Source organism: Stomoxys calcitrans, chromosome 4, assembly GCF_963082655.1.
Source record: "Stomoxys calcitrans chromosome 4, idStoCalc2.1, whole genome shotgun sequence".
In the NCBI taxonomy this organism is placed as follows: Eukaryota; Metazoa; Arthropoda; class Insecta; order Diptera; family Muscidae; genus Stomoxys; species Stomoxys calcitrans.
The window spans coordinates 119531436-119603524 of record NC_081555.1 but is presented as its reverse complement, the minus strand read 5'-3'; positions in this window follow the sequence as shown (position 1 = coordinate 119603524).

The following is a 72089-nucleotide window of genomic DNA, read 5'->3' as shown; positions in this document are numbered from 1 at the left end:
AATTTTTGTCCCAAATTTGCATATCAGATTCGAATTTTATTCGCAAATAGCTTTTATTTGAGTCCCATATTGCCATGGTCGGTAAATATGTCCGATTTAGGGGTGTTTAGGGGGTTGGGGTGGTCCCCTAAACACTTGGTCCGGCAATTGGATATCAGATACGTTTGCTAATCTTAAATACCTTTCATGTGAGTCATATATTGTCGTGATTGGTGTATATATATATTTGGTAGGTTTTGGGGTGGTGCGCTCCCCCGCTCCCATCCCAAATTTGGATACCAAATTTGGCTTACCCGTCTCTGAGATCTGCCGTTTCTGAAAATTAGGGTAAGGTTGAGCGTCCGCTCCCCCTTAGGTAGGCGGTGGACTTTTGAAAATTTGTACAAATGCTTCCTATTAGTGTGGAGGTTACCGTAGCGCAGAAGTTCGCGTGTCCGCGTTGGTTCGAATCCTGACGAAAACATCAGAAAAAATTTTCAGCGGTGGTTATCCCCTCCTAATACTGCCGATATTTGAGAGGTACTGTACCATTCGGTATGGCAGCCATGTATAAGCTTCTCCACAAAGAGGTGTCGCACTGCGGCACGCCGTTCGGATTTGGCTATAAAAAGGAGACCCCATATCATTGAGCTTAAACTCGAATCGGACAGCACTCATTGATATCTGAGAAGTTTACCCATGTTCTTTAATGATATGTTCATTGGCAAAATTTAACAAAATGGACCATGTCGGTCCATATTTAGATATAGCTCCCATATAAACCGACTTCCAGATTTTATTTATTGAACCTCTAGAGGGCGCACATCTTATCCGGTTTTGCTGAAGTTTTGCTCAATGACTTCTCCATTGACCTCCAACGTGCCAAGTTTGATTCAAATCGACCTACCTCTCCTCCTCTCATATCTCATATGACTCCCGATTTGACTTCTTGAACCTCTTGAGGGAATTAGCTTAAGTTTTGTACTATGACCTATGACATTTAATGGATGTTCCAAGTATGGTTCAAATTGGTCTTAAACCAAATAAACCCATTTCCTGATTTTACTTCTTGAGCCTCTATAGGGCGTAAATTGTATTCGACTTTGCTTCAGGCTCTTTATCATAGAGCTTACACTTAAATCGGACTGGAATTTGCATTTATGCCACTATGGACATAAGCTTAAGCCAGTAATCGACTTGTTGTGAGCTTCTATACTAGAAAGTAATCTCGAAAAAGAAAAGAAAAGAAAAGAAAAGAAAGAAAGAAAGTCATACCATTTCCATTTCCATACCACTCCCCTAAGTTAGTTCATATCCCATATTATGTCCCCACATAAGTTCTGGTGTCTTTTAGCCGCGAAAAACGGGAAATGGCATAGGAAATGCTCCAACGTCTCATTATCTTCCCCACATGCTTTACACATGCTATCACTTGCCGCACCGATAAACTCGTAGACCTATGTGTGCCGTTATGATACTGAAAGCTGTGCTGACATCCTTCTTACTTTCTTTCGGTAACAGCCTCTTAATCTCGGATTTAAGATCCCCTTTGGATTTTCATCGTCCTACCGACCGTTTCGCTTTTCCACAGTGTTATATGTTCGTTGCCCACGCCCTTAACTGTGACTACGTCGACCCGAAAGCTTTCGTTCCTTCGAAAGGTCCTCTGGCCTTTACTACCAAATCGTATGTTTTTTCATTTCCCTTACTCCGCTATGGCCCGGCATCCAAACGATGCGTGCCAACCTCATAGAAGACGTTAATCTCCTTCTTACACTTCAAGACTGTTCGTAACCTTATCATCCTGGTTGTTATTGCCCTGATTGCCGGTTTATTCTGCATAAAAACATTCACACTCGAAGTTGTTGCGTTAATACCACACTACCTCATGTACTCCCTGATCGCCCAGATCTCCGCCTGCAGGAGCGTATTATGGTCAGGCAGTCGAAAACAGATCTAAGTCTCTGGTTTCTCAATGTAGATCCCCATGCCCAATCAGTCCATGGCCCTTTGATGAATCTGTATAGCATGAACTGCTAGAAATTGGACTTTCTCGGAAATTAGTCTTCTGACTCTTGACTTAAGATTGTTTGTCAGAAATACGAGACTTTCTAGAAGCTCACACCGGTTTGTAATCGGTTGACCGATTGATTGAACTGATTGGATCATGCACTACCTAAGGTTTCTTATGTGGAATCGACTTCTAGCAGATGCTTTTCTTACTATCTACGACATCAAGAAGTTCAAGGCAAATGTCAATAAACATTTCTCCCTCTTCCCCCCTCCGATCCTTAACTATCCTCTCCAACACAATACACTGCACTCATAGGGGACATAGCCTGCGTGTTGGTTGGATAAGAAAAACAAGTAAAAAGGCGTTAAGTTCGGCCGGGCCGAACTTTGGATACCCACCACCTCGGGTATATATGTAAACCACCTTTCATCAAAATTCGGTGAAAATTTCATACCTTATACTCATATACCTCATACCGATCTGAACTATATACGACACGGATGTCGAAAAGCCGAACATAAGTCGCTGTGCCAAATTTCAGTGAAATCGGACTATAAATGCGCCTTTTATGGGGCCAAGACTTTAAATCGAGATATTGGTCTACATGGCAGCTATATCAAAATCTGAAACGATTTGGGCCAAGTTGAATAAACATGTCGAAAAGCCTAACACAAAGCACTGTCCCAAATTTCGGCGAAATCGGACAATAAATGCCTCTTTTATCGGCCCTAAACCTTAAATCGAGAGATCGGTCTATATGGCAGCTATATTCAAAATTTAAGGGCATGGGCAAAATTTAAGAAGGACGTCGAAGAGCCTAACCAAACTCACTGTGCCAAATTTCAGCGACATCGGACAATAAATGCGTCTTTTATGGCCCCAAAACCCAAAACCTACATATCGGTCTATATGGCAGCTAAAGGGTGATTTTTTTGAGGTTAGGATTTTCATGCATTAGTATTTGACAGATCACGTGGGATTTCAGACATGGTGTCAAAGAGAAAGATGCTCAGTATGCTTTGACATTTCATCATGAATAGACTTACTAACGAGCAACGCTTGCAAATCATTGAATTTTATTACCAAAATCAGTGTTCGGTTCGAAATGTGTTCATTCACCGTAACGTTGCGTCCAACAGCATCTTTGAAAAAATACGGTCCAATGATTCCACCAGCGTACAAACCACACCAAACAGTGCATTTTTCGGGATGCATGGGCAGTTCTTGAACGGCTTCTGGTTGCTCTTCACTCCAAATGCGGCAATTTTGCTTATTTACGTAGCCATTCAACCAGAAATGAGCCTCATCGCTGAACAAAATTTGTCAAAATTTGAACACATTTCGAACCGAACACTGATTTTGGTAATAAAATTCAATGATTTGCAAGCGTTGCTCGTTAGTAAGTCTATTCATGATGAAATGTCAAAGCATACTGAGCATCTTTCTCTTTGACACCATGTCTGAAATCCCACGTGATCTGTCAAATACTAATGCATGAAAATCCTAACCTCAAAAAAATCACCCTTTATATCCAAATCTGGACCGATCTGTGCGATATTGCAGAAGTATGTCAAGAGGCTTAACTTAACTCACTGTTCCAAATTTCGGCGAAATCGGACAATAAATGAGCATTTTATGGGCCCAAAACCATAAATCAAGAAATCGGTCTATATGGCAGCTATATTCAAATCTGGACTGATCTGTGCAAATTTTAAGAAGGACGTCGAAGAGCCTAACCAAACTCACTGCTCCACATTTCAACAAAATCGGATAATAAATGTGGCTTTTATGGGCCTAAGACCCTAAATCGGCGGATCGTGGTGGGTATAAAAAATGAACTTTTAGATAGCAATACCAGAGTTCCGCTCAATCCAAGACTGGGCCGCTGGCAACAGTGACTTGCACTCTACCTCACGTGGCGATCGGAAATCACTTCCATTCCCTCCAGATTTCCTATCGTCTCACAATGGGCCAAATGGCAAAAAAAATAGGAAATAAGTCCACATCCCGGTTTTTGATCTGATATAAATCCCATAAACTTACCTTCCGATTTGACATTTTGTGACCCTGGATGCCGCAATTGTTGCCCGATTTGGCTAAAATTTTACACGTAGTGCTCTGTTACGATTTCCATCAAACTGCCTACTGTGGTTGAAATCTGTCTATAACCTGATATAGCTCCCAAAGAAACGATCTCCCAATTTGTCAATCTGTGCCCGTGGAAGTCGCATTTTTTCCGATTTGGGTCAAATTTTGCACACAGTGTTCTGATGTGACTTCTAATATCCGCGGTAAATATGGTCCAAATGGGTTCAAAACTGACATAGCTCCCATAACAACCGATCTACCGATTAACATTATACCGCCCCTAGAAGATTCAATCTTTGCCGGATTGGTCTAAAGTTTTAGCATAATCAATGGTGGTGGGTTCCCAAGATTCGATTCGGCCGAACTTAGCACGTTTTTACTTTTTCTTTTAGGCACAACAAAAGTCTTAATAGTTGCAAATTAAAAACATTGCCTTAACATTATCGAAGCGAATCGATAAAGTGTAATAACATCCTAAGGGATAAGTTTTGATTTTTTACCATGAACGTGTTGTCAGGTTTAGATACCTTTTTGAAGGTTGTGGTTTGTTGTTTGGCATCAAACGCCAACATGAAAACCCAGCAGGCTGAAAAACTCAACAAAATTCAATTATAAAGTTTTTTATTGCAAATATATGAGAAGCAATCGGTTTGAATATGAGAAGTTGTTGCCTATGTTTAGCGTTTCTTCGCTTATTTGCCATTACTCGCACACATTATCTGCAGTTGGTTTTATGCTACCAAAGAAAAAAAAAACAAATCGCAAGGAGGCTATAAAATTGTCTACAGATGAGTTAGGGTTTTATGACATGGCTTAAGTATTTGTCTCCAAAGTTTTGTCGAGCCGGCAAGCCATCTATTGATATGGCTGGCAAATGAATTGCACGAAATTCTAAGGTAACAAAAGCTAACACTAAACCTTATTTTTAGTAGACTTGAGGCTGTGGCTGTGTCGTTGGAAACAATTAAAACTTCCTTAATCTCATGTTCTATGTGCAGGGGTTACAGTTTATTTGAAAATTATCCAGACAATACCAAAAACTTTGTTTGCACTTGAAAGCTTAAACTTTTAGCTGCCATCAAAAGATTATTCAAAGTCGATAATAGTGTGTGCTCGTTGTGATTTAGTTAAGTTGCTACGAGTAGATTGCAAAGTGGAAAATAGGGATTTAACTAAATAGAAAAACTATTTGAAGAAATATTTTCCAAAACAAGTTGAAGCAAATTTAAAAATTGAAAATTTAGACAAAACTATTAATAAACGGAAGCTATGACAAAATGGATGATGGAAGCTATGACAAAAGTTTTGACCTAAGCGAACAATATTGACAGATTTGCAAAACCAAAAATTTCATCAAAATCAGCCGAAAAATAAGGATTTTATGGAACAAAAACTAAAATTAGGCAATTTTTATACCCTCCACCATAGGATTACTTAACTAAATGCTAAATTTTCCATGAACATTCCATTAAGGAACAGGGGATACTTCTCTCATGTCAATGAGTGCAGTTCGAACGGCGTGCCGCATAGCGACACCACTTGGTACAGAAGTTTTAACATGGCAGGATCAGTGTTGCCACAGAAGAATATTATTTCCTATAAAATTTTAAGAAAAATCCAACCAACCCCGACCAAAACCTAACAAATATTTTACAAGCCAAAAATGTGGCCTATGTTTTTATAACTACCACCGAAGATTTGGCCATTTTTCAGCGCTACAAAGATTAAGATCGACGTTATTCATATAGAATCTAGACATGTTCGTCCGTCTTTTTGTCGAAATCACTCTATAGTCTTTCGTTCGCAGATGGCTTATATCTTGATATAGCACCCTTTATACCGATCACCCGATATGAAATCTTGAGCTCAGAAAGTCGTAGTTTTGTCCCGATTTCAAAGAAAAAGGATCTCCCGATTTAAATGTTTGAGCACAAAAATTCGCTTCACTACCCATATACGCTGTTGCAGTGACTTGCATGGAACTCTCAACATCTGAGTATGAACTTAAGCTGAACTTTTTTGTATGCAGCTGCCACATAGCCCTGATTTCCGATTGAAGGCATTGAACGCACAAAAACCGCAATTTTTACTCAGAATTTACGAAACTTAGAAGAAATCCCTTAATATTCGTACCAGTTACAGTCAATATCAGAACTTACGGCGTTTTTACTGAAATTTAAAGCAATTAGACCCCTTTTAACAGTATTTGGCCTCTCGCCATCAATGGTTTTATTCTGCACTCTTAGCGATAACAAAGAAACGAATTATGAGTTATCATCGACGATTCTTTTTCAGTAATTTACTTGGTGTATATATGATGGAAAAACCTACCACAAATTGAGGTCAGCCTACCAACCTACTAAAAACCTACCAATTTTGGTAGGAACCTACCAAAAACGGCATCACTAGGTAGAATACCTTACAAATGTAGCCAGCATTAGTAAGCGGATAACCATAGCGAGTTTTGAACCCAGGCCTTCGGCGTCATAGGCGGACATGCTGACCTCTGCGCCACGGTGGTCTCCACCATAGGATTAGGGTATACTAATCTTCGTTTGAAACACATCAACATATTCGGTCCCATAAAGTATACATATTCTTGATCATCATAGCATTTTAGGCCGAACTACCCATGTCTGTCTCTCCGTCCGCCGACAGCACACTTACTCTCGAAGGAATAAAGCTAGCCGCTTGAAATATTGCAAATATTCATCTTATTAAAGCTGTTAATGGGCCAAATGGGTCCATTTTTAGATAAAGCTCTCCGGACTATACTTTTTGAGCCTCTAGAGGATGCAATTGTTATCCAATTTGCCAAATCTTCATTTGTGATGGGATTTTTATACCCCCACGATAGGATGGAAGTAAACTAATCTAGTCATTCCGTTTGTAACATCTCGAAATATTCGTCTAAGAACCCATAAAGTATAAATATTCTTGATCATCTCGACGTGTTTGAGTCAACTTAGCCATGTCCGTCCCCGTCCGTCTGTAGAAATCACGATAGTTGTCGATCGCGCAAAACTAACCGCTTGAAATTTTACGCAGATATCTATTGGGTTGCCCCAAAAGTAATTGCGGATTTTTTATTTTGTCGGCGTTGACAAATTTTTTCGCAGCTTGTGACTCTGTAATTGCATTCTTTCTTCTGTCAGTTATCAGCTGGTACTTTTTTCTGATGGTCTCGCCAGGACTCGAACCCAGGCGTTCAGCGTCATTGGCGGACATGCTAACCTCTTCGCTACGATGGCGTCCTAATGCTGGCAACATTTGTGAGGTACTATGACATGTAAAACTTCTCTCCAAAGAGGTGTCGCATTGCGGCACGCCGTTCAGACTCTGCTATAAAAAGGAGGCCCCTTATCATTGAGCTTAAAAGTGAATCGGACAGCACTCATTGATATATGAGAAGTTGCGTTGGGGATTGCAAATGGGCCATATCGGTTTAGATTTAGATATAGCACCCATATAAACCGATCTCCCGATTTGGCTTCTTGAGCCGCAATTTTTCTTCGATTTGGTTAATATTTTGCATGTAGTGTGCTGTTATAACTTCCAACAACTGTGGCAAGTAAGATCGAAATCGGTCTATAATCTAATATAGCTCCCATATAAACCGATCTCTCGATTTGAATTCTTCAGCCCTTATAAGCCGCAATTTTTGTTTAATTTGGTCTATAGCCTGATATATCTAAATAGTCTGTATCGGTCTATATATTTCCCATATAAACCGATCTCCCGATTTTATTTCTTGAGCCCTTATAAGCCGCAATTTTTTGTACGATTTGGCTGCAATTTTCCATGCGATGTTCTACGATGTTACGCCTTCCAACAACTGTGCCTAGTACGGTCTAAATTAGTCTATAACCTGATATAGCCTCATATAAATCAGTCTCTCGATCATCTTTTCCTAAACCTTTTCCTAGCTTTAATGTTTGCTTGTTTGACAGAAGTAGAACAAAAATATGCACTTCAACTAAATATATTTTCCAAAAATTTTTAGCTGAACTTATGGTGGTGGGTTCCCAAGATTCTACACGCTTTTACTTGTCAAAATTCGAAATATGTTTGCTGGATAGTGCTCCCTATAAAAAAAGTCCGCTTAGGGTACACAATTTCTCCACTGGTTACGGAGTTATACGAGTTTTATTATACCCACCATCATAGGCTAGGCGGTATATTCATTTAGTCATTCCATTTGCAACACATCAAAATGTCCATTTCCGACGCTACATCGTCGTAAAATTCTAAGACAATTTAACAATGCCTGCGTGTCTGTCCGTCCGTGTGGCCGTCAGATGTTATCTTTTTGCACAGACTAGTATTTCTTCTATACGATTCTATACTATACTATTTGAAAATATATCTGCCATATAGACCGATCTGGCGATTTTGGGTCTTAAGCCCGTAAAAATCGGATTTGTTGCCCGGTTTCGCTGAAATTTGAAACAGGAAGTTTCACTAGGGACCACGACATATTTGCAGCTACATGTAAATATAGACCGATATGCTGGCTTAGGGTATTAATCTCGTAACAGGCGCACTTATTATTCGATTTCGATGAAATTAGAAACAGTGAGTTCCTTTAAGCCTCACGACATAAGTTCACGATATTATGGTTCAGAACGGACCATAGTTAGATACAGCTGTCATATTGGCTGATCTGTCAATTTAATTATCCCATCTGTCTGTCGATCTGTCGATTAAGGCTCTTGATCCCATAAGCAGCATTCATAACTCGATTTCGCTGAAACTTGAAACAGTGAGTTGCTTTAAGTCTTCCGTCATCACACCTAAATATCTTTCAGATCGGACTAATTTAGATTTAGGTGCCATATAGACCGTTCTTCCGATTTAGTGTCTTAAGACCATAAAATCCACAATTATTATCCGATTTCGCTGAAATTTCCAATAGTGAGTTGATTAAAGCCTCCCGATATGCGGTTCAAATATGGTTCAGATCGGTCTTTGTTCAGATATAGCTGCCGATTAACCGTCTTAATGCTATAAAAGCTGCATTTATTGTCGATTTCGCTGGAATTTGACACATTTACTTTTATTGAGCCTCCCGTCGTTCGACCAGCATATAGTCCAGATCAGACTATATTGCAATACGCCCGAGAATGGTATAAATTTGGATATAGCTGCCATATAGACCTACCTCTCGATTTCAGGTCTTGGGCCAATAAAAGGCGTATTTATTGTCCGATTTCGCTGAAATTTGAGATTTCAGTTTAGTTTAGTTTGGCCCAAATCCTTCTAGATTTGGATGTGGTTGCTTTATATAGACCATTCTCTCGATTTAAGGTCTTGGTCTCATAATAGGCGCATTTATTGTCCGATTTCGCAAAAGTTTGGTAAATCGAGTTGTGTTAGGCTCCTCGACATCCCTGTGCAATACGGCCCAGATCAGTACAGATTTGAATATAGCTGTTAGAATCTCATAGCTGTGCTCATTTATTCTATTTTTACTAATATTTGATGATATTTTCTCAGAAAAATTTCTGCAAAGATTGCAAAAAATCAAGCTGTCTAAAAAGTAATTAAAAAAAATAATTTTCGAATTTAATTACCGAAAAAAAAACAGCGGTAAAATTTGCTTAAATTTTTGATTTCAGTTTCAAATTCAATCACCTGATTTGTGATTGACACTTGATAAGGCTTTTGCTATATGCCAATGTCTAATTTAGCCACCAATGGTTTTAATGATTTTCTTATACTATTTACTTTACCAACAATAACTTCTAAATGTGTTTGCCCCCGGGCGCCAGCGCATGACATCTGCATAAACATTTTCACCAGCAATGCAATCAATCCATACAAATTTATGTGGCGCACAGAAGTGTTTAATTTTGAAATCTATTTAACAACATAGCACCACCATGAACAATGTTTTCAATTTGCGCCTGAGTGCAATTTTTATACCCACTTTGAGAGCGCTATTCTTTATTTTTTTTTGTTCCTTGCTTTTTGTTCCCGGCCATTTCACTTAGGCGGGTGTTGGTTGGCTGCCGCCTTCGCCTGCCACCACGTTAAACATTCAACTACAATGCAATCTTGTGTGTGCATTGGGCGCAACTGCAATTGTTAAAAGTTTAATTTTGCAATTCATAAAATGAACAAAAAAAAAAAAAGAAAAAAACAAAAAAACGATGAATGCAATGAAATAGTTGGGGTTGTGATGAGGTGGGTGTTTTTAGGAGAAAAGCATAAAACTGGAATCGGGTAAAGCAAAAACGAACACAAGAAAAAACAGAAAAAAAATTAATTCCATTTCACAAGTGACATGAATAACAACTCACCGTGCCACCGTGGCATCAACCGCAACTGCAACAACAAAATTGTTGCCACTATTGCCACTGATGCCGTTGATTGTTACCGGCTGTCGTCTGCACTGCATTTGACGCCATTCGCTTTCAGATGCATTGAGAGAAAAATTTTTCTGCAGAATTGGATGTTTAACAAAAATTTGGGAAAAAAATTTATTGACAAGGAAAATGTAGCAGAGATTGGAATTAAATAGAAGTACTATCTGGACAGGAGCCACACCGCAGTGCCTTCTTTCACTCTCTTATTTTATCTTAGCCCTATATTGGCAGGGTCAGGAAAAAAGTCCTGTTTGGGGGTTTTGGTACAATCTTTCAGATATTTCGCCCCAAAGTGTGGCTATCATATTGATGCTCTAGGTCCAAATTTCTTTCATTTGAGCCTTATATTGCTATAATCAGTAAATTTGTCCAGTGTTTTTGGGCGTGAGGTAGTACCCCATGTATCAGATTCGTGATCTAGTCCTTCACCTTTCATTTGTGCCTAATATTGTCATTATTGGTTTAAATTAGCATTTGGCATGCTTTGGAGGTGGGTCGGCCGCCCCAGTTTTTGAGTTATTATAAACGTACTAAATTTTGCATAAATCGCCCCATCCATATATGTGATCTGGTGCTTTCGAAAAAAGGATAATGGGTCCACCCATTAAAGATTGGATGTTCGATCTACTTCATTATCTTGGTTTTGGTGGTGGATTGGAGTAGGCAAACCCTTTGCCCTGTAAGTTTGAGGGTAAAAAGTGAAATCTCCTACAAAGGGCCTTTTATTGCTGGCCTTTTCTATCCGGATCGGCCTTCATTTATTATTTTGAATTCCTTTTTTTTGGGTAGCCGATTGCCCTCTGACACGTCCTTTCATTTGAATACAGTTCATTCTCGGTCATGTAGGACAGTTTGGTGTTTTTTTAATTGGGAGGTGAAGATCGGTCACCCCGATGATAAGACCCAAAAGACAATTTATTTGAGTCCTTTTATGTCGAGATCTACATGTCTGGCTAACCTTTCCCATATTTTTCCGATCGAACTACACGTCTCATTGCAACGTATTACCCATTTTATCCCTAATGGGATATAATCAAAATATTGGGTTGCCCAAAAAGTAATTGCGGATTTTTCATATAGTCGGCGTTGACAAATTTTTTCACAGCTTGTGACTCTGTAATTGCATTCTTTCTTCTGTCAGTTATCAGCTGTAACTTTTAGCTTGCTTTAGAAAAAAGGTGTAAAAAAAGTATATTTGATTAAAGTTCATTCTAAGTTTTATTAGAAATGCATTTACTTTCTTTTAAAAAATCCGCAATTACTTTTTGGGCAACCCAATAAATATGTCCTGTTGAAGAGTTTTTGCGGTGAGCTGTAAACGGCTCAGAAGAAATCGTGCGTGGAATTCTGCAGCTCTGTGGAGGATTCATCTGAGGCCTCTAGGCTAAGGAAATTCCTATCCTTGAGACCTATTACGGTGGGATATATTCAGAAATTCTCTGGCTTCTGAATATATCCCACCGTAACAGGTCTCAAGTATAGGATCTTCCTTAGCCTAGAGGCCTCAGATGTATCCCCCACAGAGCTGCAGAAGTCCACCCAGGATTTCTTCTGAGCCTTTCACAGCTCCCCCTTGTATTTCCTTAGCATGGACAATGTCTAGTGAGGAAACACTAGAACTACTCGTTGACACACACACGGAGGTTATTGGGGAAAATACTTTGAACGATAAATAGTTTCGACTCCTTTAAATCGCCACGCACTGATAATGTATCACCGGTTGAATTACAAGCTGTGTTCGACAGACTGGCTCCTTGGCTTAGGGAGATATACTCTGCTTGGAGGGAGACAAAGCACACAATTTCATTCTGAAAGCAGAAAAACCGTACAATACGAAAGCAAAACATTTTCGCCCTATTAGTCCGTCATCCTTTATTCTGAAGACTTTTGAGAGGTTGATAGAAACATATCTTAGGGCAAAGATCTCTGGAGATCGCCTGTCTCGTCAACAGCTTGCATATAGTAAGGGCAAGTCCATTGAAACAGTCTTCACGACCTAGTCGGCTACATAGAATATTCTCTCGCTGTCAAGGAATATACGATGGTAGCATTTCTTGACATTGAAGTTCCTTTCAGTAATAAAACACCGACGTCCATTATGAAGGAGTTGTAGTTTTTAGGCATTAACACAACTGTAAGAAAGATTATTAATAACTTACTTACTAAAAGATGCATTTCGGCAAGCTTGGGATCTGTGGATCTAAAAAGATGGGTCAGCAGAGGACCTCCTTAAGGAGGTGTATTGTCTCCGCTACGTTGGAATATAGCCATTAACAATATATTATTGTCCCTGGAAGAAAAAGGTGTAAAAGTGGTCGCATATGCTGAGGACGTGGCTATTGTGGTCAGGGGAATGTTTCCCAGCACTCTAAGAGATATACTAAATGGTGGTATAGGCGTAAATAAGTGCAAGAAAGAAGTAGTTCTTTTCTGCAGGAAATACAAGTTGCCTACAGTGGCCATTTACTGAAAGCGCAAAATACCGCAAATCCAACATTTGGAAAATGGCAAGAAAGGCAACTCTTGCCCTATGCACCTGCAAGAGAGCCATTGGCAAAAGTAAGGAGTTTAATCCAAGTATCATGCACTAGGTATATACTGCAGTTGTCAGACCTGTAATGCTATATGGTGCTGTGGTCTGGTGGACGACGCTTCAAAAGTCCACTTGCTGTTCAATAGTCAACCGATCGAAAGGATGGCTTGTTAGTGCATCACAGCCGCACTGAAGGTGACACCATCTGATGCAATGAACTTAATGCCTCTGGACATTGTGGCGATACAAATTGCTGTGACCGCTGCTGTTATGCTAAGGGAGCATTCCCTTCGGGCATGTGTCGGCTACGGAGGTGTTATCCTTGATATAATGTCCAAAGTTCCAGGTAGTGTGGATTTAACCCTGCCTGAGCCGCTTTTTGTGAGTGAGTGTGAGTATTCCAAAATGATGTGGCCTAATCTAGACTAGAAAAGGCTAGAAAAGTCACTGGCTATAAAAAACGTCTCAGCCATTGCGTCCGTCATGTCAGATCACTGTATGATCGGAGAACAGCTGATTGGCTGAAAGTTGCCAGAAACGACTTTTGCAGAAGCTGTGAGGACATCGAAGAAGAAGAGACTAGAGAACACCTTCTGTGTGTATGTCCCGCACTAGCAGTCCACGGAGTCCAAGGAGTTCCACTATAGGTTCTCATTTCTTTGAGAACCTGTCTGATTTAGTGGAAAGCGATCTGGATGGTTCAACGGTAGGAACTAGAAGGCGTCTACCATCTTCTGTTCCTGTGGTATCACAATGGACGAAAACGTCTAAGTGAGTCTGATGGATAGACCGCCACTTTAAACTAAGCTAACCACACACCCATCCTATTGTGGATGGATAATCGTATTTATATTGGTTTCTATAAAAAGAGCTAATACGTTTGGCATTGCCGATGTAAAACCATTTTATGATTTCGCGTTGTTTATATATTTTCATCAAGATATGGATATTTTTAGAGATATGAAATAAAACAAAAAAAAAAATTGCTTACCAGTGTTCTGTAACCGTGGCTAAAGATGATACGTATTCTGAAATAAGATAAGACAATACTTTAGTGCTGTAATTATGGGAACGTTATAGTAAAACAAATAGCATAAAACTAGTAAAGGCATGTTAAGTTCGGCTGGGACGAATTTTGTATGCTCTACGACCATGATTTTCGGTCGATTTAAATGAAGTTCGATGGAGAATTAAAGCACGTTAATTGAGCAGAATGTAGGTGGTTTTTTATAAAAATGGTCAAAATGTATTTTCTTCAATGGCATCTAAAAATAATATAAGCTAAATGTTGTCAGTACACAACTTATGGTGATTTCGATTGTGGAAAAAAGTGTAGAATTTTTTCGACATGTCGCAATGAAATCAACATTTTGTGTTCGTGTGCACCGGTTGGTGTTACATTTGCCTACAAAGAGTGTAAGAAAGTTGCATTTCCAACACCGTGCCAAGTCTACGATGTAGAATGTCGCACTTTAAATCAGCTGCTAGAAGGCAAAATTTGTTGAATGTTTGCAAAAATGCAGCAAATATTGAAAAGAAACAAGTAAAACGGAGTTAAGTTCGACCGGGCCGAACTTTGGATACCCACCACCTCCGGTATATATGGAAAAATCATTTCATCACAATCCGGTGAAAATTGGATAACTCAAGCACCCAAATTCGGCACGAACATTGAGTGGTCTAATATATATTCAATTTTGTAGAACAAAATATTAGTCTCTTTGGCAGATATATCTATTTATAAATCAATCTAAAGCATATTAAGGTCTGATATCGTGAGGCTCAGAAAAACTCACTGTTTAAAATTTCAGCGAAATCTGGTAATAAATAAAGCTTTTATTGGCTTCAGACCCCTTATCAGCAGATCGGTCTATATGGCAGCTATATCTAAATATAGTCCGATCTGAACCATGTTTAGGTCGGGTATAAGGAAGCTGAAAAAAACTCGCTTTTTCAAATTTTAGCGAAATCGACTAAAAAACAAAGCTTTTATGGGCTTCAGACCCTTTATCGGCAAATCGGTCTATATGACAGCTATATCTAAATATAATCCGATCTTAACCATAATTAGGTCAGATGTCGGGAGGCTTTAAATAATCCATTGTTGCAAATTTTAGCGAAATCGGATAATAAATAAAGCTTTTATGGTCTTCAGACCCTCTATCGGGAGATCGGTCTATATGGCAGCTATATCTAAATATAGTCCGATCTGAACCATATTTAGGTCAGATGTCAGGTGGCTTAAAATAACCTATTGTTTTAAATTTCAGCGAAATCGGGTAATAAGTAAAGCTTTTATGGCCTTCAGACCCTTTATCGGGATATCGGTCTATATAGTGTAGCTATATCTAAATATAGTCCGATTTGAACCATATTTAGGTCGGATATCAGGAGACTATAAATAACCCACTGTTTTAAATTTCAGCGAAATCGGGAAATAAGTAAAGCTTTTATGGCCTTCAGACCCATTATCGGCAGATCGGTCTATATGGCAGCTATATCTAAATATAGTCCGATCTGAACCAAATTTGGGTCAGTTGTCGGGAAGCCTTAAGCTACTCACTGTTTCAAATTTCAGCAAAATCGGATGAAAAATAAAGATTTTATGGGCATTAGACCCTTCATGGGAAAATCGGTCTATATAGCAGCTAAATCCAAATATGGTCCGATTTCACCGGTTCAAGAACTTAACCAGAGTGCATCAAAAAGACGTATCTGTGCCAAATTTCAGCTCTATATCTCAATTATTGAAGGCTCAAGAGTGATTACAACAGACGGACGGACAGACGGATAGACGGACATCGTTAAATCGTCTTAGAATTTTAGGACGATCCGAAATATATATACTTTGTAGAGTCGGAAATTGATATTTCGATGTGTTGCAACCGGAATGACTAAATTAATATACCCCCTATCCTACGGTGGTGGGTATAATATATATAAAAAAATGGAAAATATGACCGCGTTTTATTCTGCTTTAGATGCATTGCTAGAAAGTTTTTCATCCAAAGACGAGGATGCGATTTTTATTGTATTATTTGGTGAAAACGACAACATATGGATAATATGGTCGATTGTAAATGCAACGAGTAAAAGCGTGCTAAGTTCGGCTGGTCTAAAATGTATTTACTCTCCACCATGGATCGCATTTGTCAAGTTGTTTGCCCGATATATCTCCATAGGCAAACAAAGAATAATGGATAAGAATTGCTGTGCTATTGGAGCTATACCAAGTTATAAACCGATTGGCGCTATACTTGGTTCGGCTGTTGGAGACCAAGATGGAAGTCATTGTGCAAAATATTACAAATCGAATAAGAAATGCGCCCTCTAAAGGCTCAAGAAATATAATTGGGAGATCGGTTTATGTTGGAATTATGTCAGGTTATGAACCGATTTATACCATACTTAGCACATTTGTTGAAGGTCATAAAAAAACATTTCATGCAAAATTTCAGCCAAATATGGTAATAATTGCGCCCTTGCGTCAAGATCCGAGATCGGTTTATATAGCAGCTATATCAAAACATGGGCTGATATGGCCCATTTACTTCGCAATACTTCGCAAGTTATCGTGCACTCGACAGACGGACGGACATGATTAGATCGCTGGGTACTTGGACCCAAAATTTAATACCATAGTCGTTTTCTGGTCTCCAATACCTTTCATTTGATACCCTTATAGTGCCCATCGAACCACTTTCGGATATGGGTGGCGTTTTGGGGTAAGGGGGAGGGTCCGCATCCACCCGATATCTAAAATCATGTAGCCTATGTTTCCTTCCAGACAAACGTACACAGGGTACTATGAAACTTTTAAGAAAATCGGTTCATTTTTGAGGGGTGGCGTGACCGCCTATACTTCAATCTGATTTTGTATGTCAGATTGGAAATCTACTCCCGAATACCTTTCATTTGAGCCCCATATTGAAATAAACGTCCAATATGTCTGTTTGAGGAAGTTTTGAGGTTGGGGAGGCCAGATGGGTACTTAGACTCAAATTTAAATACCATATTCGTATTCTACTCTCCAATACCTTTCATTTGATACCTCTTTTGTCCCGATCGGGCCACTTTTGATTCTAAGTTGTGTTTTTGGCATAAGGGGGAGGGTCGGGGGACGAACCCTCCCCCGATACCGAAAAATTATATAGCCGATGTGAATTGGTATGCCAGATTCATTATCTACTCCCGCATACTTTTCAGTTGATAACCATATTGTCCCGATCGGTCCACTTTCGATTTTGGGCGGTGTTTTTTGGGTTGCGCCCCCTTCCGTTATCAATAAATTATAAAGCCTATTTTAAGGGGTTTTTGGCTGGTGGGTACTCTACTCTTGAGTACCTTTTATTTGAATCCTATATTGTCTCGATCGGTCCACTTTTATTTTTGGGTAGTACTTTTGGGGTAAGGGGGAGGGTCCGCCACCCTCCCCATATCAAAAAATTATATAGCCTGTGTTTACACAATCTGTGAAAATTTCAAGGTAATCCGTTTAGCCGTTTTTGAGTCAACCAAGCAAATAAGCATACAAACAAACAAACACAAGTTGAATTTTATATATAAGATGGGGTCTTAAACGTATATTTCAAGGTGTTACAAACGGAATGACGAAATTAGTATACTCCCATCATATGGTGGAGGGTATAAAATATAACAATATGACATTTTCCAAATGTCGCACCTAAGCCAGTAATCAGTAAAAAAAGTAATCTCGGCAAAGAAAATCTAAGGCATTTTGTGCTACATGCAAAATCCTTAATTGTTTTCCATGCCACTCCCAAAAGTTGGGTCATGTCTGGTATAGTATCGCCACCTACGTGCTGGTATCTGTTAGACGCGAAAGCCGGGTGATGACAAAGGAAATGCTGCAACGTCTCATCATCTTCCCCGCAAACCCTACACATACTACCACTTGTCGCACCGATTTTACATAAGTGAGCTCGTAGTCCTATGTGTCCCGTTATGATACCAATTGCTATACTGACCTCCTTCTTATTTCCTTTCAGTAATACCCTCGTCGTCTCACGATCTGCAACCCCCATTGCATTTTCGCCGTCCGACCTTTTCGCTGTTCCATAGTTTTGTATGCGCATTCATCGCCCTAAGCTCGGTGTGCATCGACCCGAAACGCTTCGGGTTAACCAAGTTTATTGACGGCAGTCCTCTGGCCTTCACTGCCAAATCGTCTGCCCATTCATTCCCCCTTCCACCGTTATGGACCGGCACCCAAACGATGCGGATTTTGCCATCCTCAGAGAAGGCGTTAAGCTCCTTCTTATACTGCAAGACTGTTCGAGACCTTACCGTCCTGGTTGTTATTGCCCTTATGGCAATTTTATTGTCTGTAAAATGTTCACACTCGATGTCCTAGCGTTAGCAGCACTTCACACATTCCGTGATCGCCCGGATCTCCGCCTATAGGATCGCAGTCCGTAGATTCTCAGTGTAGACCCCCAGGCCCACCTTGTTTTCCAGCTTTGATCCATTCGTGTAACATAATCTTCCAGATGACAATACTAGGACTCCGTCAATTCAAGACTGTGCCGCCGGCAGCAGTGCCTCGCACTCAATCTAGTGTCGTTCATGGTATCCAATCGGAAACCTTTTCCCTTCCTTACAATTTTCATGTCGTCGCCCGATTATACCACGTATGACCTGCTCCTAACCTCTATAAATTCTCCCATCACCTTAAGTCTCATAGCCGTAATGGCTGCCTCACACTTAATCTGTATGTCAATGGGTCGGATATCTAGAATAGTCACTAGTGCCTTATTGGGCGTGGTTGTCATCGCTCCGCCTATGCCAAGACAGCATGTTCTCTGAACCTACCGTTGCACGTTTTCTCTATCGAAGTCCACCACACTGCTAAGGCGTAATTAAGTATAGGTCTAAGCACGCTCCTGTAGAGCCAGTGGAGTGCCCTCGGATTCAGGCCCATTTCGAGCTTAAAGCCCTTCTACATAGTGCCCAGCACCTGTGAACCTTCTCAGTACCCTCCTGAATGTGACACTTCCAATTCAGTTTCCTGTCCAAGATCACTCGTCAGATATCGAAATCGTTCTATGAAAATAAAATTTAGACAAAATCTTTTTATACCCTCCACCATAAGATGGGGGGTATACTAATTTCGTCATTCTGTTTGTAACTACTCGAAATATTCGTCTGAGACCCCATAAAGTATATATATTCTTGATCGTCGTGACATTTTATGTCGATCTAGCCATGTCCGTCCGTCTGTCCGTCCGTCCGTCCGTCTGTCCGTCCGTCCGTCCGTCTGTCCGTCCGTCCGTCTGTCCGTCCGTCCGTCCGTCCGTCTGTCTGTCGTAAGCACGCTAACATCCGAAGAGTAAAGCTAGCAGCTTGAAATTTTGCACAAATACTTCATATTAGTGTAGGTCGGTTGATATTGTAAATGGGCCATATCGGTCCATGTTTTGATATAGCTGTCATATAAACCGATCTTGGGTCTTGACTTCTTGAGCCTCTAGAGGGCGCAATTCTTGTCCGATTGGAATGAAATTTTGCACGACTTGTTTTGTTATAATATCCAACAACTGTGCCAAGTATGGTTCAAATCGGTCCATAACCTGCTATAGCTGCCATATAAACCGATCTTGGGTCTTGAATTCTTGAGCCTGTAGAGGTCGCAATTATTATCTGATTTGCCTGAAATTTTGTACGACGGATTCTCTCATGACCATTAACATATCTGTTTATTATGGTCTGAATCGGTCTATAGCCCGATACAGCTCCCATATAAATCGATCTCTCTATTTTACTTCTTGAACCCCCAAAGGGCGCAATTCTTATTCGAATTGGCTGACATTTTACACAGGTCTCCAACATATAATTTAATTGTGGTCCAAACCGGACCATATCTTGATATCGATCTAATAGTAGAGCAAATCTTTTCTTATATCCTGTTTTGCCTAAGAAGAGATGCCGGGAAAAGAACTCGACAAATTGCGATTCATGGTGGAGGGTATATAAGATTCGGCCCGGCCGAACTTAGCACGCTTTTACTTGTTTTCATATAAAATTTTGTTTTCATAGAAAATTTTGTCAAAATTTTATTTTCATAGAAAATTTTATTTTCATAGAAAATTTTGTTTTCATGGAAAATTTTGTCAAAATTTTATTTTCATAGAAAATTTTATTTTCATAGAAAATTTTATTTTCATAGAAAATTTTATTTTCATAGAAAATTTTGTCAAAATTTTATTTTCATAGAAAATTTTGTTTTCATGGAAAATTTTGTTTTCATAGAAATTTTTGTCAAAATTTTATTTTCATAGAAAATTTTGTCAAAATTTTATTTTCATAGAAAATTTTGTCAAAATTTTATTTTCATAGAAAATTTTGTCAAAATTTTATTTTCATAGAAAATTTTGTCAAAATTTTATTTTCATAGAAAATTTTGTCAAAATTTTATTTTCATAGAAAATTTTGTCAAAATTTTATTTTCATAGAAAATTTTGTCAAAATTTTATTTTCATAGAAAATTTTGTCAAAATTTTATTTTCATAGAAAATTTTGTCAAAATTTTATTTTCATAGAAAAAATTTTGTCAAAATTTTATTTTCATAGAAAAAATTTTGTCAAAATTTTATTTTCATAGAAAAAATTTTGTCAAAATTTTATTTTCATAGAAAAAATTTTGTCAAAATTTTATTTTCATAGAAAAAATTTTGTCAAAATTTTATTTTCATAGAAAATTTTGTCAACATTTTATTTTTATAGAAAATTTTGTCAAAGTTTTATTTTTATAGAAAATTTTGTCAAAATTTATTTTCATACAAAATTTTGTCAAAATTAAATTTTTATAAAAAAAATTTTCAAAATTTTATTTTCATAGACAATTTTGTCAAAATTTTATATTTATACACAATTTTGTCAAAATTTTATTTTCATGGAAAATTTTGTCAAAATTTTATTTTCATGGAAAATTTTGTTAAAATTTTATTTTTATGGGAAATTTTGTGAAAATTTTATTTTTATGGAAAATTTTGTCAAAATTTTATTTTCATGGAAAATTTTGTCAAAATTTTATTTTCATAAAAAATTTTATCAAAATTTTATTTTTATGGAAAATTTTTTCAAAATTAAATTTTACGGAAAATGTTGACTAAATTAAGTTTTCATAAACATTTTGGACGAATTCCATTTTCATAGAAAATTTGGCGAAAATATTTGATTGTCAAAGAAGATTTCGCCTATGAAAAAAGATTTTCATAGAAAATTTCCGCAAACATTTTTTTCCGTGTAGCTTAGATAAGGTAAGGTGGGTGGTTTGTGGGGTCAAACCAGGTTGGGTATTTTGGATTTGCTACAGCTTTGAGCATAAGACTCCATCTAATTCGTGTTGAATGGTTGGCGACAACACAAAGGAAACCGAATGGTAGCAGCATTTGAGTGGTTGGCCGGTGTGGTACAGTGACAAGAAGCAAGGGAGGAATGTCCGTCTGCCCGTCCGTCCGTCCGCCTGGGAAATTGTTGAAAATGTCTCGTATTTTTTGGTGATTTTATGGCCAGGTTTGCTCCAGTGATAGCCTCACCATTCCAGCTAAATGTGGCAGTATTTTAGGTATCGTGATGCCGGTGGTGTTGTTTTTCACTTAACTCTCCGGTTAGCGCATACATCTAAGTGAGCGAGTGAGTGTATATTGTATTACCAAAGTCATTAGTATCAACGCTATCGTCATCGCAATCATCGCATTGCAGCGGCATGACCATCACCATGGCCGAGAATATAGCCAACATCATCATCGCTATTGTCGCGCCACGTCACACAGCCTCGCTTCGCATCTTGTAGGGATTTTGGGAATAGGTTTGTTGTATTTTGCGGTTTTCCGTGTCAATGTTGACGATAGTTTCGGCTACAGTTACCATCCATCGAACGATGGACCCATCCATCCATCCTATCTACCAACACAAGGAGTAATGGACGAATATTTGCCTAGTCCAATGTGGGGATGAGTGATTGTTAATACGTAAGCGCCTTTAGGGTTTATGTATTTAAGGGATACATGCCAATACTTTTTTTTAGTGAAATATTAAATTGGATTTGAAAAAATCCACAGAAGGCTTAGTTGGTGTTTTGTTTTTTTACTCTGCAGTAATTCCAAGTTTTATTTTTTATTTTAATAGAAGGAAATTTAGAAGCAAATGGATGCAATTTACTGTGGACCTGTATTTGAGATAAAATGCTTAAAAGGCTGGATTTCTTAAAACCTCCGATTTACAGAGGCTTATTTGCATGGTTTGATTCCAAAGCGAAACACAGAACATTTTGCTCTTAAACCAAAATTCACATAAAATTTTGCTTGTAATAAAATTTTTTCGAAAGACAAAATTAAAAAAAAAATAACGGCATTTCTAAAGACAAAATGACGGTGAGATTTTTTATGAACGGAAAATGCCGGTAAAAGTTTATTTTCTAAATCTAAATTTTAGTAAAATTTTATGTGATGACAAAATTAATCAAATTTTTTCTACAATTAAATTTCTATCAAATTTGCTCTTACACCAAATATGGGTAAAATTTTTGACTAAGTCAAAATTTTGGAAAAATTTTCTCCAACGAAAATATTTCGTGTGAATTTTTTCTCTAGAAAGCCACCGCGCCGCAATGGTCAGCATGTCCGTCTTTGACGCCGAACCCCTGGGTTCAAATCCCGGTGTAAACATCATAAAAATATTCAGAGGTGGTTATCCCCTTACTAATGCTGGCTACATTTGTGAGGTATCCGGTCATGTTAAACCTTCTCTACCAAATGGTGTTACTATGCGGCACACCGTTCTTAGGAATTTATTTTTTGAAAAAAGTTTACTGAAACATTTTTTTGAGACAATTTCGCTTATATTTTATCTTATGAGAAAATTTTTGCGAAATGTTGTCTTCAGAGAAATTCTTAGCGAAACTTGGTCTCGAGATGTTTCTGAATAATTGTTCTTCATAGAAAATCTCACTAAAATTTTGCCCTTAGAGAAAAATTCTACTAACTAATAAATTTTCCTTGAACATGCCATTAAGGAAGAGGGGATACTTCTCTCACATCAATGAGGGCAGTCCTATTAATGTTTAGCACTGCACTCATTGACTGAGAGAAGTATCCCCTGTTCCTTAATGGCATGTTCATGGGGAATTTATTAGTTAGTAGAATTTTTCTCTAAAAGCAAAATTTCAGAGGTAAGGATCCCAATCAGCTATGCAGAAGGGCCGAAAGTGTCTTTCAGGTGGCATACGACTGGGCTAGACCAAGGGGTCTCAATATTAACCTAGAGAAGACTTAAATCTGCCATTTCACGAAGAAGACGAAGTTGGGCCAATTTGATGCACCACGTTTCCTCACTAGAACGACTTCAAAATATGACAAGACCAAATACTTTGGAGTGATCTTGGACAGGAAACTGAATTGAAAATGTCACATTCAGGAGCATACTGAGAAAGCTCAGAGGTGTTGGGCTCGAAATTAGGACTGAATCAGAGGATACTCCTCTGGCTCTACAGGAGCGTGATTAGACCTATATTTAATCATACCTTAGTAGTGTAGTCGACTTCGATGGAGAAAACGTGCAACTGTAGGATAATACAACAGGTTCAGAGAACATGTTGTCTTGACATAGGCGGAGCGATGACGACCACGCCCACTAGGGCACTGGAGACTATTCTAAATATCCGACCCATAAACAAAAAGATTAAGTGTGAGACAGCCACTGCGGTTATGAGACTTAATGAATAGATGATAGGCGCAGGTCATACCATCGCGGCAACGATAGAAAACCTGGATGGAATAGAAGGGTAACATCGGATACCTGAGACGATACTTGAGGTCGAGTGCGAGGCACAGCTGCCAGCGGCATAGTCTTGGATTGACGGAACCTTAGTATTACCATCTGGAAGATCGACTTACATGGATGGATCAAAGCTAGAGGACGGAGTGTGCATGGGGGTCTACATTGAGAACCCAGGGACTGAGATCTGTTTTCGACTCCCTGACCATACTACGGTCCTGCAGGCGGGGATCCGGACGATCACGGTATGCATGAGGTGATGTGGTGCTAACGCGAGTACATCGAGTATGAACATCTTTACAGACAATAAAAATGTCATGAGAGCACTAACAACCAGGACGGTAAAATGAAGAACTATCTTGGAATGTAGGAAGGAGATTAACTCCTTCTCAGACGACTGCATGATCCGCATCGTTTTGATGCCGGGCCATAGCGGAGTATCTGGGAATGAGAAAGCAAACTGCCGTCAATAAGCTTGGTTAACCCGATGCCTATTGGGTCGACGCATTCCGAGTTAAGGGGGTAAGCGAAGAATGCGCATGTAACCCCAGGAACAGCGAAACGATCGAGAGGACGGCTAAAATCCTATGGGAAGCTCACTTATGCAAAATCAGCGCGGCAAGTGATAACATGTGTAGACCATGCGGGGAAGATGATGAAACGTTGGAGTAATTCCAATGCCTTTGCCCGGCTTTTGCGGCTAGCAGACACCTGCACTTAGATGATTGCACAAAACCAGACATTAACCACTTTAGGGGCGTGGTATGGAAAAAATTAAGAATTTCGTAGGTGGCACGAGTTCCTGACTTGGATTTTCTTGTTCGAGGTTTCCTTTTAGTATTGCGTACAACAAGCCGATTATTGGCAGGCACACACAGAAAACAGATTCGTTGCCTCAACCAATTTTTTTTTTTGCCAACTGTATGCTGATGGAGGCCACCATAACGCAGAGGTTAGCATGTCCTCCTAAGACGCTGAACGGCTGGCGAGACACTCATAAAATTTTCAGCGGTGGGTATCCCCTCCATATGCTGGCGACATTTGTGGGATACTATGACATGTAAAAACTTCTCCCCAAAAGAGGTGTCGCACTGCGGCGCGCCGTTCGGAATCGGCTATTAAAAGGAGGCCCCTTATCATTGAGCTTAAACCTGAATCGAACTGCGCTCTTTGATATGTGAGAAGTTTGCCCCTGTTCCTTTGGTACCAAAAATAGTACTGTATGGAAAAATTAAATGAGCAGACTTTTGACATTTTTATAAGCACCACCACACGATGGGGGTATACTAATCTAGTCAATCCTTGTAACACCTCCAAATATTTCTCTAAGACCACATGAAGTATATATATTCTTGATGGTCTCGACGCTCTGAGTCGATCTAGCTATGGCCGTCCGTCCGTCTGCCGAAATCACGATAGCAGTCGATCGCGTAAAGCTAGCTGTAATTTTGCACATATACTAACTATTGGTGTAGGCCGTTGGGGATCGCAAATTGGCTGAAATTGCACATAGCCTTCTGTTATGACTTCTACGGTCCAAATCGTCCTATAACCTGCTATTGCTCCCAAATAAACCGATCTCCTGATATAACTTCTTGAGCCACTGGAAGCCGCAATTTTCATTCGATTTGGCTGAAATTTTGCGCACAGGCTTCTCTTATGGCCTCCAACAACTGTGCCGCTTACGGTCCAAATCAGTCTATAGCCTGATTTAGCTCCCATATAAACCAGTCTCTCGATCATTTGTGTTCGGTTCCTAGAAGCTTTAATTTTTACTGGTTTGACTGAAGTTTGGTATGAGGAATAAAATTATGCCCTTCACCTAACTTTATTTTGCATAATTTTTTAGCAGAATCCATGGTGGTGGATTGACAAAATGCGGCCCGGCCGAACTTAGCACGCTTTTACTGTTTAACTTAATATTACCTTACCTAATGGTGAGATCATGAATAGGTCAGTGGTAGGACGGGGAATGGTTTGAAGACGAACTTAAGGCAGAAATATATGGTTCTTTTCATACGATGGTATAAGGCTCCAGAATTAACTCTCTGGGCATAGTAACGGATTTAAAAATGTCCTAGTAAAAGAATACAGAGGACAGGAGCTGTAAGGCATCGTAACCTTTCTACTCTCCCTGGAGGTCGTGGCTTGTGCCACTTTCTCCCTTATATTTATGACATGGGACAAACAATTTGTCCGTCTGTTCCTTAGCATATGGTTTATCAAGTCTGTAAGGACCCGGTTCACCTGGTACTGGTTTAAGGATTGAATCAATGTGTCGGTCCGCACATTGTTAAAAGCCCCTCGATGTCAATGCATACCGCCAGGGTATATGTTTTGGCATGGCAGGATTCTTCTATTTTATGCACAATCTCGTGCAGGGCAGTCTCCATCGATCTTCCCTTGACACAGGCATGCTGTTCGCTGGATGTCTTACTCATTATCATGGTGCCCAAAATACGTTCCATGGTTTTGAGTAGAAAGGACGCAAGGCGTATAGTTCTGTGCGCCTTTGGTGTCACATAACTTGCCTTGCTGGGCTTGGATATAAATACCACCCTTGCCTACTGCCAGGCTTTCGGAGTTTATGCAAGTCCTAGGCATGCTGTGAATTTTGGCCACACGAGGCGCCAGATAGTCAGCCTCTTTCTGTAGTAACGCCAGAAATATTCCATCAGGTCTGGGTGACTTATATGGTTTGAAGCTCCTCAAGGATTCCTTCACTATAAATTCCGTTATTATAAACCTTTGATCAACCTCATTATTCCAAGATTCCGATGTCTCCGTGAGTCCCATCGTATCCTGTGGAAAATGGGTTTTCATCAAAAGCCTCAACATGTCCTCCATTGTCTCTGCTCTCACTCCCATGTCGTCTACTAAAGTTTCAGTTTGGAAATGGGTTTTTGAGAGAAACTTTTTTATCATGGCGGCGTCATTAACGCGACTTTTTCGCAGAAAAGCTTCCAGGAGGCACATTTTGCCGATTTCAGATTTTCTTTACAGAACTGTCAAATAAACCTATTTTAAGGCAATATTTAGGTTTGTGAATACGGCCATAAATCTTTAATATTTTAAAATTATCTAAAGGTTTCTGTTAATTATACCATAGGATGGGGGTATACTAATTTCGTCATTCTGTTTGTAACACCTCGAAATATGCGTCTAAGACCCCATAAAGTATATATATTCTTGATCGTCGCGACATTTTACTAGCCATGTCCGTCCGTCTGTCCGCCCGTCCGTCCGTCTGTCTGTCGAAAGCACGCTAACTTTTGAATGAGTAGATACTTCTTATTGGTGTAGGTCGGTTGGGCTTGTAAATGGGCCAAATCGGCCCATGTTTTGATATAGCTGCCCTATAAACGGATCTTGGGTCTTGACTTCTTGAGCCTCTAGAGGGCGCAATTCTCATTCGATTTGAATGAACATTTTGCACATAGTGTTTTGATATCACTTCCAAGAACTGGGCGGAGTACAGTCCAAATCGGTCCATAACCTGATATAGCTGCCATATAAACCGAGATTGGATCTCGACTTCTTGAGCCTCTAGAGAGCGCAATTCTCATTCGATTTGGCACAAATTTTGGACAACGTCTCCTCCCATGGCTTTCAACATACGTGTGCATGCAATATGGTCAGAATCGATCTATAGCTTGATAAAGCTCCCATATAAACCGATCTTCCGATTTTGCTTCTTGAGTCTCGAATCGGACTATAACTTGATATAGCTCCTCTTCCATCCATATTCATTATTCTTTGTTTGTCTAAAAACAGATACTGCGCAAAGAACGCGACAGATCCGACCATGGTGGAGGGTATATAAGATTCGGCCCGGCCGAACTTATCACGCTCTTATTTGTTTTTTTTTTCAAATATTCTGTAAAATTTTTATGATAATTCGTAATTTAGTTTTTTTTTTCGTAAATTTTAAGTTGTGGAGCGTATAACTTTAAGTATAAAAGGATCTTATAATCAGATTTGAAATAGTGCCATAATTCGAAAAATACCGAAGAGACCTTGACCGAAAACTTAAAAATAAAACTTGGTTATCTCAAAAATAGTTGTAGATATTCCAGACATCTATGTATGTTTTTTGTAGGATTTAAGAAGCTCTATCTTTTGGAAAAAGAATCATGACAATTGGCCTAAAATGCCGATTTGGCAGCACTTCAACATTTTAAATATTAGAGGTGACCTACATTTACGCCCCATATCAGCCCCTGGACCTACTAGGGTCTTAAAATTTCGTATTTTTATTGGAAACCATCCCCACATTCACTATGCCAAGTTTTATGTAGATGTTATAGAAATACTCCAAGGATTTTTCGACTGTGGGACATGTCCTCTAAACAGTTCTTGAACAAAGTCCTTCTTACATTTTTTGCCTCTAAAACAATTGGGGTAACTACCGGCTGCCAAGCTTTTATGAATTATGTTAAAGGGCACTCGAAGTGCCAATTTTAATGGCTAGGCTTATTTTGGGTATGATATTTTATTTGCTATCCAAGTTGAAAAATAGTGAAAATTTGGTACTTCTTAAATAGTGATTTCAAAGAAATCATTATTATTTTTTTTTTTGGGTAGCATTTTTGAAGTCGTTGGCATATTTTCCATGAGATTGTTTCTACCAAAAATTCGTAGGCGCACAAAGTTTTGATTATTGCCACCTGTTTCCTTTGTCCGCGCCATAGTGCGACGGTAGGAAACCCGGATGGAATAGAAGTTTTTCCGGATTGGATACCTAAGGCGGCACTTGAGTTCGAGTGAAAGACAGGGATGCCAGCGGCATGGTCTTTGACATAACCCTGTTGTCTCCAGCTGGCAGTTTATGCTACGCGGATGGATGCAAGTTGGAGGGCAGAGTGTCAGACTTTTGTTTGCATTGGTGGTCTTCCTCATCCTATGGTGTTACCCATAGAAATTGCAAATTTTGCCCATGAACATTCCACTAAGGAACAGGGGCAAACTTCTCACAGATCAATGAGTGCAGTCCGATTCAAGTTTAAGCTCAATGATAAGGGGCCACCTTTTTATAGCCTAGTCCGAACGGCGTGCCGCAGAGCGAGACTTTTTTGGAGAGAAGTTTTATATAGCTTAGTACCTCACATATGTTCCCAGCATTAGGAGGGGAAAATCACCGCTGAATTTTTTTTATGGTCTCGCCAGGATTCGAACCCAGGCGTTCAGCGTCATAGGCAGACATGCTAACCTCTGCGCTACGGTGGCCTCCTACGACCCATAGAAATACTTTTCTTTAAACTCATATAGAGTCTGTAAAAACCGCTCATTAAACCATGATTAAAAAAATTAAATATTTGAGCGTTGGCATTCCACTTTTCCCAATGATGTAAAAATCTTAACCCTAGCCGAATTAAATAGCTATAACATTTCAAATTGTTTATGCCAATGTGAATGCCATTCCAAAAGGGCAATGCATGTTCTAATGTAAATATTTTTCGATTTAAATCTGGTCATCTTTTGTTCGTATTCTTTGCTTTTGGCAGATGTTTGAATATTTCGCTTAAGCTTCGTGCGTGTAAAAATGCCAACAACAAAATGAAAAGGACCCTAAACCACTCAGCATCAATTCTAAGAAATAGCAGCGCATTTAGAAAAACGAAAAGTAGCAGCAGGCGATATCATCTACTCAAAGGCAATCGTGCGTGTTACTACTTCTTGAGGTCTCCCCAGCGCCACTAAGATACCACCTATTGCGGTTGCTAGCCCCAAGATCCATCTATCCATTCAACTGTATCTGTAGTAATCTCTTTCTAAGCTAAAACGTGCGCTTGTTACAATCGGCGGTGTCATTTAATGGCCTAGAATGGGTCTGTTGGTCGGACAGACAGACAGACGGTCATGGTGAGGCGGCTAATGATAAGAACAGCTTGAAATGAACATATTTACATTAGACGTTTGCTTTGTGTGAGGGCATTGCTGGGTCCTCAACAAAAGCGAGTTGAATTTGCGTTTGCGTTGGCCCAACTCATCAATCTTTTCTGGGGGCATTTCTTAAATTGAGATCAGTTTAAATGAAAAAGCCATGGAAATCTTGTATGAATATGGCTGCCCAATATTCATAGAGTATTTTAGCGATTTAAGTTCATTCGTGGACATATGTGTGTTTGGCCATAGAAAAATGTGTTAATTCACCGACAGACATAATCTCACAAAAGATACGTTAAATATGTTTCGATGGATGGCGGACGGGTGTTTATGTTTTGGGGTTTTAATGTTTAATGTTTGTAAACAATTTGGGACATAATACATAAATATGACTAACCACCTGCATCGGTTTGCTATGTTTTTGGCATAGCGGGTGTTGAAGTGAAAACTAACATCACCTCTACGCATACACACGCACGCGCCAGCAAATGAAGTTGTGTGCCATAAAACCATTAAATAACCGACAAAATTATGGAATACAATTTGAGAAGCGTTAGGTGAGGTTTACGTGGCAACCTGCCATCAGATTCACCTAGCCGTTTTCGTTCATTGTGATACCACAGGAACAGGAAAAGAAGATACCTTTAAGTTCCTAGTTCCGTAGAACCATCCAAATCGTTTTAAAAAGCCCATTAAACTTGCGAATGATCCCATCCGCTAAATCGAACAAGTTCTCATAGAAATGAGAACTTAAAGTGAAACTTCTTCTGAATGTCAGTGCGGGAAACACACACAGCAGATGCTCTACAGTCTCTTCAGCTTTGGCAAAAATCATTAGTGGCAACCATTAATCTGTCATCATGTTTTCCGATCAGCCAGTGACCTGTCATGATGGACACAGTGACTGAGACGTCTGTTCTAGCCAGCGAGAATACTCTGTAACTCGTAATAGGTAGCTATTTTCCGAAAAAAATTTATGTCACCTTAGTATAGTGTTTTGTTGGAGCGGAGGGTTTTTTAAGATAGGAATACGCTACCGAATCCCTGTACCACTTTACTGCTACAACCCGTTATAATCACAATATCTCTGGTAATAGAAGTTACATAGACTTCACTAATGTGTATCAAGCAAAGATCCTTACAATTAAAACAAGTAAAAGCGTGCTAAGTTCGGCCGAGCCGAATCTTATATACCCTCCACCATGGATCGCATTTCTCGAGCTCTTTTCCCGGCATCTCTTCTCAGGCAAAACAGGATATAAGAAAAGATTTCCTCTGCCATTAGAGCGATATCAAGATATGGTCCGGTTTGGACCACAATTAAATTATATGTTGGAGACCTGTGTAAAATGTCAGCCAATTCGACTAAGAATTGCGCCCTTTGGGGGCTCAAGAAGTAAGATAGAGAGATTGATTTGTATGGGAGCTGTATCGGGCTATAGACTGATTCAGACCATAATAAACACGTATGTTGATGGTCATGAGAGGATCCTTCGTACAAAATTTCAGGCAAATCGGATAATAATTGCGACCTCTAGAGGCTCAAGAAGTCAAGATCCCAGATCGGTTTATATGGCAGCTATATCGGGTTATGAACCGATTTGAACATTATTTGACACAGTTGTTGAAAGTAAGAATAAAATACGTCATGCAAAATTTCAGCCAAATCGGATAAGAATTGCGCCCTCTAGCAGCTCAAAAAGTCAAGTCCCTAGATCTGTTTATATGACAGCTATATCAGGTTATGAACCGATTTGAACCATACTTGGCACAGTTGTGGGATATTATAACAAAATACTTCGTGCAAATATTCATTAAAATCGGATAAGAATTGGCTCAAGAAGTCAAGACCCAAGATCGCTTTATATGACAGCTATATCAGGTTATGGACCGATTTGAACCATACTTGGCACAGTTATTGGATATCACAACAAAACACGTCGTGCAAAAGAATTGCGCACTCTAGAGGCTCAAGAAGTCAAGACCCAAGATCGGTTTATATGGCAGCTATATCAAAACATGGACCGATATGGCCCATGTACAATATCGACAGACAGACGGACGGACAGACATACGGACAGACGGACGGACATGGCTAGATCGACATAAAATGTCGCGACGATCAAAATATATATATACTTTATTGGGTCTGAGACGACTATTTCGAGTAGTTACAAACAGAATGACGAAATTACTATACCCCCCATCCTATGGTGGAGGGTATAAAAAGTAGTGGAATGGCTAAGATACAATGTCATAACAACAACTGGCATAATTATCTTCTCAGACAGCTAGTCAGGCATTAAATCCATGGAGAATGTAGTTCTGAATACAAAGACCATCCTCGACTGTCGCAACGAATGACTGAACAGTTCAAAATCCACCTGTACTGGGCGCCGGGCCACAAAGATATGTAGAGCAGACAAGCTTGTGAGACTAGAACTACCTTACACATTCCAGGGAAACTGGAACCTGTCGTAAGTTTTCAGGATCAGGCTTGAAGGACAACAAATAATAGGTGATCACAAATGTGGGGTTGTGAGCAAAATTATGTGTCCAAATTTATGTGCCCTAATCCAGACTTGAATAAGCAAATTTGCTTATACACATTTGACTTTCCATATCTAAGCCATATGTTTGGCTCAAAGTCATACCTCACGTTGTTGCACCAATTAATTTCGTACTTTATGGCTCCCAGATGTTTTCCTTTAATCAAAATCACTATTAAATAGGATCACCATATCTGCTGTGCGGTTCAATACCCAACCAAAAATGGAAACAAAAACCAGTAAGGAAGGGCAAAAGTCGGGCGGTGCCGACTGTACCCTACACCTACCCTATAAGTACAATGTGGGACCTATATCCAATTCTGAACAAATTTTAATGGACCTCGGCGAGCAAATATGTTGAAACTGTAAAAACTACGGTTGGCAAATGGCAACATTATAGCAAATTACCCAAGACGAACATATATATGGGAGCTATATCTAATTCTCAACTGATTTCGAGCAAACTTCTCAGATAATGTGGTAGTCGACGAGGAAAGCGTTGTGCAAAATTTTGCCAAGATTGGTCAAACAATGCGCTTGCAGGGGCTTTTGGGGTGAAAATCTGGCGATATACATATATGACAGCTATATCTAAATCTGGGCGGATTTCTATGAAATTCACCAGTAATATTGAGAGTCATCCTTCCTGCAAAATTTCTACAGAATCGTTTAACAAATGAGCACTTTTTTGCAATATTTTTCAAAATCGGAAGAACATATAAAAAATCTGAATCGATTTCGAGCAATCTCCTTAGATACTATGGCAGTCGTCGAGGAAAGCGTTTTGCAAAATTTTGGCAGGATCGGTCAATCAATGCGCTTGCTGTGACTCTAGAGGTTAAAATCGGGCGATATATGGAGCTATATCTTAATCTGAACTGATTTCCATGAAATTTACCAGCAATATTTAGAGTCAAGAGAAAATCCCTCCTGCCAAATTTCGAGATAATCGGTTAGCAAAAGACCATTTTATTGCAATATTAATGCAAATCGGGCGAACATATATATGGAAGATATATCTAAATCTTAACCAATTTTGACCAAACTCTATATATATTGTGGTAGTCGTCGAGGAAAGCGTTTTGCAATATTTTGGCAAGATGGGTCAAAAAATGTGCTTGCAGTGACGCTAGGAGTGAAAAACGGGCCATATATATATATGAGAGCTACATCTAAATCTGAACCGATTTACCAGTAATGTCGAAAGTCTTAAAAAAGTCCTTCCTGCCAAATTTCGGTTTCAAAAATCGGGTAACAAATGACCATTTTATTGCATTATTACTGAAAATCGGACAAACATATATATGGGAGCTATATCCAGATCTGAACCAATTTTTTCCAATTTCAATAGCCTTTGTCTTTAGGCCGAAAAACATGTTTGTACCAAATTTGAAGACTATCGGATGAAAACTGCGACCTGTACATTGTACACAAATTAACATGGACAGACGGACGGACAGATAGACAGACAGACGGACATCGCTAAACCGAATCCGAAAGTGATTCTGAGTCCATCGGTATGCTTATCAATGGGTCTATCTCTCTTCCTTTTGGGTGTTACAAACATATTCACTGAGGGTATAAAAAAACCACACCATTTATGTGATATCTTAAAAATCACTCAAATATCTATGACGCGTTTCTAAAACTTTACGGATATTATGAAGAAAAATCCCTTAAAATCGCTTAACTTCCAAAACAACATTAACAAAGTTTTTGTGCGGGAGAAAAAACCGAAAAATTCATAGAGAAAAAAAACATGGTTCTAAAATCTATAAATTTGTTGTTCCTGTCGTTCGTTTGTTTTTTCGCCGGCTCACATAAATCCCTTAAGGATTCACAAGAAGTGTTCACGATATCGTCGAAGCTATCAAATTGAGACTCTTTTAAACGATGCTCTTTTTATGGATGCCGTGAACTCCATTAAAAAAAGCCACATGGAATATCCCTTTTTTTGCATACCCACACTTCATACAACCATCCAAGGAACACCTAGAAATGGATACCAGAGAATGGCGGAAATATTCGAGACTAACTTTTGAATATTGAACAGCTTTTTATGATGCAAAATTTGTGCTGTTTTTCTGTTCTCTGTGGCGTTGTTTGTCTTTGTTTTTGGCCAGCTGCATTAGAACATGGGAAATGAACACGGAACAGGGCAAATTTTTATGTTTCATGCTTAAATTAAATTCGTTTGGGTAACATCTCTAAGCAATATTCGCTTGTTTTAGTGGATGTGTGCCATGAAAGTGGAGTCTGCTAGATATTTGTGGTGAATATCCATAATTTCTTCCTCTGAAAAAAGTTTACATACATGGGTAGCATATGATAAATGTTGGCCAGCGTAGAACTACAGATAACCTACAGCACATTGAGTTAAAACGATTAAACAGACCAATGGGGACCCCTCTCATTCAGGAAAACTTATGTTCTCTTCTGAAAATGTTTCGACCTATCCGCATTGCTCAGCTAAATGGATTACTCTGTGACGTCTAATTTGGCTTGCTGTTTCAAATCGCCTGTTTCTTGCACTTTGCCAGCGGGTGCGAACAGTATCTACCGTCAACCCCAATAAAGTCGATTAGGATCCTTGATTTTCGATCTTGTTCAACAAGTTCCCTTATGAATATGAAAGTGATCAAATTTGGAACTGCGAACTATTTTTATACCCTACACCACTACTGTCGTACAGGGTATTAAAACTTAGTGAACTTGTTTGTAACACCCAAAAGGAAGAGAGATAGACCCATTGATAAGCATACCGATCGACTCTAGAATCACTTTTTGATTCGATTTAGCTATGTCCGTCTGTCTGTCCGCCTGTCCCTGTTAATTTGTGTACAAAGTACAGGTCGCAGTTTTCATCCGATCGTCTTCAAATTTGGTACAGTCATGTTTTTCGGCCTAGAGACGAAGCATATTGAAATTGGAAAAAATCGGTTCAGATTTGGATATAGCTCCCATATATATGTTCGTCTGATTTGAAGTAATACTGTAATAAAATGGTCATTTGCTAACCAATTCTCTTGAAATTTGTTAGGAAGGATTTTCTCTTGTTTCGCGACATTACTGGTAAATTTCATGGAAAACGGTTCAGATTTATATATAGCGCCCATATATATGTATTTCGCCCGCAAGCGCATTTACTGACCAATCTTCCCAAAACTTCGTACAACGCTTTCCTCGACGCCTGTCACAGTATGTGAGAAGTTTGCTCGAAATCAGTTCAGATTTAGATATAGCTCCCACGTATATGTTCGTCCGATTTGCAGTAATATTGCAATAAAATGGTCTTTTGTCAACCGATTCTTTCGAAATTCGGCAGGAAGGATTTTCTTATGACTCACGACGTTACTAATGAATTCCATGGAAATCGGTTCAAATTTAGATATAGCACTCATCTATATATATAAAAATGAATTTGTGTTTGTTTGTTTGTGTGTTCCTTGTAGACTCAAAAACGGCTGAACCGATTTTCTTGAAATTTTCGCAGATGGTGCATGATGATCCCGTGGTGAAAATAGGGTACTAAATTTTTTGATATTTGAAGGGGAGCGGACTCTCCCCCTTACCCTAATTTTTAGAAACGCCAGATATCGTAAATGGATGGTGCGATTTAAGCGAAATTTTGTATGCTCTCTTATAGTAACCTAAAAACAAAAGTTTAGTGTCCAAATTTTGGATGGGGGTACCTAGGGGGGGCCGCTCCTCCCCAAAAACACCCCCTTAAAGAGCACAAACTTACGTGGATAGCAATTTGGGACTCAAGTCAAAAGGCTTTTGGGAGGAGAATACAAATCTGATATTCAAATATGGGACCAAGTTTCTGGGGGTCCATTACTTCCCCAAAACATTCAATTAAGGGTATTTTAGAGTAGAACAAGAATCTGATAGATATTTTCTTAGCCAAGTCATTTTTTATGGGGTTGACATAAAAAATAATTTTTGAGAGTAGAGTACGATGCTGATTTATTTTCAGGGCTTTGTGTTTGAGGGACCACCCCACTCCCCAAAACACACCGAAATCGGACATATTAACTGACCAGGGCAGCGTGGTGCTCAAATGAAAGGTATTGGGGAGTAGAGCATGAAATTGATACTCACTTCCGCGACCAATTTTCTGGGGGTCTACCCCTTCACCAAAACAAACAGCAATTATTTACTGATCATCCCAATATGGGACTTAAATGAAGTTATTTGGGAGTAGAATACGAATCTGATATCCAAATGTGGGACAATGCATCGCATCGCCCTTCCCTCAGGGTACAAACTTACATACCAAATGAAAGGTATTTGAGATTAGAAAACAAATATGATAACTATTTTTGGGGCCAAGTGATTGGGGTACGGCTCATGCCATAGACTTCCCTCTTATGGCAATGTGGGGTTAAATAAACGGCATTTAAGAGAAGAGCACGATGCGGAAGTCACCCCGAAAACACCCATAAATCGGACATACATATTTCAGAAAAAAAATATGAGACTCAAATGAAAGGTATTTGGGAGTAGATTACAAAATTCATACCCACTTGCGGGACCACGTTTCTGGGGGTCCACACCACCCCCTAATCCCACCAACCGCCACCCTCTGAGCCTTCTTACTCCCAAAATTCCCATGAGAATATCGGGCTCAATTAAAGTTTCTTAAGAATGGAGTACATCTAACATCCCAACTCAAATGCCCTAAACCCGTTGAGCGAATTCTTAAATCAGTAAAGGGATACAGATAAAGGCATTTAAATTGTTTAACTGTTAGCCAAGCGATATACATACAAATAATATTTTCGTAGCATGGTATTTCACTAAAAACTAAAAGAAGCTCTGCGCCTTCTTCACGGGCCCGGTTCAGCTATTATATATATATATATATATATATATATATATATATATATATATATATATATATATATATATATATATATATATATATATATATTTATCGCCCGATTTTTACTTCTGGAGTCACAGCAAGCGCATTTATTGACCCATCTTGCCAAAATTTTGCTAAACGCTTTCTTCGACGACTGCCACAGTATCAGAGAAGTTTGCTCCGAATCGGATCAAATTTAGGTATAACTCCCATATATATGTTCTTCCGATTTTGAGAAATATTGCAAGAAAGTGCTCAGTTTTAAACGGATTCTTTCGAAATTTTGCAGGAAAGATTTTCTTATGATTCTCGATATTACTGGTGGGTTTCATAGAAATCGGCCCAGATTTAGATATAGCTGTCATATATGTATATCGCCAGATCTTACACCCCAAGAGCTACTGCAAGCGCATTGTTTGATCAATCTTGGCAAAATTTTGCTCAACGCTTTCCTTGACGACTACCACATTATCTGAGAAATATTGCTCGAAATCTGTTTAGAATTAGATATATATCCTATATATATGTTCGTCAGATTTTGGGCAATTTGCAATAATATTGTCATTTGTCAACCGCAGTTATTACAGTGTGAACATATTTGCTGGCCGAGGTCCATCAAAATTTGTTCAGATTTGGATATAGCTCCCACATTGTACTTATCGCGTAGGTGTAGGGTATTATACAGTCAGCACCGCCCGACCTTTGCCCTTCCTTACTGGTTTGAACTGACGAAGTATTAACGTCTCTCAATTATTCTAACATAATCTTCACCCGCTAGTCAGGAGAGACATGATATGTCTTGTGGCATCGCAGCCCTGATAAAATGAGTAAGGACGCCTCGTCTTAAAAAATGAAGAAATTTTTTCAAAAAAAAAATATTTAAACATCCATGATTTGATAACTTATGTAGAAGTTAAATACCATTCTGATCTTATGAATCGCTCGCCCTATATTTTACTCAAGAGTTTGATTTCCCCTGAACCACTTTACCACCATAAAGGTGTAGGGTGCTTAAAAACAAGTTGAACAACAACTGCTCATCCTCGAGTACGAGGAGGAGAAGGATGATGAAGAACAACACTGTGTGCTGAAACACAGAAGTTCGGCTAACATCTGTTACCAAACGATTTAAGTTGCCAGAAGTTTGTGTTATTAAACCTCAAACTAAATACCTGATATGGGGCAAAAACCCTAGTGTTACCATGGGATGCGGTCGAAAGCACAACCAACCAACCAACCAACCATCCAACCAGTCAGCAGGACACGAAACGAACATCTATGAATAATGGCCAAATGATGAAATGCAAATTTCCTAAACCATTTAATATGTCTGAAAGGCAGCCACTCTGCAGGGATTTACGAGTCCTTCGACTCTCAGCATTGTTGTTGTTGGCTTTCAGCATTTTCGAAATCTACTCCCACGGAATTTTGCAAAGGTGTAAATACAATTTAATGCGGTTTGCTCAACTTATGCCAAGCGATTGCCAATAATTTAAGAGGGCTTCACTTCTTATAGGAATCAATCGCCCGTTAATTTGTGATGTTTATCGTTGGAAGCTTAAACGGTGGAGGCGTTTGTGAAAGGGGAAATCTTTTAGCTGGCCTTGCAATGAAACAAGGTATAAATGTGAGTTTAATTGATGCTTATGGATAAGGCCTTAAGCATTAGTGATATTGAGCAGCAAGCAGCTTTTGATGATTTCGTTTGGTTGTGAAATATTGTGATAACCATGGATTGGGAAAAGATGGGTCTTAACGGCCGGCAGGCAACATCTGCACCCATTATGTGTGTTGTTTTTGTTAATGCGATAAATTCCACAAAAAAAGGAAATAATTTAAACACGCTTCAACGCAAAGATAAAAAGAAGCGTTCTTGTAAAGCAGTTGATTACTTTACATTTAAATAAAAGGACTATAAAACAAGTAAAAAGGCGTTAAGTTCGGCCGGCCGAACTTTGGATATCCACCACCTCGGGTATATATGTAAACCACTTTTCGTCATAATCCGTTGAAAAATACATAGTGTATTCCCCTCATATTGGTCTTTTGGGTAGCTATATGCAAATATAGACCAATCTGAACCATATACGACATGGAGGTCGTAATGCCTAACACAACTCGCTGTCCCGGCAGCTATATCCAAATCAGTACTGATCTGTGCTAAATTGAAGAAATTTGTTAACTAGCCTAACACATTTTACTGTCCCAAATTTCGGAGAAATCGGACAATAAATGCACCTTATATAGTCCCAAATCCTTAAATCGAGATATCGGCCTATATGGCAGCTATATCCAAATCTGAACCAATTTGAACCAAATTGCAGAAAGATGTCAAGGGGCCTAAAACAACTCGTTGTCCCATCTTTGGCAAAATTGGATAATAAATGCGCCTCTTATGGGCCTAAGACCTTACATCGAAAGATCGGTCTATATGGCAGCTATATCCAAATCTAGAACGATCTGGGCCAAATTGAAGAAAGATGTCGAAGGTTCTAACACAACTCACTGTCCCAAATTTTTGCATTTTGGCATTGGATAATAAATGTCGCTTTTATGGGCTTAAGACCTTTCTCGGCGGATCGGTCTATATGGGGGTGTTATCAAGATATAGTCCGATATAGCCCATCTTCGAACTTAATCTGCTTATGGATAAAGAAAGCACCTGTGCAAAGTTTCAACTCAATATCTCTATTTTTAAAGACGGACGGACAAACGGACGGACGGACAGTGGGACGGACGGACATGCGGACGGACGGACAGATGGACAGACGGACGGACGGATAGATGGACGGACGTACGGACAGATGGACGAACAGACGAACGGACACACGGACGGACGGACAGACGAACAGACGGACGGACAGACGGACGGACATGGCTAGATCGTCTTAGATTTTTACGACGATCAAGAGTATATATACTTTATAGGGACGGAAATGGATATTTCGATGCGTTGCAAACGGAATGACAAAATGAATATACCCCCATCCTTCGGTGGTGGGTATAACAAGTAAAAACATATTCAGTTCGGCCGTGCCGCACATTTGCCGTCTGCCACCACTACGGTTATAATTATTATCCTATTTTATTATAACTCCACTAAGGTGACCATTGGTTATTTAAAGGCGCCATTAACTTGTCTTGTCATATCGAACATCGAAGTCACTCAGTATTTGTGCAAAAGTGCCGCCCGGCCTCTCACTGAAACTCTCCGTATGGAGCATTCCGCTATCCGCAACCTGTGGACGCGCCCTGTAGCTTGCCGCAGCAATATTAATCATATCTGGTACTGGTGCCGAGTGGGAGCTCACATCGCACCATATGAGTGCCTCGTTTGTTGTCTGTTTTGCTTTTCTCACCAGCCATTGCAGCTCCAAAGTAGGTGGCGGTGTCGGAGAGTCGAAAGGCAGTTAAGTGATGCCAGGTATGCTCCACCGTCTCCCTGTCTCACCACTGTTGCATCCGACGTTGACAACTCTGGGGAAAAGATATAATAAGGCAGGCTTAATAATTGGTAGTTGAAAAGGTTCAGTCCAGATACTTTGTTCCGGGGGGTCGTTTATGGCTCCTGAATTAAGGCAATATGAATCCTGTCCTAGCTGATTTTCTCCATCAGAGCATGAGTAGCTGTCTCGCTCCGGTAGAGGTTTATCTGGATGACCTCAATCATTGGTCCTCCAGTAAATGGGCTTCTTGGGAGTAGTTGATGATCTCATCGTCTGTTCCCAGCTCATTAGGCTGTATTTTTATAATTTTATTATAACTCCACTAAGGTGACCATTGGTTATTTAAAGGCGCCATTAACTTGTCTTGTCATATCGAACATCGAAGTCACTCAGTATTTGTGCAAAAGTGCCGCCCGGCCTCTCACTGAAACTCTCCGTATGGAGCATTCCGCTATCCGCAACCTGTGGACGCGCCCTGTAGCTTGCCGCAGCAATATTAATCATATCTGGTACTGGTGCCGAGTGGGAGCTCACATCGCACCATATGAGTGCCTCGTTTGTTGTCTGTTTTGCTTTTCTCACCAGCCATTGCAGCTCCAAAGTAGGTGGCGGTGTCGGAGAGTCGAAAGGCAGTTAAGTGATGCCAGGTATGCTCCACCGTCTCCCTGTCTCACCACTGTTGCATCCGACGTTGACAACTCTGGGGAAAAGATATAATAAGGCAGGCTTAATAATTGGTAGTTGAAAAGGTTCAGTCCAGATACTTTGTTCCGGGGGGTCGTTTATGGCTCCTGAATTAAGGCAATATGAATCCTGTCCTTGCAGATTTTCTCCATCAGAGCATGAGTAGCTGTCTCGCTCCGGTAGAGGTTTATCTGGATGACCTCAATCATTGGTCCTCCAGTAAATGGGCTTCTTGGGAGTAGTTGATGATCTCATCGTCTGTTCCCAGCTCATTAGGCTGTATGACTTTCCTGTCACTGCACTGCCTGATGTCATCCTATTAGGTTTCTTGCCTATCCGGAGGCTACCATAGCGCAGAGGTTAGCATGTCCGCCTATGACGCTGAACGCCTGGCGAGACCATCAGAAAAAATTTTCAGCGGTGGTTTTAACTTCCTAATGCTGGCAACATTTGTGAGGTACTATGCCATGTTAAACTTCTCTCCAAAGAGGTGTCGCACTGCGGAACGCCGTTCGAACTCGGCTATAAAAAGGAGGCCCCTTATCATTGAGCTTAAACTTGAATCGGACTGCACTCATTGATATATGAGAAGTTTGTTCCTGTTCCTTAATGTTCTCATGGGTAAATTTTGAAATTTTTTGCATATCCTAGTCTTCCGAATCTTTTCAAAGTCGGTAATGGTTCCATTGTCGGGTCCCTGTTCGTTAGGCTGTATTGAGTTTCCATTCTCTATCTTAGTCTTCCAAATCTGAAGAAAATGGGCTTCTTGGCGTTATGGTACCATCGTCGGCTGCCTGTTCGTTAGGCTGCATTGAGACTCCTGTCGCTGCCTAATGTTTCAATATTAGGGTCTTTACCTACCCTAGTCTTCGGAATCTTGAAGTCGGTGATGGGTCCGTCGTCGAGTCTCTGATTGTTAGGGTGTGTTGGGTCTCTCGCTACTGCATTGCCTGATATTTAGTATTACGATCTTTGCTTATCCTAGTCTTTCCCATATTGACACAGGCGGTGATTGTCTCGTCGTCAGCCCCATGTTCTTTGGGCTGTTTTAAGTCACCTGCCACTGCACCGAATGATGTCTCAATATCCCAATCTTTAAAAATACAGCCTTGCTCCCGTAGTGCGCCATGTCTTAAGTCTTGGCCAAACTCGTCACGGAGACTTGATCAATGTCAACCACAAGTAGAGTTCCTTCCTCCTTCTCCTCCCTGTGGAAGACCACCCACTTCTCTGCGACCTTACCCTAGTTTACTAGCCCAAGAATCCCAACATGCATTCCGTCGTCCATTGATAAAGACCGTCGTCTTTGTAAGCTGGGGGATGTTCTCACTAGATCGAGCTTTGCACCCTCCCAGGGAGCGTGGATACCTCTGACGAACTGTTTGACGCTATCAATAAATTCGGCCTACGCAAAACGCAGCGTAGAGATGTCCCATATATACTCGCAGTTCATCATTTGTATGGGTGGATCCGCCGCAGAGTTCCACACATGTTCGAAAATCCGATCGAAAGATCCTCCACCGGATGCACAGCCGATATTGATGACTGCATAAGTCAGCTCATCTCTGTTGTGCTTTCTTGCCACTCTGGCGTATGAGGGCAGCTTCTTACCATTTTTAGGGAACATCTTCCCCTTCCGCCTTATCCTCCCTACTTTTAGAAGTCACAGTCCTCCATGAAGACTCAGAGGCCGTGCGCGCTTCCTTCGTTCCTGTTCCGACTTTGCTTTTTCCCCGAGAACTTGAAAGCGATGGGCCCTTTTTCTTCTTCAGCACTTTAGCAGTGTTATGCTCTTCGGGAGATCTGATTCTTTTTCCAGTTTCAGTAGAAGTGCTTGAAATGTCAGTTCTATCCCTTCCAGCATCCTGTACTTTCGCCCGATTTCGCTGCCAGTACATACTCCTATGCCTCCTTTGTCGTGCCCCGGATCGCTTTCTTGGTTAGCAAAGCCATCGCTCACGTCATCTGCCGTCATTCCGCTGCCCTGATCTCTCGATTCGGCTGCGATGACTTTTTCATTCACATCGTCGCTGTCTGAATCCGTGTCGGAAACACCACCTTTATTTAAAGGCTGGGTTTATCCGTCTCTTCCTCTTTAATTAGTCTGACGACTAGTTGTGCGCTTGAAGCATTACTCGTCTACAGGTGCCAAGGCACCCACGCCTATAGGAGGGGAGGCCAACACGCTACGGTCTGACGCCAACACCGCAGCTGTTGGGTCTTTGGAGTCCATTTCTAGCCTACTCCAAAATGAGTTTAACATTTTTCGTAATAGGTAGTACCTATTCGGAGATACTGATATTTTTTCTTTGAGGGGCGAAATAAAAGCATGTCCGCTCCACTCAACGGCTTCAAGCATTTCTTAAAGTTTTTCTTAAGGTTTGCTTAAATTTTCTAAAATCCAAATATTATTGACTTCAATAAGGACACAACCTTATTTAACGTAATCATTGAAGTTGCTTACTCAAAAAATAGTTAAAAAAGTGCTAAAAATGCAAAACATTCTTCAAACTCCAGACTTCATCACAGTAAGAGCCGCACAATCAATCAAACACAAAAATAATTACTTTTATCGTAGTTGAATGATCGTCGAAGTGCTTCATCCTACCATAAAGAAAAAAGTTATTAACTAGTAATAAAGGCTTGCCACTCAACCACACATTCACACCAGCGCCAATAAACGCAATGACTGTACAAGTTTTTATTTTGCCAATAAAAAGCTTTTAAATCAATTTCCATTTGAATTGTTTGAAAGAACTTTGTTTTAATGTATATTAACACTTGACCTTAAACTTTAATTACAATGACTTTTGTTTGTGTTTGCCTTTGGCTTTTACATCCTTTGGGGACGTGTGGCTTGAACGGGGTCGGCAATCATCCTTATCGTCCTCGTCATCATCATCACCATCAGCACTAACACCATCATTGCCGTTCACAACGTCCTCGTCCTCGCCGTCATTGCCAACGTCAAAGCCATTACCATTGCCCCATCACAGTCATCAGTGCTCTCTCTCTCTCTCTCTCTCTCTTATGGCAAAACTATCAAACAACCTTTTCATAAATGCTTTGATTAAAAAATAATAGTCAACTAACTTTTTTTGCCCATCCATCTATCCCCATTCCCCAGCAACAAACACTTACAACGAGCCTTTACCCTTTACACACACGACAGTGGTTAAGGCATTGGAAAGTTTTGAGGTAACACTAAAAGATGAAATTTTCACTTAGTTCAATGATTTGGGCTCACCCTGTATTTTGTGCCAGCACATCCACAGAAAGTATGATCTGGAAATAAAATAAGAAAAACTAACATGTAAAAGCTGGGTATTGGTAGGAAAATATTTTTATTTGTTTTAGTACATTGTTAGGAGGCCACCGTAGCGCAGAGGTAGGCAGTTCTCCAATGACAATGAACACCTGGGTTCGAATCCTCTAGGTGGGACCTCTTAGCCTATTGTGTGACCTATAAAACACCAAATCTATTGCGAAAAGAACTACGTTGACATCCTTTAATAGCACAGAGTCTTTCGGGCATGAAAATCTATCCTATTTATTCTAATCCTTCAGATATGGACTCCAAATCCAGGCTGATCGGCCATAATCCGCCCCATGTCCTGAATGACAGAGATTGCTAGCTAGAATTCTATGTCTGACTCAAGAGATCATTGATGAAAATTAGAAATAGAGAAGTAGAAAGGACATAGACCTGGGACATAACTGTGATCAATTTATGGTCATGGGATGAAAACTGATCTACAACGACTGAGAATGCTCGATATAAACCAAACGAAGCCATTACCGGCGCCAAAAGCGAAAAGCTTTCATAGGAGTGCGCCGTACCAGACCCCTATGTTTAGAGCCATGACCTGAGGTTAGATTAGGTTAAAGTGAGTCCTCACAGCCTCGACAAAAGTCGTTACTGGCAACCTTCAGTCTGTCAGCATGTTTTCCGACCAGACAGTGACACAATGACTGAGACGTCTGTTTTAGCCAGTGACAGCAAAGCGGTAGACCTCTTCAAGTCTATATAAAAATTTTGGAATGCTCACAGCCCCCCGTTTGTGACCATCTATCTTAAGTTGCCCTCGGGCTTGGTCCTGAAGACCTAGCTTACATGTCGCCAGAGGCATACCCACATCTCATCCGTTTCAAAATTTCCTGGGATATCTCTGTCGCCCGGCACCAGAACAGGTGAATATTAAACTGTTTAGCACTCTCGTTGGGAGATCTGCGACAGTCGAGGGTGGGTTTTGAATTCAGAAATGCGTTTTCCAGGTTTTTAATGACTGCCTGGCCTCCTGGCTGTCTGAGAAGATATTTATACTAGTTGTCGTTATGACATTATATTCATGCCATTCCACCACTTTTTTAATTGCAAGGATCTCTGCCTGATACACTCTGCAGTAATCGAATAATTTCTAGATATGACTACTTTCAGTTTTTCAGAGTAAACCCCAAATCCCACCTGGTTGTATAGTCTAGAACCATCCGTATAGAAGTCTTTATAACTTCTATTACTAGGGATATCGTAGTTCCAATTGGTTCTAACAGGAAAAGTGGTGCAGTTCTTTTTATCAAAAAGCGGCTCAGGCTGGGGGTAATCAACACTGCCTGGAACATCAAACATTTTATCAGAGATAACACAATGTCAAAAGAGAAAGCTTCCTTAGCCTCACGGCAGTGGTCGCGGCAATTTGTCTAACCACAATGTCCAGATTCATTAGATGTAGCATTAAATTAAATGCATCAGATGGTGTCGTCCTCAGTGCAGCTGTGACGCACAAACAAGCCATCCTTTGGATCCGGTAGAGTATTTAGCAGTAGGTGGACTGGACCGTCCACCAGACCACAACACCATACAGCATTGTAGGTCTGACAACTGCATTATATACCCAGTGCATGACGCGCGGTCTAAACCCCCAACTTTTGCCAATTGCTCTCTTGCAGGTGTATAGGCCAGGAGTTGCCTTTCTTGCCCTTTTCAAAATGTTGGATTTGAAGTTCAATTTCTTATCCAGCAAACCACCCGGGTATATTGCGCTTTCAGTAAATGGAACATTCTGTCCAGCTGAAAAGAACTACTCTCTTGCACGGATTTATACCTAGACCACTTTCGGTAGCCCACTTCGCTTCGTTACACGTAGAGCTTTCTGAGGTTGCACCTTTTTCTTCCAGAGACAAATAATATATTGTTAATGGCTATATTCCAAAGTAGAGGAGACAGTACACCTCCTTAAGGTGTTCCTTTGCTAACCTATCTTATCAGATCCACAGATCTCAAGCCTGCCGTAATGCATCTTTTAGTGAGTAAGTTATTAATTAACTTTCTTATGGTAGAGTTGATGCCTAGATACACCAACTCCTTTATGATTGGCTTTGGTTTTACATTTTAGAAAGCACCTTCAATGTCAAGAAATGCTACCATTGCATATTCCTTGACAGCGAGATAGCCCTCTATGTAGCCGACTAGGTCGTGAAGGGCTTTTTCAGTGGACTTACCTTTACTATATGCATGCTGCTGCCGCGACAGGCATTCTCCAGGGATTTTTGCCCTAAGATATCATTCTATGAACCTCTCAAGAGTCTTCAGCATTAAGGACGACAGGATAATAGTACGAAAATCTTTCGCCTTCATGTGGTAAGGTTTTCTTTCTTTCGGAACAAAAATTACCTTCGTGTCCCTCCATCCCACAGATATATATGACATGCTGATACAAGCAGAGTATATCTCGATAAGTGAAGGAACCAGTCTATCAGACACAGCTTGGCGACTTAAAAAAATCGAAACTTTTTATCGCCTAAAGGATTTTCGGCTCTAACACAATTTCCCCAATAATCTCCGACGAATACCAGTGATAAACTTTTCTAGAGCCACGTTGTTTGTTGTTTTCCCAGGAAATGTGTGTCAACAAATAGTTCTAGTGTTTCCTTAATAGACATTGTCCATGCATTCTCTGAATATATCCCATCGTAAAAGATCTCAAGGATAGCATCTTCTTGAGCCTAGAGGTCTCAGGTGTATCCTCCACGGATCTGCAGAATTCCACCCAGGATTTTTTCTGAGCCTTTTTCAGCTCGCCCCTATATTATCCTAGCTCAGTCTTATAGATGTCCTAATCGTGTGGAACTCTTGTGGCTTTCGCCCTGTAGAAGAGTTTTCTGCAGTCCTTCATTAGACCATCTAGCTCTGGGGTCCACCATGGCGGTTGTTGTTTGCCCCTTGGCTTGGCATTTGAACATGTTGACACAAGCGAGTTATTCTGGGTCTTCGTGAACCGCATGACCACTATGTCTATGTCCTCCGCAGCTTCCACTTCCCTTCTGGTCTGGACGTAGAAAATTTGTGCTGAAATTTATCTCAATCCTCCTTTCTTCTGTTTAGCCCAGGGATCACTTCCGCAGTACTTTATTCAAGGATGACAATAATGTAACGATTATCAGAGAACCTGTGGTCATCCAACACTTCCCAGTCGGATATTCCTCGGCTTATATATTTCAATACAAAGGTAATATCCTGCCTGTTCCTGGTATTAAAGGTCGGTTGATCCGTTTAATTACAAATCGCAATATGGCAACTTATAATATATTCGATAAGCAGCTCACCCCTTTCGTTTACATCTGAACTTCCCCACATCTGGTGATGTGCATTAGCATCACTTCCTACAATGAGGCTCTTTTTCCCTACAGAAGCGGCTTCAAACAGCAACTTAAGGTTTGAGGGCGGCATCTCTGAATCGTGTGCCATACATAGGGAAATCAGCCAGTAATGAGACTTGTTTATTTAAAGGCTGGCTACTATTTAATCTTCAGTGCTTAGCGACGGAAGAAGAAAAACATTTAGACTAATCTTTGCAAGAATACAGGCTCTGTGTCTCCCATTCCATGTACCCTTAAGTAGTTGAAATCCCGGAATTTTAAGTCCACGAACTATTCCTCCACACACCCATGGTTCCTGGATAAGAACCACGTCTAATCCGCCTGCCATCAGTAGGACCTTTAGTGCCGCCGAATCTGTCTTACAATGGTGGAAATTTATCTGCAGAAACCAGACCATAGTCAGAATTGAGAACTTTCACCACTGTTGCTTTAGCCTCGTCTTCTGATTCCGCCAGGAGTTCATCCTCACAAGATTCGTTAGATTTTGCAAAGATGGACTTCCGTACTCATCCAGAGGCAGGTGGGAAAGCAGTGAAACCACTCTTCCTCAGGACACTGGACACTTGCGATGTGGACGATAGCTCCTTAGATGCTTCACTAGCTACTGTTGTCCAAGTACTTGTTTAGTTTTGTCCTTCGCCGCTGGCGCACATCTTGAGCTCAGTCCGACCGGATGACCCACCCACACAGGGCTTGTCGGGTCCCGTTACGATGCCTTCCCTTTCTGTCTCGATTGTGACAGGGAGATTTTCAGTCTCCTGCAATCCCCCAGATATTAGCGATGTGGTCAATAGTTCCTCAGGCAAGTGTTCTGCAACAACTGCTGAATCGTCTCCTGATTCCCCAAACCCACCGCTTCTATAGACCTTTAGTTTCATTTTGTTGAGTCCGTAGCATACAACTCCATCGGAGTTGTTGAGGTCTGCGAGACTGTATGTCTCCGGTCACCATCAGCCTCATCCAATCTAGCAATCATCCAATCGGTGGTTGAAAGATTGGGATTATATTCCCTTAGTTTTCCATGTACGGATTCAGGATCTGAGGGAATCCTTGGCTTGCGCTTTTGGTATAAATGGAATATCTTCTATCTTGACTAAATCCAGTGTTGCATCTGGCCAGATCTCACTAATCTTCTTTAGGGCGCAACGATACATTTTAATTGAGCGTTGATCCCCGAAGGCAATTAATCTGTATTGACCTCAATATCAGCCTGCATCGCCACAAACTGGAGAGACCCAGGAAATTACGCAAGAACATCTGAGTATACTGATGACAGTTCATGGACTATCCCACTCCAATTATTCCTAGATATGTAGTCTGTTCTTCTTCCTTGTCAACAACTTTCATCACCAAACTGTCCCTAACGACATTAGCAAAGGTTCTTGGACCCATCTTACAATTGTTCGCCCCAGTTTTTTTAGGCATGGGATGCTCTCAAGGTGACCGCAGCTTTTTGGCTGACTGCGGTTCAGTTTCTAAATCTAGACGTGTAGTCTTTGGGATAACCGGTGCAGCGAATCCCCGAGCCCATTTGGGGAGTCTCTCTTCTTGAAAGTGAGAGTCTTAGAATCATTCGCACCAAGCCTCTCAATTAACCTGAGAGCGATGTTCCTTCTATTATTCCATCCTCTTAAAGAGCGTGTTGATTTTCGGAAAAGGCCAAAGGCCTAGGCAAATTATAGTCATGCGAAGATAGAATAGGTTAGGCCTTGTCCTTAAGACTCGCACCAGGTGTCTTCGTCAAAAGCCCCTGCAGATCAGCCGTTTGTCGACTAGTGGAGCCTGGAGCAGCCGCTCCAACTGTCGAGGTTTTAGTAGCGAACACCATGCTACGGCCTTATATCACTACCGCAGCTGTTGGATCTTTTGGGTCCATTCTAAGCCTATTCCCGGGCTCTAGATCTGCCGTTCCACTGGAATCAACTGCCTAATGGATAACACTATCGCAGCTATCCTTGAGTGACTTAAAACTTTCTTCCAAAAATAAAAAGACCAATTACGAGATACAGAAAAATTATTGCGGAGCGAAATGACACAACGTCCGCTCCACTCAACGGTTCCAACAAGAGAAAGTACATAGCCCTGGGATACAACTGCGATCAATTTATGGTCATTAGGTGAAAGTCGATCTTCAAAGACCCTTATAATGGGTTCTCTGAGAAAGCTCCATATAAATCGAACGAAGCAATAACAGGCGCCAAAAGCGAAAAGCTTTCATAAGAGTGCACTGTGCCAGACCTTATCAGACGCCTTAGAGATATTAAGAGCCACGACCTTACTCTTCCCAAATTGGTAAATGGAGCGACTCCCACGTTCCGACAAAAATGCCATAAGGTTGCTCGTGGAGCGATTTCTGTGGAAGCCGTTCTTTTGGTTGAACCCATTATCGGCACCAAAAGCGAAAAAAGTGCACCGTGCCAGACCCCATCAAGTGCCTTGGAGATATTTTAGAGCCACGATCATACTCTTCCAAATTGGTGGATGGAACGACTCCAACGTTCCAACAGCTATGGCATAAGGTTACCCGTGGAAGGATTTCTTCGGAAACCGTTTTTTTGGTTCCTATGAAAGCCATTGAACTCTAAATACCTTACAAGATGTTGATCAACCTTAGAGATAGCAGGGCATATCGCAAAAGGTTTGCAATTCGCAAGGTTTTTCGCCTCACCGTTTTGGGGATCGGCAGGACTCGACAGGAAAATTCCCGCACGGCTAGCAAGGTTGAAAAGGTTGCGTAATGGACGAGCGAGGGTCGAAAATCACATGCGCAAGACAAGTGTTAATTTGCCATCGGGGTCCGGTCCAGATCCTCAAGAACGCTGTTAAGTCAACGTGTTCGAAAAAATATCTGAAGCATAATGCGACATTGGAGGCCAACGTACCGCAGAGGTTAGCATGTCCTAGGCGGACGCTAAACACCTGGGGTCGAAGCCTGACGAGGCCATCAGAAAAATTTTTCAGCGGTGGTTATTCCCTCCTAATACTGGCGAAATCTGTGAGGTATTTTGCCATGTAAAAACTTCTCCCCAAAGAGATGTCGCTCTGCGGCACGCCGTTCGGAATCAACTATAAAAAGGAGATCCTTTATCAATGAGCTTAAAATTGAATCGGTCAGCACTCATTGATTTGTAAGAAGTTTGCCCCTATTCGTTAGTGGAATGTTCATGGGCAAATTTGCAAATTGCATATTGAGACATATATTCTCGAGTGAGCACCCAACCACTTCGCGGTTTGGTACTCACCGCCAAGGGCGAATATCCTGCAAATGTGTCATCCAACAGCCAATACAAAAAATTGTTTTGTCATTAAGTTTTGAAACTAAGCAAGTGCAGCCAATCGGCTACTTCAATCACTCATTCCGAGATCAGTGCACTGTACATTGGAAACGGTGGAAGAGCATTCAATAACAATTTTCTATATTTCAACTTGAGCAAGGTGAACAACGTTTAAGAACAAAACGCGTATTGCGTGTGTGAGCGTGTTGGCGGATGCAAAAAAAAAAACATTTCATATTAATTCAACTTTAGAAGCACTTTTTTGCACAATGCTGGCAACACAAACAAACAAAATAGCAGCAGCAGCAGAAGGTGAGCGAGGTGAACAACTGCACAAATATTCACATTTAAGAATTGCTCAGATACAATAGAAAGGGGTATGGCTGACTATGTTCATATTTCCCAACGAGTTCCGTTTTTTGCCGATGTGGTTTTCTATTCTGCGGCGTTTTCTTTTTCTACAGTTCAATGCTGCAGGTGTTTCTAAGAGCCGTCTGCCATTTTTTTGACAAACGATAACTGTGTAAAAATCTGTAGAATAGCATCGAAAGAGGCAGAGATAGAAAACAAAATGAAAAGCAGTTTGGTTTTTTGGTAGTTTCCTTTTTTTTGCCCTCTCTCTTTTTTTGTGCTCAGAATCCTTTGAGAAGTTTGCAAAACTCAAAAAAAAACACATACTACCACAAAGGCACATTGAGTCATCTTTGACAGCCTTCTAGGGAATGCTTATTCCCAAATGTTTCTCGCATTAGATTTTTTTGTTTTGCAAGCAAGATGGCTGTAACTACCATATCGAAGTTGTACAAAAACGAAACAGTTAAAATTTTAATGAAACTAAAATATAAGTAGCCTATACAAAGTCAGTTGGAAACAAACTAAGTGAAGCCATTACAAAAACAAATGTTAAAGGGAAGGATTTCCTTCCCTCTATAATGAAGCAAACACGGCGTAGTTAAGACCAGAACGAAACTTTTACGCTCTGTACCATAGACAGCATTTAACGAATTTTATTGAGGTGAATCTTTTTTGGTGTATTTTTACAGTGGTAGACAAATTTTGATCTTTATGGAAATTTTAGTAGAAATTTTGTCTCTATAATAAGGCAAACACGGCGTATTTAAGACCAGACCAAAACTCTTAAGCTCAGTACCATAGGCGGCATTTAAAGAATTTTATTGAGAAGAATCTTTTTGGTGTAATCGAATAGTTTTTGTTTTCTTTTTTGTTTCTCTTTCGAGAGGAGCTCAATGGTCGGAGATGCAAATGGAAAAGGAAAGCCAAAGATAGCAACACACTCCAACCACTATGGGACGCGTTTCGTCTTTGGTTAGAAGACTTTTCAACCACATTAGGTGTGATGGTTTCAAGGGCCGTGCGTTGGTATGTTGTAGTTGAATCGTATTTATCGCGAAAATGCATCTATGATACAATTACCACATTAACCACGCACGACAACCCTGTCTATTAGCTGTAATTTTCCCAATGCATGTATTTTTGTGTAATGACAGACATTCTGTCTGTGGCAAATTACATTTCTTCCGTACTACATAGGATTTTGATCATCTGTAGGAAGTTGTATTGATGGCTTCGAAGGCTAAGACAACGGCAATGACTCTCGCTGTTGCTCCGTGTGCCTATTTATTTTCAAACAAAATTGTAATGAAATTTCATTTTCAAATTATTTTTTCAAAGAAATTTGTTCTAAAGACAAAATTTCACTGGAGTTCTATGGAAGAAAAGTTTTCAACGACAGAGTTTAAATGAATTTTGTTTTAAGACAATTTCAATAAATTTTTTTTAAGGCAAAATTGCAATGACACAACATTTTTCTAGGACAATATTTTTTCTAAAAGCAAAAATCATTGACATTTTTTTTAAGACAAAATCTCTAAAAAACGTTTTCTTGAGCAAAAGTTAGGTGAAAAAGATCAAAGTGCAATTTTTATTTTTTTATACCCACCACCAAAGAATGGAGGTATATTCATTTTGTCATTCCGATGGCTACACATCGAAATATCCACTTCCGACCCTATAAAGTATATATATTTTTGATCACCGTAAAAATCCAAGACGATCTAGCCATGTCCGTCCGTCTGTCTGTTGAATTCACGCTACAGTCTTTAAAAATAGAGATATTGAGCTGCAACTTTGCACAGATTCTTTTTTTGTCCATAAGTTCGAAGATGGGCTATATCGGATTATATCTTCATATAGCCCCATATAGACCGATCCGACGATTTAGGGTCTTAGGCCCATAGAAGCCAAATTTATTACCCGATTTTGCTGAAGTTTGCGTCAGTGAGTTGTGTTAAGCCAGTCGATAACCCTTTCCAATTTAGTCCAGATCTAACCAGATTTGGATATAGCTGCTATATAGACCGATATTTTGATTTAAGGTCTTGGGCCAATAAAAGGCGCATTTATTGTTCGATTTTGCCAAAATTTGTGACAGTGAGTTGTGTTAAGCTTTTCGATATCCGTTGTGAATTTGGGCCATCCAAATCTGGACCGAGATTTGGATATAGCAGCCATATATACCGACCTCTCGATTTAAGGTCTTAAGCCAATACTAGGCGCATTTTCTGTGCGATTTTGCCAGTGACAGTGAGTTGTGTTAAGCCTTTCGACATCCGTCTTGAATTTGGCCTAGATCGGTCCAGATTTGAATATAGCTGTCATATATACTGATCTCTCGATTTAAGGTCTTAAGCCCATACTAGGCGCATTTATTGTGCGATTTTGCAAAAATTTGGAACAGTGAGTTACGTAAAGCCCTTCAACATTCTTCTTCAATTTGGCTCAGATCGGCCCATATTTGGATATACCTACCATAGAGACCGATCTCTCGATATAAGGTTTTGGGCCCATAAGGGGCGCATTTAGTGTCCGATTTCGCCGGAATGAGGGACAGTGAGTTGCTTTAGGCTTTTTAACAACTTTCTGCAATTTGGCCAAGATCCGTGCAGATTTCGATATAGCTGCCATATAGACCGATCTCTCGATTTAAGATTTTGGGCCCATAAAAGGCGAAATTTGGAACCGTGAGTTGTGTTAGGCTCATCGACATCTTTCTGCAATTTGCCCCAAATCGGTTCAGATTTGGATATAGCTGCCATATAAACCGATCTCTCAAATTAAAATCTTGGCCCCATACAAGGCACATTTATAATCCGATTTCGCTCAAATTTGGCACAGTGACTTATGTTAGGTTAGGTAAGAGTGACATTCATTTACAGACTCACATAGACAATTTTAAGTCGATAGTGATACCACAGCAATAGACCAAGGCTTCTGGCGGGAGTCGAACCCACGACCCCTGCACTGGTAACCGAGGTAGGGCTTTTCGACATCCGCGTCGTATATGGTTCTGATCGGTCTGTATTGGATATGGCTACCAAAGAGGTACGCCGTTCAGACTCGGCTATAAAAGGAGGTCCCATATCATTGAGCTTGAATCGGACTGCACTCTTTGATATGTGAGAAGTTTGCCTCTGTTCCTTAATGGAATGTTTCTGGGCAAAATTTGCATATCTAAATCAGAACCGATTTCCTTCCATTTCAGTAGGCTTCAACTCTATAAAATGCTTATGCCAAATTTGAAGACGATCGCATGAAAATTGCAACCTGTACTTTGTACACAAATTAATATGGACAGACGAACAGAAAGACAGACGGACAGACAGACGGACGGACAGACAAACGGACATACAGACGGACAGACAGACGGACAGACAGACGGACAGACAGACGGACAGACAGACGGACAGACAGACGGACAGACAGACGGACAGACAGACAGACGGACAGACAGACGGACAGACAGACGGACAGACAGACGGACAGACAGACGGACAGACAGATGGACGGACATAGTTAAATCGAATCATTAAGTGTTTCTGATTCGATCGGTATACTTATCAATGGGTCTATCGGTCTTCCTTCTGGGTGTAGCAAACAATTTCACTATGTTATAATACTCTTTACCACAGTAGTGGTGTAGGGTATAATATTTGCCTAATGTTTTGACTTTGTTTGCGTCGAATTTTATAAGAATAAAAGGGATTTAAATTTCCTAAATTGGTCTATATCCAGATATACAATAAAATAATAAAAACAATTTGAGATGTATTTAAAATAAGCGCAAAATAAAATTTTTAGAATATTTAAATCAAATCCTTAGGATTATTGGTAGAAATTTTTAACAAAGTAATTCACTAGCTTTAGTAGTATAGCCTTAGTACTGCAAATTTGAGACATCATCTTAAACAAGCATTAATCATTTTGATGGTTTTTGTCAGTACATACAAAGTTTAGCTCTCACTTTATGACACAAATGTCATCGCTGATGGGTCAGATTCTAGAAGCAGTAGCATCCACAAATTTTCCGAAAAAAAAACAATTGGAAATATCTTATCCATTTTACAAAAGTACTTTGAAATTGAAAGTCCTGGCTATGTCGGTGATGGCTGATGTATCCAAAAATGATCCGATCTGAATAGCTCAAGAACTTAACCTGCGTATTAAACAAATATGAATCTGTGCAAAATTTTAGCTCGATATCTCAATTATTGAAGGTTGTAGCGCGATTACCACTGACGGATGGTCAGACGAACAGACACACGGATATGTTTAAATCGTCTTAGATATTGACGAAGGTCAGAAATATATACTCTTTAGGGTGTGAAATGGATATTTCGATGTGTTTCAAATGGACTGACTAAATGAACATAACCCCTATCCCCTAAATGAATATAACCCCTAACCCCTGTCCTATAAAAAGGGCTACCTTTGTCTGCCATTCATAACACTTTGTCTAAAGGAACAAGGTGCCGTATGATTAACCTGCTACACACAGATCTAAACAAGTTTGAATAGCGTATACGCACATATGTACCAGAAATATACGTTTGACAACCTATAGGGTTAATCAAAAAATTTATTAAAGTATTTTTTTGTGAGTGATAACGCTTTACGCTTCACCAGAGTTGCAATCTTTAAAAAAATTGACATAAATTCAATTCAAATTGCATACAACATGACCTATAAATATCAAAACGATGGAGATGGAGCTAGAAGACAGAAACGCTAGCATCTAACAACGATGAGGAATACGACGACGATTGATTGTATTCAACACTTAAGTAAAATTGATTTGGTATCCAAGCAACAACAACAGTGACAAAAACATCAACAAGCAACTATGCTGAACATTGAAGCATAGAAAAATGGGATCAGTTGAAAAAACAACCCCTCAATATGAGGGGAAAAAAATCGAAATCGAAGCGAAACGTAATTTTGTACCTCAATTTGAGGATGTTTGAATCCATGGATAGCATCACAGATGTTGGAATGCACAAGCACTCAAACAAGAAGAAAAACTACTCGACCAACAACAACAGCACAAGCATAGGCAAATGGATCCATGCCGAAAAACACAGAATGACGTTTGACGCTGACGCTGATGACGTTGTCAGCGTCGAATTTCTCACAACAGATGTTGACTCACAAATCCAAGCTCATAGCGATGATGATGATGATGACGATGATGATGTAGGAAGCAACAGAAAATAACACTAGGGCGAACAAGGGACGGAAGTGTGGTCTGTATAGGGATTGATAGCAAACGAGTAGCATACCAAAAACAAACAAAAAAAAAACACACTCACACACTACAAGCTTAGTTGATGACAAATAGACGGAGATGAACAAATTTAGCAAAAGAAAATACTATTTATGCAATATGCTGTAGTTGTTGTTCGCATGGATGCTTTAGTTCTTATTTTTAATTTTTTTTTTTTTTTTGTTCATTGTTTTGCATTTTTCCATAGATTGTTAGCAATTCTAGGGCTTGGCAACGCGACAAAAAGTCAGGTAATCAAATGCAATTTTAACAACATACTTTGCATACAAATGACAATCTACCCTCTCTAACCCACACTCAAAAGTGAAGAAGATAAATTTGTAGAGAACCCAAACAATGTTTTAATACTATCTGGACTGAAATAATTTTTGAATAAACAAATATGAATGAATGTAATGAAATGACTGTCGTCCTCTAGACCATGATTAAAAAGGATTATTGTGAAATAACTTATGCTGCGATTAATGAACAAAGTCGGTAGGGGTAGGAAAATATTAGCCATGATTACTTTAATATTAAAAGATATTTTTATTCATAAAACTTAAAAATTATCTAAACTTACCGCAGCAACAAATTAACAATTTTTTCGAGGGTTATTTTCATAAAAAACAGTAAGAAAAGGCAAAAGTCGGGCGGTGCCGACTTTATAATATCCTACACCTACCTAGGAGGCCACCGTAGCGCAGAGGTTAGAATGTCTGCCTATGACGCTGAACGCCTGGGTTCGAAGCCCGACGAGACCATCGGAAAAAATTTTCAGCGGTGGTTTTCCCCTCCTAATGCTGGCAACATTTGTTAGATACTATGCCATGTAAAACTCCTCTCCAAAGAGGTGTCGCACTGCGGCACGCCGTTCGGACTCGGCTATAAAAAGAAGGCCTCTTATCATTGAGCTTAAACATGAATCGGACTGCACTCATTGATATGTGAGAAGTTTTCCCCTGTTCATTAATGGAATGTTCATGGGCAAACTTTGCAATTTGCAATTACACCTACCTTATAGGTACAAAGTGGTAGCTATGTCTAATTCTGAACCAATTTTGATGAACATCGCCCGATGTTTTCAGCTGGGTTATTCAACAATCCGTATCACATTTTGAGCAAAAATATTCAAACTGTAATAAATACGGTTCACAAATGACAGCTTTATTGCAAATTACCTAAAATTTGACAAAAATATATAGGGGAGCTATATATAATTCTAAACTGATTTCGAGCAAACTTCTCAGATAATTTGGTACTCGTCAAAAAAAGCGTTGTGGAAAATTTTGGCAAGATTGGTCAAAAAATGCGCTTGCAGTGGCTCTAGAAGTGAAAATCGGGCGATATACATATATGACAGCTATATCTAAATCTGAACCGATTGCTATGAAATTCAACAGCGATGTCCAGAATTATAAGAAAATACTTCTTGCCAAATTTCGAGAGAATCGGTTAACAAATGATCATTTTATTGCAGTATTACTGCAAATCGGACGAACATGTATATGGGAGCTATATCAAAATCTGTACAGATTTTTTTCCAATTTCAATAGGTTTCGTCTCTAGGCCGAAAAACATGCCCATACTAAATTTGAAGACGATCGGATGAAAATAGCGACCTGTAGTTTGTACACAAATTAACATGGACAGACAGACGGACATAGCTAAATCGAAGCAGAAATTGATTCTGTGTCGATCGGCATATATGACAGCTATATCTAAATATGATCTGAGATTTGGACCATACTTTGTTTGGATGTCGAGAGTCTTAAAGCAGCTCACTGTTTCAAATTTCAGCAAAATCTATGAATAAATGCGCCCTTTAAGGTCTTTAGTCCCTAAAGCTGAAAATCAGTCTCTAAGGCAGCTATATTTAAATATAGCACGATTTGGATCATATTCGGGACAGATGTTGGGAGTCTTGATACAACTTACTGTTTCAAATTTCAGCGAAGTCGGGTAATAAAGGCACCTGTTATAGGTCTAAGACCCGAAATCGGCAGATTGGTCTATATGGCAGCATTATCCAAATATGTTCTGATCTGGACCATTTTTGGTTCGGATATAGGCTTAACAAAAGTTACTGTTTCGAATTTCAGCGAAATCCGTTACTAAATGCACCTGTTATAGGCTTAACACCCAAAACTGGCATATCGGTGTATATGGCAGCTATACAGTACAAATCACTGTTTAAAATTTCAGCAAAATCGGGAAATAAATGCGCTTTTTATGGTCTTTAGACCCTAAAGCTGAAGATGAGTCTCTAAGGCAGATATATCTAAATATAGCCCGATTTGGACTATACATCTGTCCCGAAGATGTTGCGAGTCTTGATACAACTCACTGTTGCAAACTTCAGCGAAGTCGGGTAAAAAATGCGCCTGTTATAGGCCTAAGACCCTCAATCGGCAGATTGGTCTATATGACAGCTATATCCAAATATGTTTTGATCTGGACAATTTTTGGTTCGGATATCGACGGGCTTAATATAACTCACTACGCCAAATTTCAACGAAATCGCGTTATAAATACGCCTGTTATAGGCTTAAGACCCTATATATAGCTGTCATATAAACCGATCTGGGGTCTTGACTTCTTGAGCCTCTAGAGGGCGCAATTCCTATCCGATTTGGATGACATTTTGCATGAGGTGTTTGGTTATGGCTTCCAACAGCTGTGTTTAATATGGTGTTAATCGGTTCATAACCTGATATAGCTGCCATATAAACCGATCGTGAATCTTGACTTCTTGAGCCACTAGAGAACGCAATTCATATCCTAATTGGCTGAAATTTTGCATGAGGTGTTTTGTTATGATTTCCAACAACTATGTCTAGTACGAGTGAAATCGATGCGTAACCTGATATAGCTGTCATATAAACCGATCTGGGGTCCTGACTTCTTGAGCCTTTAAAGGGCGCAAATCCTATCCGATTTCGCTATAATTTTGCACGACGTGTTTCGTTTTATGACTTTTAACAACTGTGCAAAGTATGTTTCAAATCGGTCCTTAACCTGATATAGCTGCCATATAAACCGATTGACTGTGGTCTCCCACATTCATTCCATTATGGTTCGAATCGGAACACAACTTGATATAGCTGCAATAGCATAGCAATTCTTTTCTTTTATCCGCTCCTTTCCTTTGTTTACCTAAGAAGAGACACCGGGAAAAGATCTCAAAAAATGCGATCCATGGTGGAGGGTATATAAGATTCGGCGCGGCCGAACTTAGTACGCTTTTACTTGTTAGAAAAGATTAAGATTTTAAAGAAATATCATGGACATTTTATTTCTATGCAGGACTCTTATGATGGCAGCTGATCTTGGACAGGAAACAGAACTGAAAGTGACGCATTTGGGAGAGTACCGACAAGGCTCACAGATGTTGGTCAATATGTAAATGTGCCGGCCGTAGGTTTGAAATGAGGACTGAATCCGAGGATAATTCAATGGCTCTACAGGAGTGAGATTAGAACAATATTTACTTACGCCTTAGTAGTTTGGTGAACTGCGAAGGAGGAAAGGTTCAATGTAAGGATATTACAACAGGTTAAGAGAACATGTTGTCTCAGAATAGGTGGGGCGACGAGAACAACGACAACTAGGGGATCCATACCATTCTAGACATAAGTGTGAGCTGCTATGAGACTTAATGGGAAGGTAAAAAAAAGAGGATAAGAGCGGGTCACACCACCACACTCTAATCGAGGCGACGGTAGGAAACCTAGAAGGAATGGAAGAGGTTTCCAATCGGATACTTGAGACGAAACTTCAGGTCGAGAGCGAGGCACTGCTTCTAGTGGTACATTCAATCCTACATGCTACACAGATGGATCAAAGCTACAGAACAGAGTGTCCTGGACAGAGATCTGTTCTCGACTGTCTGACCATAATACAGTCCTACAGGCGGAGATCCGGGCGATCACGGAATGTGCGAGGTGGTATGGTGTAAACTGTAAACTGGCCATAAGGGCTAGAACAACCAGGAAGGTAAGGACACGAACAGTCTTGGAGTGTAAGAAGGAGATTAACGGCTTCTCTGAGGATGGCACGATTCGCATTTTTTGGCTGCCGGGCAATAGCGGCGTAAGGGAAAATGAAAGAGCAGACGATTTTGCGGTGAAGGCCAGAGGACAGCCGTCAATAAAATTGGTTAACCCGAAACCTCTCAGGTCGACGCATTCCAAGTTAAGGGAGGGGACGGTCGAACGAGCATGTAGCACTATGGTTCAGTGAAACGGTCGGAAAGACGATGAAAATCCTATGGGGAGATCTGGATATTGACAAGGCATCACCTGCTCATAGCTCACAGCTCAAAGCTCCCCTCCTAGTGCTGCTGAGATTTGTGACATACTGTGCCACATAAAAACTTCTCCATAAAGAGGTGTCGCACTGCAGCATGCCCTTCGGACTCGGCTATAAAAATGAGTCCCCTTATCATTGAGATTAATACTTAAATGGAGCATTACTCATTGATATGTAAGAAGATTATCCCTGTTCCTTCATGGGCAAATTTGCATATCAGCTTATAGACGTATTCATAACATACGCGGGACGAATGTTGAAGGTCTTAGTAGAAGTAATTGTACAAAATGACAGCCAAATCGGTTAAGAATTACACACCTTTGAATCTCAAGAAATATATTCGTGAAATCGGTTAATATTGGACTATATCAGCTAATGAATCAATTCAGACCATACTCGGCACGAATATTTGAGGTCATAGTGGAAGTCCTTGTGCAGTATTTCAGCCGAATTGGACACTCTAAGAGCTCGAGAAGTTTATTTCAGTTATATCAGGTTATAGACCAATTTTGAGCATACCAGACGCAAATGTTGGACGTCAAGGTAAAAGTCATTGTGCAAAATTTTAAGCGGGTGAGAATTGCGCATTCTTGAGGCTCAAGAAGTAGAAGCGGAAGATCGGTTTATATGGGAGCTATATCAGCTTTCGAACCGATTCAGACCAAACTGGTACATCTGTTAAAAATCACAGAAGAAATCAAAGTGCAAAATTTCTGCTAAATTGGATGAGAATTGCGCTCTCTAGAGGCTCAAGATGTATAATAGGGAGACCGGTTTATGTGGGTGCTATATCTACACATGGACTGATTTGGCCCTTTTAGAATCCCAACCGACCTACAATAATAAGATGTACTTGCGCAAACTTTCAAGTGGATAGTTTTACTCCCACCAATGTTAGAGTACCTTCTACAAACGAACAGACCAGCTCTACCCACATGCGACAGTTTTCCTTGTTTATGTATACATTAAGCCAGAATGAGCCTAATTGCTGAGTACAATTTTTCGATAAAACTGTGGATTTCCTTTTTCACAAAGCACGAATTTTGAACACGAATAAATCTCAACTATTTGCAGTCGTTGCTCGTTTGTGAATTTCTCCATGATGTAAACTAAGTTTTATTTCAATTTCACTATACGTCGATTTTTTTTCCATAGGAAAATTAGTTTAGTTTTTTTTTTTGTGTTTCAATATCTTCCGTTTAGAACATTTAAAACTTCGATTAGTTGGCTTACCCTCCACTAAGTTAACTCAGGCACAAGCTTAAACTAAACATGTTAGTACGTCTCTCCAATGAATGGGATGCCGTTTTCTAAGCCATTTCAACCTTCGTTCAATTTCAATCAAAAATATTTTCCAAAGCAGACGATAATAAATGCATTTGTAATTAGCATTGCCCCAATCGCATGAAACACATGGCCCAATGAAAAGATCTATCTTCCAAAACTAATATTTATACAATACTTTCTGAAAGGAATAGAAAGAAGACAGAGGACATGATTAAAAGCAAAGAAAGAAAATTCGTATGAGTGCAATGTCACCAAAAAGTAATTCATACATATTAGTTTCGACTTTAGGCCAAATGTGTTTTTACTGCCCCCATGTTTCTACCAAAAAAGACACCAAAGTTGGGAATCCATTTTTTGCACATACTATGTGAGAATGTGAAAATATGGAAAATGCAGCACACTTTGAATCCATTTGTCCTCACACAGGCATGTCTTGTTGACTTTATTCTTCAAGATTCCTTCTTCTCTTTATTGGTGTGCGTTTTAATGTTTGTATTGGTGAAACGAATTGATTCCCATACTTTAAATTTCAGACGACCAATGGGGAAGTGTAGAAAACGAAGAAAAAATATTAGTGTGATTTGGATTTAAAAGAAAAATCAATGGTTTAACAGGGTGTTGCGGAATTGCGTAAAATTAATTAATGAGGTTAGGTAAGAGTGGCAGTCCTTTACGGACTCACTTAAACAATTTAAGTTCATAGTGATACCACAGTATCACCAAGGCTTCTGGCGGGAATCGAGCCCACGAGCCCAGCACTGGTCATCCAAGCAAGCTACCAACACGGCAACCGGGGCGCCATACTTTATTAATCTATTTAATAAAGAAGTAAAAAAAATATTCGAAAAATAAATGTTTGATATGAAAAAATAATTGACGATTTGCCTTTGAATACAAACTGGCTAGAAAATTTTAAGTCGTCGACAATTTTAATAAAAATCGATTTTCAACATTACTTTACTTACTTTATTTGGCTATGACTTCTGCTCTCATTCTAAAATCTCTGACACCAAGTTTCGAAGTGTCTCCCACCACTTGATCTCCCCATCGTGCTTTTGATCGTAACAGTTTGCGTGTACCACTGTGTTTGCCTTCAAAAAACTTCTTTGCTGGAGCTTCTTCATCCATACTGACAACATGACCTAGACAACGCAGCCGTATTATTTTGATAGGTTTTACTATGCTTTCGTCGTCATGCAGCGCATAGAGTTCATGGTTCACACGACGCCCATATTCTCCATCAACTCAAATTGGTCCATATATTTTACGTATAGTCCTAATGGTGTTTTATGCAGGCACCTGCCGTGTTGGCTCAATCCTGCAGGGCTCTTAACCACGGGTGAATACAATGCGTCTACCAACGCCCCCATACATAGCCGAAGCTAGCAATTCGAGTTCGAGCTAGCAATTCGTGTGGAGTACCAATTCGAGTTCACGTTGTCTGGACGTGTCCTCCCCCTTGGTTAGGAGCAGAGCACTATCCAAAACTTTTTCCGTTCTATGGGTCACGGCACCCGGTTAAGTACATGCAACGCCACACCAAGCATCGAAATGCCCCTCCTGTGATTTAAGGTGTTAAACCACAGCAACCACGTTGCTCCCAACTGGGGCCTCACCAATAGTCAGGTTGCAACCGAAGCTCCAGGGGCTCCTGACTCCCGTGGTACCAGATTTAGGACCCTGGTTCGACCACGTAGTCCAACTACTACCAATTAAACTCCAGACAGTTACGGACTGGTCACCTTATGGAATGATGCATTCAGAAACAGTCAGATATAAGGTGACATAACCCGAAATGACTCAACATAAGTCTGAGCCAAAACAGAAGTGGCACCGAAACATTCACACACACGGTATACAATATGTTAGTCCCGAGGAATAACATTGACACCGTGTTAAAACTTTCAAAACATCAGAAATTCACACACACTCAGTCGACCAGCTCCAAGACTTCATGGTGCAGCCTACTGACAGCTCATCCATTCATCGTCCCTTCGCTTCACCCGTCCTCCCCGCCTTCCTTCCTAATCCACATCACTATGTTTATCAGCATTTTCCCACATAGTGTCGTACCCAGAAAATCAATTGCTAAGGAAATCCCAAAACAGTTATGCAGGGCGTTTTGGGAGTTGATACCATCCATTTCGTTTTATCTCCATTTACTATTTGGTCCAGGGTGGATTTATCAGGCCGCATTGATAGGGCCCAATTGTCTCATTGACTTTAGCTTTTAGTCTTTCACACAGTATGCTCGAGAGAATTTTGTATGCGATGGGGAGGAGACTTATTCCTCTGTAGTTGGCACATTCCGTCTTGTCTCCTTTCTTGCGTACGGGCATAGTACGCTGAGGTTCCAAACGTCTGGTATGCTTTCTTCTAGCCATTATAAGCAGACAAGCTGTTGCATACGCCTTATCACCGTGTCGCCTCCGGTCTTAAATAGTTCAGCGGGTAACCAGTCGGCTCCTGCTGCCTTGTTGCTCTTCAGTCTGGTCACTGCAACTTGGACCTCATGCTGACTAGGAGGTAAATATTCTACACCATCATCAGGAATTGGATCTGCGGTATCCTCATCTCTGCAGTCGTCAGCTACCAGCAGCTGAATAAAATTATCTATCTATGTCCTCAGTAGTTGGCACATTCCATCTGGTCTCCTTTATTGTGTACGGAGCATAGTGCTGAGGTTTCAATCATCGGCTATGCGTTCTTCTAGCCATAGTACGCGGATAAGCTGATGCATACGCCTTATCAGCGTGTAGCCTCCAGTCTTAAATAGTTCAGCGTGTAACCCGTCGGCTCCTGCTGCCTTGTTGCTCTTCAGTCTGGTTACTGTTACTTGGACCACATTCGGACTCGGAGGTAAACATTCTACACCTTTATCAGGGATTGGATCTGCGGTATCCTCATCTCTGCCACTGTCAGCTACCAGCAGCTGAATAAAATTATCTTTCTATATCCTCTGTAGTTGGCACATTCAGTCTGGTCTCCTTTATTATGTACGGGGCATCGTGCTGAGGTTTCAATCGTTGGGTATGCGTTCTTCTAGCCATATTACGCAGACAAGCTGATGCATACGCCTTATCAACGTGTCGCCTTCGGTCTTAAATAGTTCAGCGGGTAAACCGTCGGCTCCTGCTGCCTTGTGCTCTTCCGTGTGGTCACAGTTACCTCATTCTGACTAAGAGTTAAATGGATCTGCTATCTCCTCTTCGCCGCCATCGTCGGCTTCAAAATGTTCTTTCCATATCCGCAGCACACTATCTGTATCAGTTACAAGATTCCCTTCTTTGTCTCTGCAGGAGGATGTGTCTGTACCAAAGCCATCAGTTTGATGCTTGATTCTTTGATAGAATTTCCTGGCTTCATTCTGACTCCTGTACATCTCAATTCGCTCACACTCACGTCTTTCCATTTCCTTTTTCTTTCTGGGGGATAGACGTCTCTCGTTCTCCTCTTCTCCCGATACAGCCCTTCATCTGGCTGGCATTGCTACTGATTGCAGGGTTGCTCTGTATGCCAGATTCTTGGCTGCAGTAGTATCTCGACGCTCTTGGTCTTACCATGGGTTTCTTGGGGCGGTCCTCCGGTAAGGAAATCCAAGTAAGGATTACGCGGTATTTTCCATAGAGTGGGCAATGGGTTGCCAATGCGACGTTATATCATCGGAACAAGGAGCGCTTTCATCAAACAGTTGGGTCAGTCGAGTGGAGTATGCGCTTGCCATCTGTTGTGTTTGTAGCTTTTCAATGTCCAGCTTCCGTGCAGTGTCAGATCGTTCTTTTCTCTCCATGTTCAAACGGGTGCGAACCTTTGCTGCAACAAGGAAATGATCCGAATCTATATTTGCTCCACGGATCGATCGTACATCTAACCCGATGGATGAATGCCTTCCATCTATCACAACGTGATCAATTTGATTTCTCGTGTTTTAATCGGGTGACAGCCACGTGGCCCTGTACCACCAGTGTGATACAGGGTGTTATAGATTTGTGCATTTGTTTGCAACACTAAGAAGAATAAGAGCTAGGCCCATCGATAAGTATAAGGATCGGCTTAGAATTACCTCCTAATTCGATTTAGCTATGTCCATCTGTTTGTCTGTCCATGTATTCTTGTAATCAAGGTACAGGTCGCATTTGTTATCCCATTTTCACAAATTTTTGCACAAGTCTCTTTTTTGCTCCAAGGACGAACGCTATTGATTTTGAAACAAATCGGTCCAGATTTAGATATAGCTCTCATATATATCTTTCATCCGATTTGCCCCTTTAAAGCTATTGAAGCCACAATTTTGATCCGATCCTTACAAATTTTGGCACAGAGTGTTTTTTTGACGTCCCAATGTGTGTGCAAAATTTCATTGAAATCGGTTCAGATTTAGATATAGCTCCCATATATATCTTTCATCCGATGTGCCCTTTTAAAGCTATACGAGGCACAATTTTTTCCGATCTTTACCAAATTTAGCATGATATGTTTTGTGTGACATCTTAATACGTGTGCAAAATATCATATTAATCGGTTCAGATTTAGATATAGCTACCATATATAACTTTCATCTGATTTGACCTACTAATGCTATAGAAGGCCCAATTTCGCTCCGTTCTTTACCAAATTTGGCACGAAGTGTTTTTTCTGACGTCCCAATATGTGGGCAAAATTTCATAAAAGTCGGATCAGATTTATATATAGCTCCCATGTATATCTCTCATCCGATATGGTCTTTAAAGGCTGTAGAAGTCACAATTTTGATCCGATCTCTACCAAATTTGGCACAAAGTGCTTTTTTGACGTTCTAGTATGTGTGCAAAATTTTATCAGAATCGGATCAGATTTATATATAGCTCCCATATATCCTTCATCCGATATGCCCTTTTGGTCCCATCCTTACAAAATTTTACAGGAGATGTTTTATTTGACATCGCATTACATGCAAAAAATTTCATCAAAATCGAATCAGATTAAGATAAAACTCCCACACATATATTTTATGCATTTCGACTCTTAAGGCTGTAGAAGCCACAATTTTCGTACCATCGTTAGAAAGTCGTAGAAGGTTATATTCGATATTTCAATAGATATGCAAAATTAAAATCTGACTAAATTTGGATATAAGTGCTATATTTTAAAAGTATTACGTAGACTCAATGGTGTAGGGTATTATTTAGTCAGCTCCGCCCGACTTTTGCCTTTCCTTACTCGTTTTTATATTGAAATCTCGTACTGCGAACTACCATGTTTTTAGCGCGGCGAAATCTATTAGCCTCAAACCATTATTGGACGTTATCTCGCTGAGGGTAAACTTTCCGACGGTTGGCCAAAGATGTCTTCCTTCCCTATCTTCGCACTGAAATCTCCAAGAACGATAATATCATGAATGGGTCAGCGATCATATTCTCTTTATGAGAATATGGTCTGCTCGTCCTAGTCTTTCGTCGGGGCAAGGGCACAAATAAGGATAATGTTGAAAAATTTGGCTTTTATGGGGATTGTGGGTAGTTTCTCATCCCTCGGAGTAAAGCTGGAGACAATGTTTTTCAGTCTCAGAGGACCACCTTAGCGCAGAGGTTAGCATGTCCGCCTATGACGTTGAACGCCTGGGTTCGAATCCTGTCGAAACCATCCTTATGCTAGCAACATTCGTTAGGTTATATGACATGTAAAACTTATCTCCAAAGAGGTGTCACACTGCGCCACGCCGTTCGGACTTGGCTATTAAAAGAAGGCAAACCAGCGTGGTTCTGGCTCAATTACGTTCCGGCAGATGCAGCCGCCTCAATTCCCACAGAGCTAGGATTGATGCCGACGTGCAAGATGTATGTCCCGATTGTAACCAGGGACAGCACGATACACGTCACCTGTTTTACTGCCCGGCCAGACCCACTCGACTCAGACCCAATCCCTGTGGACGCACCCCATCTTAGTCGCAGAGTTCCTGGGTCTTGACACTCAACAGTATCAAGCAGACGAAAGATAGAACACAATAAACTGCTACAACAACAACAACAACAAAAGAAGGCCCCCTTATCATTGAACTTAAAAAACTTGAATAGGACAACACTCATTGATATGTGAGAAGTTTAGCCTGTTCCTTAGTAGAATGTTCATTGGCAAAATTTGCATGTTAATAACCACAAATCCATAGCCAAATTCATACCTCGAGTCATGGCAACTATAGTATAGTTCGTCACCGTTTGGTGTGGTAGTGACGCCATTCCCGATCCATCGCACTTCCTGTAAGGCGGTAATATCTGTTTAGCACTTCTCCAATACATCAGCTAATGAGTTTGATGTACCTTCTTTAAAAAGAGTCTGCACATTCCAGGTGCAGATACGCATATCATGGTCCTCTTTTTCTTTTGCGTGGGTCGTCAACATTAGAGGAGTCTGTTCTTTCTATTATTTTGTTTCTCATAGTAATTCTTATAATTTTCCGGGGGCTCGGTTACTGGCCCAGCGCCTCAACCGTATAGGTTTTGTGAGATCGCACGTGTATCCCTCGATGTCATGAGCTGCTTGCTCCAAGATCTGACGCTCGCTTTCAGCCGTTGGATATTTAATAGCGCCAATAACTCGTCTTGTCTTCTTGAGTATCATTGACACTCAGTAATGACACTCACTGAAACTCTCCTCTCGAAATCGCTGACTGCTCGCGGCCGCATTTGCAGCTACTCTTCATAAAAACGAAGCTTTCCACAATCCGTAACCTATGGACTTCTTTTCTTTTGTGTGGGTCGTCAACATTAGGGGAGTCTGTTCTTTCTATTCTTTTATTTATCAAAGTATTTCTTATAATTTTCCGAGGGCGGGTTACTGGGCCAGCGCACCAACCGCATGGGTTTTGTGGGATGGCACATGTGTCCTTCGATGGCGCGAGCCGCTTGTTCCAAAATACTTCGCTCGCCTCCAGCCGTTGGCTATTTGAAAGCGCCAATAACTCGCCTTGTCTTCTCGAGTATCATTGACACTCAATATTGACACTCACTGAGAATCTCCTCTCGAAATCGCTGACTGCCCGCGGCCTCATTTGCAGCTACTCCGCATAAAAACGAAGCTTTGCACAATCCGTAACCTATGGGCTAAACTTTTCGTGATAGCGATAGCGAATACCACACAAATCGGAGCTCAAAGTTCCAGCCCGTGTAGTGCTCACCGCTATCCCGACGCGAGTTTCAGTGTCTGGATATTATTTTACCATAAAACTATTGGGTTGCCCAAAAAGTAATTGCGGATATTTCATATAGTCGGCGTTGACAAATTTTTTTACAGCTTGTGACTCTGTAATTGCATTCTTTCTTCTGTCAGTTATCAGCTGTTACTTTTAGCTTGCTTCAGAAAAAAGTATATTTGATTAAAGTTCATTCTAAGTTTTATTAAAAATGCATTAACTTTCTTTTAAAAAATCCGCAATTACTTTTTGGGCAACCAATATTTCGATTATTTTTTTTGTTTATAATTTCCTTTTTTTTTGAGTGTATGTAACTCCAAAATATTTCTGATGACATAAATATATGCAAATATGCCGTTTTCGCATGCATATGAACATTTGGCACTTTTTCTCGTGGTGTTGAAATGTACATTGAGCCGGAAGTCATTGTAACAGCAAAACGGAAATCAACAAATTTATTCAAGAAGCATTAGCACAAAATTTTTACACGAAAATCACCCTCGTACCCTTTATGATACGTACAGAAATTCTTTTCGTAACTATGACGTTACATGACGGTGTATAAATATGGCACGTTATGTGGCATTTGAATGTTCGTCTAAGTGATTTCCCAAACCCGAGACGGCATACTCACATGAAAATGGTAGGAAAATGCATATGCTAAGGTATATACGCAATTTTGGACACTTTAGTATAAATTTGCACATTTATGTGGGGGAAATGTATTTTTTTTTTTGGTATATGCAAGAAACACTTGTCGCAGTTAAAGTAATTTTAGTCATGTTCAATTTGGATTCTGATACAAAGAGTGAATGCTAAGGTGAAGTAAGTAGGGCTTAAATTTTAAAAATGAAAATGTTATATTCACGATGTTTTCTTAAGCAAATTGGAGTTGGTTAAACAGCAAAATCTTAATGAAATGAGTAATTTTAATGGGCTAATCAAAATAAAATCAAAAAACAGCTTAAGAACAAACTAAACGAATGCCATGAAAGGTTACTTAAAGTTAGTTTATGATAAATTTGGTAAAAGGTTTTGGAATGTGTGTTTGTTGCTGATGTTGGATATTTTTTTGCGCAGAGATGTGGGTTTTTGGTGTTTACGATTTTCTTGATATTCCCTCAAGAGAAAGTACGTTTGAAACTCAAAGGGAGTGATTCTAAAATTATACAACAAGTAAAGACGCATTTGGTTACCCACCACTGAGGATAAACATCTCATAGCATTTTGGTTAAAATTTGTCAATATCGGATAATACAAGACGCTAAGCCCTGGGCTTAAATCATCAGATCGACCAATATGACAGCCATATCCAAATGTGATCCGATCTCGGCCATAGTCAGAATGGATAATGATAGGTCTCACTATTGCAAACAGCGCCGCCAGATGCGACGATTTCACGTTATTATACCCTATACCGCTACTGTGGTACAGGGTATTATAACTATGTACATTTATTTGTAACACCCAAAAGGAAGAAAGAAAGACCCATAGATAAATATACCGATCGACTAAGAATCACTTTCTGATTCGATTTAGCTATGTCCGCCTGTCTGTCTATCTGTCCATGTTAATTTGTGTACAAACTACAGGTCGCAAATGTCATCCGATCATCTTCAAATTTAGTACAGGCATGTTTTTCGGCCTAGAGACGAAGCCTATTGAAATTGGAAAAAATTCGTTCAGATTTAGATAAAGTGGCCATATATATGTTCGTCCGATTTGCAGTAATAACGCAATAAAATCGCCATTTGTTAACCGATTCTCTCGAAATGTAGCAGGATGGATTTTCCTATGACTCTTGCTATTACTGGTGAATTTCAAAAAAATCGGTTCAGATTTAGATATAGCTCTCATTTATATATATCGCCCGATTTTCACTCTTAGAGCCACTGCAAGCGCATTTAACCAATCTTGCCAAAATTTTGTTTAACGCTTTCCTCGACGACTTCAACAATATCTATAGTTTAGTCGAAATCGGTTCAGATATTGCTCGAAATTTGATATGGATTGTTTAATAAACCATATGAAAACATTTTCCGAGGTCCATCAAAATTTTGAGCGATTGACAAATTGTGTGGGATCCAACGCGAAAAAATTTTTTTCACGGTCAAATGTTTATGCAATATTGAAGGTATGCTGGTCCCACTTATACCTAAGGTTGCCTCAATCTTACGATAGGTCACATGACGATCTTGCAGTATCAGTTGGCGCACAGCTTCAATGGTTTTTGGAACAACAACCGATTTTGAATTACGACCTTGGTTGAATTCACCATACCATCGATAAACACTGGTCCTTGATCGTGCTTCATCGCCAAACATTGAATCGGTACGCAGTTGTTGAGTTAATCCACGTCGAAAATTGAAAAAATTAATCGCACGAAAATGTTTACGATTTATCTCCGATTTATTTGGACGAGATGAATCTTTTAAGTTACTGTACACAACACAAATAGCGCTCGTACGTCAAAACGTTCTGAGTACGTATAGCCTCTAGCTCTATCGTAAAAGATTTACACAGCAAACATCTTTCTCCTCTTCTCCCGATACCTCTC